General features: G+C 36.0%; 1 long non-coding RNA gene across 1 annotated transcript; it reads left to right on the forward strand.

Annotated features, from left to right (window-relative positions):
• Positions 1-33,777: 33,777 nt before the first annotated feature.
• LOC124107691 (uncharacterized) lies at positions 33,778-48,482 on the forward strand. The gene is made up of 4 exons (XR_006856509.2): positions 33,778-33,869; positions 36,942-37,038; positions 38,504-38,582; positions 47,867-48,482. It is a non-coding gene; the product is annotated as an uncharacterized LOC124107691 (long non-coding RNA).
• Positions 48,483-72,089: the final 23,607 nt, after the last annotated feature.

The raw sequence follows: 72,089 nt of genomic DNA on the forward strand, positions 1-72,089 counted from the left end.
TTAATGTAAACTTTGATATTAGCTCATTGACTTTGATGGTTTTGCAAAGAATAAATTCTAACACAATTATAATGACTGCTGAAATGTATTAAATCTCTAGAGAAGCTGGAAAAATGTATACACATGACAGGTTTGTCAATCATCTCTTGCTCTGATTAGGTGACATTAGCATGTGATTTTTGTTAACTAGAAAAAAAATGTAGAGTATTTTATAACGGCCCCAAACTAAAACATTCTATCACTTTTTATAAGTTTCTCCTGTGTCATTCTGTAATGATTAAAAAAAAGAAAAGCCCAATGGCTATATCTTGAGGTATCTTACCATCTCATCAACTCATTAATACTCAGAAAATTAGAATATCATTATCATAACTACAGGCAGTAATATCCTTGGCAATAATTGGAGAGCCATGATGATTTTAGTCCCTGGGCATTATACCAATCAGCTCTTCTATTTTCTTTCTCTGAACTCTCTTGCTTGGAGACAAAATGACAATTATTTCATGCCAGGCCTCTTAATCTCAACATAAAAAAACAAAAAAAAAAAAAAAAGAGAGAGAGAGAGAGTTTGCCAATGCTGATCATGAACCCAATCTGGTTCTCAGGGGTGTACATCTCTGGAGGCACAGTAGGTAGGAAGAGAGGCTGTCACAGAAGAGATGAAGGGCAGGGCTCAGAGCAGGGGAGGAGTCAAGAAGTCAAGATTTTACTGGGGGCAGAGGTTTCCAGGAATGTGTGAGGTTAGTAACCCTAAAAACTCAACTCCAACACTTTCTAAATCTTAACTATGCCACCACTTCAAATTAAAATCATTCAAAATATCAAGGAACATGAAGAGGGAGGGCCATGAGAATAGTGTTTCCCTGATGTCTGACTAGAAGACCCCAGGTGCTGCCTTTTGAAAATCCTGCCTCCTCTGCACTGAGGCTTTACTTCCCGGGCTGCTCCAGCCAGTGACTGAGCAGGGTGGAGAGACTGAGACAGAGCCTATCCTCCTGAGAGGCCACTTGGGTCCAGGACTCCTGCCAGCTGTGACAAAATTTCTTAGAATTACATGGCCATCTAAGCACTTCCACCCAATCCCTCTTTATTTGAGGTATGATCAAGATCTTGATCTGACCTTTCTCCAGCCTCTCTTGAAAAAAAAAATTTATTTTACGTTTAATTCCCTACATGGCATCTGTGTCTTTCAGGACCCAGACTCCCTTATCCCCCAAGTATGCTCCATATTTTCAATGAAGATTTTAGAATAAGTTATTGACATTTGTTGAATGTCTACTATGTGCCAGGTATTTTTACAAATATCTCATTTAATTTACATTTCAACTCTGTTAAATACTGTCATCCTATATTTAATAATTAAAAAGGCTCTCTTCAAAGAGTCAAGGAATTTAACTATATGAGAGTATCATTTCTGCAGATCAAAAAAGGTCAGATGTTAGTAGTTTTATATAGTTTAATGTGCATATTTTGCCAAGGTCACACAACCACTGAGAAAAAATAAACTAAAATTTAAACCATTTTTTTTTTCTCTTTTCAAAACCCTGTTCTTTTCTATCACAAGACTTCATGGTACTTAGTAAAGACAGAACACATGTATAAATCTCATCCATGAGTGTATTCAGTGTCATCTTCAACAAAGTATATTGAAGATATCTCAGAACATCAAACATAAAGGGACAATGAACATGTTTAAGGAATTTCTAGTTCTCAGTCTTTCGTCAATGCTTATAATGATGAGAATTACACAACAACATGAATAATGCATACATGTACATGTGCATAGTAAAAATCTAGAAGTCAGAGGTGTAGGATGTGGGTATTTTTCTTTTCTTTCTTTTTTTTCTCTTTTTTGGTACCAGGGATTGAACCCAGGGACTCTTAACCATTGAGCCGCATCTCCACCACTTTTTATTTTTATTTTGAAACAAGGTCTCACAAGTTCCTTAGGACCTCACTAAATTGCTGAAACTGGATTTGAACTTGTGATCCTCCTTCCTTAGTCTCCCAAACCATTGGGATTATGGGTGTGAACTACCATGCCCAGATGAATTTTAAGTTTGGTTCATCTATGTTAATGGGCTGGAGCCAGAGGAAAGACCAAACCCGCCTGGAGGAATGGCCACACTGCAGAGCCCCTCATATACCAAAACATGGCTTCCCCAGCCTGCCTCCATCTTGGACACTGTAGCCATTGCCATAGCCCTCCCCACCTGGTAGCCTCCACCCTGGGAAAAGGGACAGAGTCTAGAGGCAGCTGTCGATCACAGCACCACACACTACAGCACCACCACCCAACATCATTGCACAACCTGCCCTTTCAGCCCCATATATGAAAGAGGTAGTATTCACCCTGAGACATCTCCACCACCACAGCCATCTTTGGTATATGCAGCTTCCATCTTGGGACACCAACCTGGGCCTGGAAACCCAACATCAAGGCACCTATAGGTTTGACAGTACCGCTGCCACCAACTAGGGATGTGGCTGTTTTCATCTAGGAACAACAATCAGGACCTGAAAGACCATCACTAAGGTCCTTGCAGGACACCAGAGGTATCCAGGTGTGCTAATAGCCACCATCTTGTTGCAGAGAGCCTTGCACGGGGTTGCCTCTTTTCTTATTCCTGCTAACAGCCAACTTCTTTTGATTCTTCTTTTACTCTTCCTAAGATCTAATACCTCTGCGTTCTCACTTCCTACCTCATAAATATCTATAGTTTATGTTTTTCACAATGGGTGGTGTATTACTTTTATAATAAAAAGTTATTAAAATAAAACATAAAGCTAAATTGCTAGCAGATTGTTCTCTAAGCACTTCTATGATCCAGTGCCATTAGTCATCTACTCTATTCAGCAAGTAGACTACTCAACAGGAAATACATATATAGTCTTAGAAAAATCTTTTCCACTCCATGTCTAATGTATTCTGGTCACAGACTTTTCTGCTGAACTCTGGGTGTGTTCTGAGCATCTTTTCCTATCCCTGGCAGCAATGGTGTGCCTCATTAAGAATGGGCCAGAACACATGCCCAATCACAGAAAGCTCTCAATGGATTCAAACAGCTAGCTTGTGGGTACAGGAAACTCTCAAGATTCTTATAGGTTCCTAAATGAATTTCTAACTTTATGCTGCACCTAAATGAATCTATTCATTATCCACAGACAAATCCAAAAGATAAAATTCCAGCTTCACTAACAACTATTTTTTATCATGAGGTTAAAACAGACATTTCTGTGATGATATCCAAGTAATAGAGACATACAAGATACATAGTGGCCAAAGTGAAGGCTAAACCAATATTTAGCCTTTGGTAATAAATCTTGATATTCAGAAAACCCAAGATTTTGTTTCCTGCTATAAGCATTATTAATAACATTAGAGATAATCATCTCTTTATCCTGACCTTGAAATTTAATTGAAGGAAAGTTTAGATCTAGGATCAATTATTCTCAAAAGGAAGGAAAAGCCATTTCAGCAATAATAAAAATCATTTTTCACTCCCCTCTGTTCCCATAATGCCCTGTGTATTTCAGTAATGTAGCACATTTGATTATAAACTTTATGTTCTTGTCTATTACCTGTCACTAACTACATTGCCCATAACTAGACTGTTCAAATAAGCAGCCTAATCCTTACCTGAGTGCATGGTACCTGGTCAACAGTTGATAAGCATATGGAATGGGAAAACAAACAGGTGAATTTGTAATAGGACCTTACAGCTTATAATGGATGTCCCCATGGCTAACTTAGTTACTATGGGAAATAATGGAGACAGGTAGAAGCAGAAAAATGTCTATGGGATTCAATTACACCTTCCAGTATGCTGATAGCAACAATTCATCACCCTATTACTCATTATTGCTTAAGGAAAGGACTTGTTTTCTCTAATATTCAAAGATCAAAAGTCATATCAGTACATGATAAGTTTCTTGAAGCTCCAAATACTTGCTCTAACCACTTTTGGGTTTTTTTCTATTGGATGATTTCCAAAAATCATTAATCGAGTAGAGTGTTCTTGCTCCATTTTCTACCCCATGAGAGTATCTACTGCCATAAGAGAATATGTTTCTATGCTGAGCAATTTACAAACCTTATTTCATGCAATTCCCCTAACAACCCTAAGAAGTATGAACCCCACAGTCTCCTTTTACAGATAAGGAAACTAAGGCATAGCATATCATAGTTATGTGATAGTCTCATGGTGACAAAGCTAGTAAATACTATCTTCTGGATTTAGCCCCAGACAGTTTGGCTCCAGAGCCCTTAAGGAGTTGTGCTTAGAAGTTAGACTGTACCCAAACTTTCCTTTGGCTTTGCACTGCTTCTCACACTGTCTAGGGTAAACATACAGATGGAAGGCAAAACAGCCATGCTAGAGAAATACAGATGTCATAATATTTGTAAAAATTTCCCCTAAACCTTGGTTTCTATAGAAGAAAAGCAATGAGTTTCAATCATTAGCCTAATTAATTAAGAGCTGACTATACAATATATGGTTTATCCAAATGCTGTCCATTCCACTTGTTAATTTCTTTCTTTGGGCATTACCTCTTCTTAGAGTATTTATTTCCAAAACTGTTCTTTCAGGTAAGGTGTCTCTTAGGGACAGTGGCTTTGTTTGAAAATTGGCAAAAGTAGGGGAAAAAAAGACTAGCCCATTGTAGAGCTAAATTATGAAAAGAAAAATCTATGACCTAGTTCCACATTGTCAAAATAAAGCTGCTATAACATCTAAACTCTGGCTTAGCCCAAAAGAAATATATGTCTTGCTCAGACAGATCAATTATCTGGCAAGGGAGGGCAGGGTAGAGAGAGTGAACAGCTTGTTTCACCCTGTCATCCAGAGACCCAAAAATGGCCCTGCCATCTTCAACATAGGAATTTAAAAGCTATCCATGAAAATGACATTCAGTCAACAAAGGACAGAAGGAATACAGGCACATTCGCTTCTTAATCTCTTTGTCTGTCAACCAACTGACATCATTTCCACTTACATTCCACTGGTGAGAACTGGCTGAATGTTCTGCTTTGCTAAGAGAGTTGGGGGAAACATCTTGTTATTCAGGCAATTTATGGCAATTGCTCCATTTGGGGGACAGGAAGCAAGTGACTGATTGCCATTTCTGTCATACCACATAGCCAAGTGTTGGCTCTGGTCTTTGCTTCTTCCTTTGTAAATTGTGGATGTGAACCAGAGGTTCTCTCTATTCTCCCCAAGGTCACTGAATCCTATGTGACTTAAAGTTTTTAAGACACACACACACACACACACACACACACAAATTTATAGATAGATAGATAGATAGAGATTTGTATCTCTATATATCTTTATATATATATATATATATATATATATATATAAAGTTTTGTGTATGTGTGTGTGTGTGTGTGCGTGCATATAATCTTAGGATTTAATGTGAACGTCTGAATTTTTATCAATTAAATAAGAGCTATTATTTGACCATATATTCTTTGAATCACTAATGTCTCTACTTATTGTCACTAAAATGGATTGATTCATACTGATTGTTCATGGCATTCCATGCAGAGTTAGAAGTCCTGTACTGAGGGCACTTCCATATAGAGTGTGTCATTCTAAAAGTAATATGCTTATTATCTACAGGCCATGTTTTAGTTCTAAGAAATATGAATGTGTGCTAGTTGAAATACCAAATGAGATTTGATATCCCTATTTAAAAACTAAAATCTACCTGGTACCTTATAATTTACATATTTAATCTTCATAAGAAACCTGTAGGATAACTGTCAGTCCCCATCAGAGGTGAGGAAAAGAAGGCTCTGGGAGGAAAACTAGCTTCAGTCTGTAAAATGGTTTGGATATAAAGTATCCCTAAAGACTCATGTTTTGAAGATTTGGTCCCTAATGTGGCAATGTCCAGAGGTGGATTTTTTTGGAAGTGATTGGATCATGAGGACTATAATTTCATATGTGGATGAACCCATTAGTTGAATGGACTACTAGGTGGTAATTATAGGCAGATGGGACATGGTTGGAGGTGGTAGTACACTAAGGGCATGTTCTAGGGGACTGTACCTTGTCCCTGGTATGTATTTATGTGTGTGTGCATCTCTCCTTTCTGGCTGCCGTGAGCTGAGCAGCCTTCTTCCACCATGTCCCTGAACCATATGCTCTGCCTCAACCCAGGCCCAAAGCAATGGAGCCAGCCAACCATGACCTAAACTTCTGAAACCCTGAGCCCAGAATAAAACTTTCCTCTTCTAGGTTTTTCTCGTCAGGTATTTTGACTACAGCGACTAAAGCTGACTAACACAGTCAGTGAGGATCAGAACTGGTACATAAATGCAGGACTCCTGCCTCTAAATGCTGTTTTCCAATAAACCAAGTTTCTCCTGTTGCACTGAGCCTCTAGGTTTCATCAGCTCCTTCTCCACTCTCTCCTCTGACCTGGTGAGCCTTTCCCTGGTGCCTGTTTACTGCACGCTTTGCAGCTGCCTCCCAAGTACATGGTTAATTTCCCATCATTTTCTGTGAGCAGATGTTCCCAAGGAGCAGAGCTGCTTTCCCGTCCCTGGCACTATCTCCTGCAGATGAGTGGATTAAACACAGTAGCCGCTGGCCATCCTTTTGAACTGAAAAGAAAAGATTTCCCGACTGGGATATCCCTCATGATGATGTAATTAGTTTCCTGGACATACCTAACAAATTTATTTCTAATCACAAGGGATGAGGGGAAAGGAGAAAGCCATTCATCTTGGATTGTGTGCAGTGGCTGCAGTTAATATGCACCATTCCCACCCGCCTTGTGCAATGTCTTCTTCAGTGATTGTTCAAAGATTCAGGGGCAGTAGGCTGCTCTTCAAAAGCAGCGGGGAACTCCACATTCATAAAGGGGTCTCAGGCACTATTAAATTGCTTTTCCAAACCTGGCAAAGACATTAGAGCTGGAAATCCTTTCAGCTACAAACTGTCACCAGCATTAAGAACAGGTGAAGCTCTTAATAACTTTTTAGAGATTGTGTTTGATTCAAAGACACAACATGGAACATTCTGTACACACAAATCCAGCTGTTTCAAATTTCCAATCCTGTGAGTATACCAGCAGTATAATAGTTTGCCCAAGATTGTGTTTTGAGGTATTGTTAAGAATATTGTCTCCTAAATTAATATATCTCACATTTTTTAAAAAAATTAACCAAATTAATTCATCATTTTACTAAAGAATCACAAACTTAATCTGAGGTCTACCATTTACTATTACTACAAAGTCTAGAAAATGATTTTGGCAGACAAAGAATGAAGATCAGGAATAGCCTGTAATGTTTTGTCCTTCATATTGCCAGAAGGGAAAAGAATTAGATGTGGAAGTGGGAGAAAGTTGGTTAAAGACAGCCTGTCCATTAGTCAGTCAATCATTCACTCAATAGTGAATAGGGTACAAGACCACCGCCTTTCAAATGCATGTTCAAAACAAACATTTCATAAGAATAAAATCAAAACACCAGAGATCATCCTTTTCTTATAAATTAAAACAATAAGAAAGAATATGGCGTAGCCAGTTTCCACATCTCTGCAGAAGATTTAGCCTACTATCAGAAATATGAGGTCTTCCAAGAGGAATGAAGAGGTTGGAGAGAGAGTTAAAAAGTCAACTGAGGAAGAAATATTTGAAGTTATTTTAAGTTGCAACTTCAACAAATAATACTTAAAGTTTGCATTTGGTTCTTAAAGTTTTGAATTGGTCTTCTTGTTGAGGTAAATTTAAAAAAAAAAAAAACTGTGTGATCAGTTACATGGATGGTTAAGCACAGGTTGGACAGTAGAATCAGGAAAAAAATAATTCATAAAACCAAATGTTAAATTTTCCAGATACAGAAAGTCTGTCACATACCTCCCTAATTTTCTCTTCCTACTTGACCACTATGAGTTCTGATATTTTTAATAACCATTCCTGCTATTGCTTTTTAAAAAATTGCATTTCATCTTACAATATTTTAGAGTCACCAAATAGTTTTTCTTGAATTTTTAACTTGATAATGGAGCTATCGGTAAAGTAAAATCACTCAATGATTTGTCTGACACATAGAAGCTCAATACATTTAAGCGTTCTTATATTTTCTCCTCTTTGTCACTATGTAAATGGATCTATACCCCTGAGTAGAGGAGGTCAATTGTTAGCCTAAAATAGAAAGATATCAATGACAACAAAAACTAGAGGTGATGCCTTGGTCAGTGTTGAGATGCTGAAGAGGGGCACCAGTCACATTCTTTTTGGATAATGGTCCCCATGTTTTCTTTCACCCTCCTCCTGTTATTTTTTCCTCTATATCTCTAGGAATGCCTCATCTAGCATATGTTTTTGACATTGTAAGGATCTACTTTCTGCCTATGGGTATTTTCTTTATCACAGTTTTTATGATGCCTCTTTTTAGCCTGCTTAAATAACTTTTAAAGGGCAAATATTTTCCATTGGGGTGATGAGCCACACATTAATTTGATTAATAAAAATTGTCTTGTGTCAGGAGGCCCTGAGAATCCATTGTGTCATCAGGACACACTATCCTTCTGCCAGTTGTGGGACTCAAACAGGACTCTGGAGATTTTCGTGAGAAGACCATAGTCGCAGGACTCCAGGGCAGGGATTTAGAGGTCAGTATGCTTGCATTCTGTTTAAAAAATAATCCTACTTCCAAAATAACAAGTTTAGCTACTGAAATATCACTGCCATGATTGTTCAGTCAGTTTTCTTCCTGACATTCAAAGAATAAATTGAATGAAAATGCATGAGATTGTTGTTACAGAGTTTTCTTTGGAAAACAACATTCTCAGTTTGGATTGTCATAAAATTGTCTACAAAAACTGGCATGTGCCCAACTTTGTGGATGCATTTGGATTAAAGAAAGCAGGAAATGATAGCAAAGAAATGGAAATAAATTAAAATTGAGTTAATGTCTACCTTCCAGACATTTCTCTGGATGTTATTTGTAATCAAATGCAAACTTCTTTCTGAGGAAGGAGGAATGATTTGAAAATAAATTATCTGTGCAAATATACAAAGCTTTACCTACACAGAATAAAATGAATTATCCAGAAATATCTGAATGATTTGATTAGGGTAGAGCTCCAACATTCTCCCATTTGTCTTCAAAATTAGTAGGGGCCTGAAATATGTGGCTGTAGGCTGGAGATCTCTACTTGATTCTGCAAACCTGGCCAGAGCCGTAAATGTGAAGTTAATGAACGAGTTTTGTGATATCAAAACACTAGAACATAAAGCAAAAATTCAGTCAATCATAAAAGCACTTAAGCTCTGTGTAGACAAGCAGAGGTTATCCTTTCAAATAGTAATTATTTTCTCACAAAGGTAAGCTCTGCCTTATCTTGTCACTATCTGCACTAGGAGATGGCTTTTGTGTGAGAATGGAGAATACTGAAAGTCCCCTGAGCCTTTGGTTACTTAGAAGAAATTTCTAGTATGACTACCTCATATTCTACAATACATTTCTCAACAATAAATTATCTCTACAATGAATTCCTTATTAAGTAAATCCCATTTGAACTGATGCCTGGTGGCTGAGACACAGACTATCAATCTCACATTCTTTATAGGAGATAAATACAGTTTCATTCTAAATACTATGCACTGGAGCCTGCTGTGACCATGTACCTGTGACTTTCAGCTGTAAAGAGCTGAGAAAAAAGTGAAATCTTACGGAAATATGAAATAAAAATTGAAAATAGTCTCCACAGCCTGTTTATCTGTGGCATGATTCTAGTGAACCATAAGTGGCCACAGCATGACTTAATGTCCCAGCTCCAGCTGAAGATACAGTGGGCACATTTGGATGCCAATGTTCATTTGTGTGGGTTACCTCAATAGTCCCATGAGTTATTTGTAACTTCACAGGCAATTTTATTCTATTCACTTTGTACTCTTAATCAAATAGAAAATAGCTAAGGTATAAGTGAGAAATACTACCTTTTAGGTAATGTCTGTCATAACCCAACAGTTTAAAAAATCCTACATCAAATCCTATACTGCCCTTGTTTAGAACCTCCTTCTTACCCACTGAACTGGCTGTGTGGAATATTCTCCTAGCTTCTTATCTTTCTCCTTAATTCACCTTAGACCACTAGCAAAGTATCTTAGCCAATTCACACCCCTGTAGTTTATTTTATGGGTTGGTAGAGAAGAAATAGGCCCAGAAGCTATAAACAGTCACAAATAGCAAATAGGCAGTAAAAGAAATAGGTCATCCAAAGTAGCAAGGATGCTGTCATCCATGAGAGGCAAAACACAAAGTTAGCAATTCAAAGAGAGGAATGTGAATGTGTTCCTAAGCCAAGGAATCCAGAAGCAGAAATCAAAAGCAAGAAGGCTGAGGTCAAGAAGACAAGGTCTCAGAGTAGTTATAGGGGAGCAGGTGGCAAGTGAGATTCTTTTGCTAACATGCCTGGTGTTCACTATGATGCTGATTTGGGAAAGTCAGCAGCATTTAAACACTACTAGCAAGGCAAGACATGTTTCCGTAAATATACTAGTAAGTATGTGATTCCTTGTGTTAAAAAATAGTTGATATTTTCTCTAGGCTCGCATATAAGACTCTACCTTATCTGATTGCTAAACTCCCACTCCCACATGGATTATCACTGGAATTCTTCATGAAGATCTACATATTTGCTCATGGTGTTGTCTTGCCTGGAGCAGAAGGAAGACATGGGTCTTCAAACTGAAAAAGGGTCCACTTAGTATGTAGCAGGATTTGGGAAAGAAGCCCATACCCATACACACATAGGCAAAAAAACGCATAACATTTAGAAAAATTAGTTAAATACTGCAGGGACCATTAACCATTAACATTTAATCATGCTCTTAAATGATTGCTTCATAGCCTGCTCTACAAAACCTCAAATCCTCTTCCCCTTCCTCTTTCACAGATGATGGTCTTAACTTTACTTCACCAAGAAAACTGAAGCAGCCAGAAAACAATATGTTTTGCCAATGACATCTACTTACCACCAGCAGCCATGCCCAGAACCTCTCCATTCTAACATATTGTCAAAAAAAAAAAAAAAAAAATCTACGTATGCCATTCCATAAACCAATTGCTCTCCATATTAGTAAGCCTATCCACTGTTGCCTGCTAAATGACATTGTTCAAGTGAATGTACCTCTTTTTCTTTTTTGATCAGAGTTTCTTTCTCTAATGGACAATACCTATTATGATACATATGCTTTTGCTTCTTCCATTTTAAAAAAAATCTTTTCATGACCCCACTTCACCTATAGCCACTCTACCAAGACTGCTCTTGTCAAGGACATCGATTTTAGCTAGTTGCTAAGTCCAAGTCCATTCTCAATCATCGTCTTATTTTCCCTATCAGAGGCATATGACATAAAACATTAGTTTCTCTTCATTCATAGATTTTGGCCACTTGGCTTCAAGACAATGCATATCCTTATTTTCCTGCTATTTCTTCCAAATTTGTTTCTCTCCTTTTTTTCTTTTATTCCAAGAACATTGTCTTAGTCTGTTTTGTGTGGCTATAATAAAATACCACAGACTGTTCAATTTGTAAAGAAGAGAAATTTATTTTTCCCATAGTTTTTGGATACAGAGAAGTTCACAGTCAAGGTGCTGGCAGTTTTGGTTGTTTGTTAAGAGTGACTTTCTGCTTCCAAATGCTTCATTAGGGAGGAAAGCTGTGTCTTCGTGTGGAAGGCAGAGAGCAGGAAAGGCAAACTACCCCCTCCAAGTCCTTTTACAAAGGCTCCTATTCCCATTCACAAACACAGAGCCCTCACCACTCAGTCATCTCCCCAAGGCCACATCACTTAATTCTGTCACACCAGTTTTCAACATGAATTTTAAAGGAAAAAAAAAAAATTGAAATCATATAAAACACCCTGGGACCTGGTATTTTCCCTCTATGTATTCATCTACCTCATCACTTCATATACCATACAGGTAAAATCATTCTAAAATCTGTGGCTTCTAAACAGAAAATTTTGTGAATTATATTCATGTATACAGCTGAAAATATGACATTTCCAAATTTAACTCATTTTATCTCAACTACTCTGCCTGTCTCACTAAAAGACAACTCAAAACTTTCAGTTGTTCAAATCAAATAAATCTTGGAGTCATCCTTGGCTCCATTTTTGTCTTCCATTTCTACATTCAATTCATCTGAAAATCATATTGGCATTACTCTCAAATTATATCAGGAGTCCAACTAACAGACAGCACCTGCTGGTCTGAGCCACCAGCACCTTTTATCTAGACTTCTTGTAATAGACTCCTACCTATCTGGCCTTCCTGCTTCTAACCTTGACCTATTGTGATCTATTCTTAATATAGCAGCTTTTTAAAACCTAAATCATATTTTTCTTCTTTTCATCTCAGTAAATCTCCTCATTTCTCTCAGATTAAATGTAAAAATCATTATAATGACCTAAAAAGTTCTAAATGATCTGGTTCCATATTACTTCTCTGAATCCATTGCTTAATATTTTCCCTGGATGGACTTCTATATAGATATATGCCATACATGTGCGTGTGTGTGTGTGTGTGTCTGTGTACTATGCATAGAAATGGAATATTCACTAGTAGATTGTACATATTGAGATTATGAACAGTGAATGAATGAAGAAGATACTATAGGGATGTAGGTAGAATGTTAAATAAGAAAATAAAGATCTGATGGGCTGGGTTTGTAGCTCAGTAGTAGAGCACTTACTTTGCATGCATGAGGCACTGAGTTCAATCCTGAGCACTACATTAATAAATAAATAAATAAATAAATAAATAAATAAATAAATAAAAAATATATTGTGTCCATCTACAACTAAAAAAAAAAAAAGACTTGATATGTTAGCTGGCATTAGTAGGATTTCCAATATACATGTATGTAATATGTATGACATATTGGTGGGTAAAGGCACTTCTAGGTAATAGAGTTCTTACATTTTTTATCAATCAATTCAAAACTAACATTAAATGATCATGATAAGTTAGTTATGTACATTATAATCAATGAACTCTGAAACAAAAGCAATATAGCCTAAGCCAATAAATATTTTTAAGTGGAATATGAAAAAATATTGAAGAAATCTGAGTGAAGGCAGGAAAGGACACAGAAAAATATAAGTGAGGACAGACAAAATAAACAATGATGTGGTAGATCAAAATCATGGCCTCACCCAGCTGCACAGGAGGATGGAAAACTTACTCTTCTGATGGGCTCAAATATGTCTCCCAAAAACTGCTTTACTATGAGAGAATGGGGGGCTGAATATTGGAAAATAATGAGAACTTTCATTTACCACAAGTGAAAACAACTATCATGTTGAAGATGAGATGAATTTAAAAGACAGAGTATCTGTAAAGCTATTTGTTCAGATGAAGAAAATATATTTTACACTATGGTAACCTCAAAAGTGTAGTTTACAAGTGGCAATTCCTGCAAAGGAAAATTAGGTAAATTTAAAATCTAAAATAAAAGTATTCTATAACAAAAATATTTTTCTGCTCTTTTTTAATCTTCTCTAAAACTTAAAATGTCAAAAATAATGACCAGGTCTAAAATAATAGGAGAGAAAGTGAAACAGTGGATACTTCCATACCTTTAAAAATCAAAATTTATACAGATAGCCTTCAACTTACTTTGAGGTTACATCCTTATTTTTAAAAAATCAAAAGTTGAAAATACCATAAATTGAAAATGCATTTAATATACCTAACATATACCCAACATCATAGCATAGCCTGGGCTATTTTAAACCTTCTCAGAACACTTAATACTGGCCCACAGTTGTTCATCTACCAAAAAGCTTGTTTTATTAAAGTGTTGAATATCTCATGTACACATAATGGGAGATGAAGCACAAAACACAATCTTCAAAAATGCCAGCAACACAGTACACTGTAGGGTATGAGTTGTCTACCTTCATGGTGGTAAAAGCTTTCTGGGAGCCAAGATTCACTGCTTCTGCCCTACCTCCTGGAAGACTACATATCACTAGCTGGGAAAAGATCAAGAATTCATAATCCAAAGAACAGTTTCTCTCAAATGTGCATCACTTTCACACCAGTGTAAAGTTAAAAAAAAAAAAAAAATTCTTGAGTTCAATCACTCTATGTTGGAGACCATTTGTACAGCCTCCATCCCAAAAATAAAACAACTTTGTATTTTCCTTACACTTAAATAAACATACATTTATAAGGCATTAAATTTATTCAAGTCATATAGTTGATTCTACATGACAAAATTTAGCTAGGAAAAAAAACTATTTTGTCACAGTTATTCTAAAAGTGTTTCTTTGTGTTTCCAAATACATACCACTGTCCAGATGAGTCTGGTTAACTTTATCTCATGGTCAGACAGCATCCCCAGACAAGCAGTTTGATCTAATAAAATGGAAGACTTTTGGAACACATAGATGTAAAATTATTAGTCATAAAGAAAGCAGAGAATGGTTTTCTTCATTCTCAGAGGCTTTTTACTATCTGGAGTTTACCCAGTTGGACTGAACTGGCAGGGAAAACAGAGAACCTTAGAGAGGCTACAATTATGTGAAATCAAGTTCATTAACAGAATCACGGAAATGGCAACAAGATAAGCAACTTGCAAAGCCATATTCAGGTGCCTGTTTTAGATTTTTAGATGAGGAAAATTAATTTTAAAGAAGTGGGTTGACTTACCTGCAGTCATACAACGAATAATACCCGAAGTGGATCTTCAAGGACTTTTAGGAAGAAGTTTTCATGGGCTCACACTTACCAGTTATTATTAGCTTTTCATGTGTTTATTTCTTGGTATAGATTCACACCGCTATGTTTAAGCAGCTCCCTGCACGATTTTATTACCAATTTACTCTGAACAAATAAAAATGTCCTATATCCTTTGGGGCAATTTACTTTACTTCACAATAGTTAATGCATAGGAAAATTTAATTGGTCTTAGGAGAATATGCAAGTGAATATGAGGTTTAGTTAAAAATTAAAAATAAATATTCTGACTCTGGAATTTTCCTTGATCCTAGAGACTATCTGGAAAATTAGAAATGGCATCCAGGCAGCTCTCTTAGCATAGGGCAGGTGCTTGGGTAGTGGGAGTGGGTATAATTTTCCCAAGAGTTCTTCTAGTCTGGCTTGCTGGAACCTGCCTCAGATCCCACATTCATTTTAGCAATAAGATTAGCTGACCTTGAATTTACCTAAGGAGCAGAATCAGAAGCCTGAGTTTTTGCAGGTGAAAGTCCAATTTACCTGTTCTGTGGCACCTGCAACTGCTAGTTGCAGGGTAGAACTTCTGACCCCCTGTGAAAGACTGCCTGGACAAAGCTTACCAGTTTATCTTTGCCTGGAATATAGCTCTATCTGATTTTCTTTTTTTTCCTGGAAATATCTCCACTCTTTTCCTGGAGAGTATTTCAAAAAAGAAAACACTCAACTCCTTGTTAGTTATCTGTATTTGATTACAAACTCATTCCTGTGTATTCTTATAGCTGGATTTACTGATGAGATCACAAAGAGGTGAGAAGGTCCTGGGTGACCAGCAAAGTGTAATTCCATAAAGGGAGAAATGAGGCTAGGTAGCACAACAGGTATTGAGTGAATTAAAAATGGAACTGAATAAAAAACACCAGAATATGTAGACATGAATTATTGTACCTGTATACATGGTATACGTGTATATTGTATCAGTATATACTGTCTCAGTTATATACTGAGTTATTGATTATATATATCTGTGTAGCATATACCTCTTATTATAGGACATTGTTTGAGTTTTTGAAATATCTAAAAGCGATATATAAGTGTGAATAATTTTTATTTTTATGAGAGTTGACCGTTATAATCTTATCGGCAATATTCCAGATTAAATCATCAAAATTTTTGATAATTATTTACATGTATATCAAACTGTTAGAAATCCTATAGATCTGTTTTATGAGATTGACATGTTCTGAAAAGAAATAAAGTGACCTTAAATCAGAAATGCACTAGGGAAATTGTTACAGCCTATCTTGAAATGATTCAGGAATTTGGTATCATCTGTTTTCTTAAAGATGGAAACATTCCATTCTGCATTGGAATATATATATATATATATATATATATATATATATATATATATATATATATATAATATAATATAATATATATCTTAAATAGTTTAATCTCAAAATATTCCTGAAGAGTTATCATTTCAACTTGTTTTAATACTGAGTTGAAATTACTTCCTAACTCAGTTGACTACAATGTCTCCCAGAGTCTGATGTACCCCAATTATACAGAGGAGTAACAAAAATATAGTAGTTGCTCAAGAAACATTTGCTGGCTGAATGCTATTGAAACCTTTCTGTATTCTCTTTCTTAAATACAGATACATGTAATTATGTATCCATATTATCCACATATATTTTTATTGTGTTCAGCAGACATCTGATTTCATTTAACTAATATCTATTGGGGAGATAGGAACCATGAGCAAAGCAGATACAGTATTACATTGTGGGGAAAGGTATGGTCAAGCAAACAAATACAATGTATTAACAGAAGATATGGAGAAACTAAATCAGGGAAAGTCAATATAGAATGGGACAGTAAAGGAGGTGACATTTGAGTAGAGAGTTGCAAGAAATGAGGGAACAAGTCATGTGGATTTGGGAGGAGTAATGCCAACAATCACAAAAGTTCTGGGCAGAAATATGGGTGGTCAAAGAAGGTATAGGAGGTCATTGTGACTGGAATGTCATGAGTGACAAAGTGACAGAGATGATGACAGAGGATAGAGCAACAGCATGCAGATTTCAAAGGTCCTGGTAAGACTGGAGTTTGTTCTATGGTGACAGAAAACCACTGAAGGATCATGAACAAGGGAATCATAGGCTCCATTTTATGTGTTCTTTACATCCTAGCGAACTTGTTGAAAATAATGAATGTTATTTTTATAATTGTTTATAAAGTCAATGAAAATTATATGGTGCAAAGTGAAGACACAAAGATGGAGTGTATAAGTGGGTGAAGGGCTGATAAGGAAATAGCTGTACCTTTAAATCATTAAACACCTCTAACCCTTTGGTTTGGCTTTGCACCCTCAGTTGCATTATTACATTAGAGTCTCATGAACATTTGGATAATTTTTTAATTTTCCACTGACTGAATATCTCACAAACAAGCTATACTTGCAAGTAATTCTCATACAAGTGAATGGAAGTAGACCATATAAAGGTAATCATATCAATAAATGACAGATAATATGAGGACAATAAAAACTGACTACAATTGTAGATAATGACGGGAGGAGGTACTGAGAGTAATGAATGGTCAAGGAAGGCTTCATTATTTTTTAAGTGGCATCAAAGCCAACTAAAGAGAATATTGAAGCAAGATGTGCAGCTATATTTGGGAAGAGCATTCCAGAAAAATGCTCTTGCATTATGATCCATTCGGTGCCTATTTCTTCACAAATCTTCCAATATTGATTTTTTTTTACTTTGTAACAGTTTTAAACACCTTTCTTTTTTTATTTTCGAGTAAAATTTTGAGATAAAATTTGGAAAATAGTATACATTTTTTCTTTCCATGGGTGAAGTGAAGGATTCATTAAATAAATAATCTCTCTCTCTCTCTCTCTCTCTCTCTCTCTCTCTCTCTCTCTCTCTCTCTCTCTCAATGGATAAAGTATTAATTTCTAGGTACACTCTGTTCTGCTCTAAAGAGCATACAACCTTTATGTATTCACAGTGCTAGGAAACATTTTTTCATGCTACATTTTGTCCTAAGAAGAGATTGAAAATATCTAATATCTATTGATCATTTACTACATGCCAAGAATTATTCTATGCTTGTACAGTCTTATATAATATCCATTCTTGACATGTGATGATTTAAATATAATTAAAATTACATAAGTATATAAATTCACTTCCTTAGATAAGCCATATTTCAAGTGCTCAATAGCTACTTGGCTAGTGACTATATTATGAGACAATTCTGTCATCACAAAAAGATCTAGAATAACCATTTTAATCCTCTTGATAAGCATAAAGCATAGTTATTAGTATCAGTCTCAATTTATAGATGAGGAAAATTAGGCAGAGAGATTATGTGACTTTCCCTATGTACCCACTGGCATTTAGACAGTAAAATTACCTGTCCTTTTAAATTTTTTTCAGGAAATAAAATGTCACTATCCAATTGCCATAAATTTACTGAATTTCACCTGAATTTGGGAATCTTACCACCATGAAACACAGTAGTTAAAAACCTCTCAGACATGATGCAAGATCACCTTCTAATTTTGCTTTGCTTCAACTCTAACACAATGTCTGTCTCGAGGAATGCAAATTTTCAGTGGAATGTTGGGCCAATAAACGAAAGAGGTGAGCATGCTTTAATAATCTGTTATGCTGTGGCATTAACCAGAGGTGACATTGTGCTTTATAAAGATGTTTTCTCTCATTCATATAGAGATGTGGATTTGTGAATTATAAACTAGGAATGTCTTTTTCTTTAGGTTTCTTGGTGACAAGACAGATTTATAGCTAGAAACAGATGTTCCCTGCTCACAATGGCTCTGAAGGAATTATGGGTACAGTAGAATTGCTAATTTCTCTCTTCATAGGGAATTTTAGATCCTTTGTTATTCGATACAGGGATGAGCTGGTGGACTGTGGTTTAAATTAATGGCTTTCCTTGCTGGGAATCCATGATAAATTTTTTCACTTTATTAGCCAAAATATGTTGACTTCAGATCTCTCTCTCAAGGTGAAGGTGAGCCTCTTTCTAACTACTCTCTCACAATCTAGAATTCACATGTTAAAATTCACCCATTAAATAGTTGACACATTTTTATTTCTCTGAGGAAATACCCCATAGAGGAAAAAAGAGAAGACTTAACATAAAATCTAAAACCATTAAATCAGTGCCCAAAAGATTACCATAGGTTGACAATTTTCTTTTTTTTCTGGATATCATTCACTGAGAAGATGTGGCACCCCCTCTCCATTCACCTTTAGAAAATCTGTTGTTTCTACAATATTCTGCTCAGAAAGTGAGGCCAATTATATAGTGAATGATAGAACAAGGGGGTAGGCAACAGAACTTTCTCACCTCCAAAAAACTGTCCTAATTGAAAACCCTACCTATCTCTGGCTAATTTTTAAACATTTAATTTACCTTGTCAGAAGATAAGTATTTTTTTAAGAGCAATAAAGAGAGAGAGAGAGAGAGAAAGAGAGAGAGAATTTTTTAATATTTATTTTTTAGTTTTCGGCAGACACAACATCTTTATTTGTATGTGGTGCTGAGGATCCAACCCAGCGCCCCATGCATGCCAGGCGAGCACGCTACCACTTGAGCCACATCCCCAGCTCAATAAGTATTAACCGTCAAGACTAGGTCCTGGTACTTGCTCTTTGATAGAATGATGTAAAAATAAAAATACTTGAGACTTTACTTTCAAAAAATGATAATTATAATCTTACATAGGAGGTAGTGACATAATTTCAAAAAATATCATCAGGTGAGAGTGAAATCATTCTCTATTCAGTGATGAGAGATGAGTTCATTAGAAAGGTTATACTGAAGACTGGCCTAGAAGGATGGGTATTGTTATAATAGATAACAACAAGGGAAGGGTATTTTACAGAGTAAAGAGGCAAGAAAGACTTACGATAAAGTAGTTCGATGTGACTATCATACAATTTGGGTGAAAGGAAACAGTGGGAGATTAAGCTGAAAATTGATTCAATCCTACAAATCCTGTGCACAGACAAAATCGGTTGCTGGCCTTCTCCTCATCAGTTGCTGGCCAATCCTCATTTCACAATCAACACAACTCTCAGTGATGTTTAATCCTACCCTTAGATCCAAGGCTAAATTTTCAGTACCATATGCAGATCATGGAAGCCATCTTTCCCCATTATTAGGAGTTGATGTAGGAAAAGCACATGACTAATTACATGAGAGAGTCATCTACTGTGGCCATTGGCAAATGTCACTTTGCTTTCAACATTAAAGGAAATCATCTCTGTTCTTCTAATGTTGGAACTGCATGTGATCCTTAAAAACTTCTATGTTGTTTTGTCATCAACTTAAAGATAAATCCAGCAAAAGAGTGAGCTCCAAGAAGCTAAGCCCAGGACCTAACTATAAATTTCCTAATATTTGACACAGCATATATTGCTGTATTGCTTCATCCATTAAGCATTGGATTTTGAATCTTTTTATTTTTACATCCTAAAGTATCTTAATTGATATATCTAGGCTAAAGAATTTAAACTTACATTAGACAAGGATGAACTGTAGACATTTATAAGAGAAGATGAATATAAGATTAATCTAAGCATGGTGTGTGAGACGGATTCAGTTAGGAGGAAAGTTAATGGAAGTTATTAAGGAGATAGCTGCATTTATCCAGATAAGATGTAATACAATTCTGAACAAGGAAGGGGGTCATGATGAAGAAAGCTGTGCATAGATACGAGATGATGTTGATAAAAGTAGACAAAAAAAGGATGTTTAGACATAGAAAAAGTAGTCTAGAAGGATAGAAAGAGGAAATTATTAAACAGGAAATAAGCAAGTTCTTGGTCACTCCTCATTCGATGTGACAGTCAAGAGCCAGAGGTTATATGTATTCTTATAGGACAGTACTACAGATGGGAGTAATTCATTGAATGTAACCGTAGCCAGCTTGACAACACATCTATATAGTTCCTGTCTTCTCTCTGTCACTTACTCTGCTTCTTAGGACTGAACTCTCTATTTAGGCAGCAATATACAAACCTTTGCCTTAGGCTCCAATGGAGCCCAAAGCCAAGATGCTCTCCCAAGAGGAGATATGTAATATGAAATCACCTTCTGTATTTAAAATTGTGTGTATTCTGATAAAAATAATGTACTTTCTAAAAGTAATTGTCTCAAATAGGATGTAAGATGATCTCCTCTCTCATAAATAGTAGTAGATGACAAAACCTATTACCACATAACAGCATAGGGCCTTCCAAATTCCTTTACTTCATTCTTATGTTGTTGAATTTAATGTTATTTTTTTATTTCCCTGTGTCACTGGTCTTAGGCTTGAAAATGATTTTTTTACTATCTTGAAATGTTTGTTCTGATGGTTTCATTGTATTGGTATATATCCTATAGTAAGAATTTTGGCACATTCTCAAGAGATCCTTCAAAAAAATATTCTTGTCTCTAACTGAATTGGCTAATAAAAGTAATATAAATGAAGATGAAGGGAGCAGGAAGCAATATTGAAATTTCTAATTTACCAGGCATAAGGGATTGAAAAGTAATGCATGCGGTCAGGGTTCCCAGAGCAGAGACGCATTTCACTGTCTGACCTACATCTCTTATGATTGCCATCAGTTCTGTATATTTCAGTAAGGTGGTGAATACATCTACCAAGAATTCAGCAATTGCTGAAGCATAAGAACTTCAGCTATGGCAAGCAACTATGAATGGCATATGCAAGTCCTTGCAGAGGAGACTAGCTATCAGCAAAATAACTCTAGAATTATAAATAGAAAAAAAAAATCCCAAGCCTTAAAAGAATAAATTGCTGCCCAGGCATATTGCTCAGTGGTAGAATGGTCACCTGGCATGTATGAAGCCCTGGGTTCAATTTCCAGTATGAGAAGAAAAAAAAAAAAAAAGAATAAATTTCTGAGAAAAAAAAATTAAAGAGCAAGCAAATTCTCAATGCTACAAAATATGCAGGGTATTTTTTCCTGTAAATTCAGAGATGTCCAATAAACTTTGAAAATGAATTAAAATATATTGATTTAAAATACTTTTCACCTGTTTCATTAGCATGAAAAACTTCCAGAATGCCTATGAAATTGAAAATACTTTCTAGATTCACTCATCTACAATTAAAGCCTTTACCTCTGGCATTTAGTGAATAGGCAGTTGTGATAAAACCTACCATATTTGAGAACTTTTATAAACTCAACTCTCAGATCTCCACTTTGCCATGGGGGACACTTGGCACAGGACATTATTAGACAATTCAAGTATTCTCTTAGCTAACTAGCAATGACTACTAGGCAACCTGGCCTTTCGTCTCTATAAAAATTTGTGTCCTCTTATACAAGACCCCTCCATACTCCTTTGATCAAGAAGCTGCCAAATTCATTCATGTAATATCCCAGTTATGAATATATTGTACAATGGGTAATCTATTTCCTCTCCCAGAGATATTTGCATGGTTTCTCCATTCAATGGAGAAAAATACCAGCTATTCGCTGGGTTCCATCCTCAGCACCATATAAAAAAAAATGAAGATGTTGTGTCCACTGAAAAATCAAAAATTCTCTCTCTCTCTCTCTCTCTCTCTCTCTCTCTCTCTCTCTCTCTCTCTCTCTCTTAAAAAAAATAGCAGCTATTACAGGCCCATCACTAGTGAAAAGAGGATCTGGGGGATAAGCAAGTGCCCAGCTGCCACATTCCCCCAACATAAGACCAATCCTCATTTCACACTCAACACAACTTACTGTATGCCTTTTCTGTATGACAAAGACAGTTTACCATTTTTATAAAAGGACAGCAGAAAATCAAATAAAGAGGGTATATATTTTCTCCCTGCCCTGAGGAGCCTCCAAATAAAGAAGGAGGAGGAGGAGGAGGAGGAGGAGGAGGAGGAGGAGGAGGAGGAGGAGGAGAAAAAGAAGAAGAAGAAAGGAAATGAAGTGAATAATATACCATTATACAATTTTCCTTTTTGCTAAAAGAACTCCCCACGGGAGCATCTTCCTTCCTTGCCACACCCTGGCCCTGCCACTATCTACTTCCCTTGTGGGCTACAAGGCATCAAAAAGCCAAGTTGCATAGATCCAAGTTAATGGGAGGTCAGAATCTGGGTGAGGGGCCTGAACCAAGCAGGGGGCACCAACAGACCAGAAAGAAGGAGTTGCACTTGACATCAAGCCAGCAGTTTGTTGAGCCACAGGCTCCCTGTGGACACATTCAGTCATGGTACATTCAACACTTATTAAGACCTTCTAGACTGGGGGATGGAGACATAAAAATGAAAAGATGCAATCTTTTCCAGTTACTGGAAGCCTAGAAGAGTAGCTTATCAGCCAAAGGCCAGCAATGGAGGGGACAATGGTCAGGCACCTATAATCAGTGGAGAGCAGCACAGACTGTTAGTGAAAAGGCAGAGGGAAAGAGTCCTTGAAAGCTTTTTTTTCCACTAAAATTTAGATTTAAGTAAAATAGTCTTGATAGTCCTAATGATTCTGTTATCCCATTTCACTTACAACTTCAACTGTGTATTAAGAGAATTCTTGTGAGGGTTAGGGGAAGTGGAGCATAATACCCTAACATTCTTTGAGATTGCCATCTCTCCCACTACCTCTTATTTTTTAAAAATCAAATGTGTTTTACTTTTTTTAAAGAAAATGCATTTTCTTCTGTTATCCTGCTGCCTCCATTTCATTTCACAAAATGTTAACGTTCCTTCATTATGTTGCACACCGCCTCCAAGAAATGTCATCAGAATTGCAAAGTTATTCAGTGTCTTGTGACTGTTTTGCAGTATTTACCCAAGTTTCCTTGAAGATCTATTCATGAATAAATTTTGCATGCTCTATAAAGCTAACTGCATTCTCAGATATTGCCATTCATAGTTTTATGAGATACTAATTGTAAGAAGTTGATGTTTTCCCTGTCACATGTATGTCCTTGTTGATTCTAGAGTATTTTACTTCAGAAAATAGCTAAATGGAAATAGAAACAGCAAGCAAAACAAGTGGTTTCCAGCAGTGAATGACATGCTTAATTAATAATGGCTGTGGTCTTTTAAACAAAAGAAATAACCTTTGATAATCAAACACACACACCTAAATTCTTCCCAACACAAACCATGTCTACTAGGCAAGGGAGTCAACCGTCTTTCCCAGTTCCATCAAGCCTATGGTCCTTTTAACTTTGGTTTAACTCTGATAGACAGCTCAGGTTTTATGTTTAAGCTCAGTCCTAATGCCTCTGTCATCTGTGCTCTTGACTCACGGAAATGACCAGGAGCGGTTGCTAAGTAAGAACAGGGCCCATCAGTGCACCTAACTGGCTTGCTGTCCAGATGCTCTTGCCATCTGTTAGAAACGTAGCCCTGCAGAAACAGAAGGAAGACTAAAAAATGCACTTTTCCTCATGTCTTTTAAAAAGTGTGCTTATCATGCTTTAGTAACTAGCCACCTAAACGAGCTTTAAATCAGATACTAAATTAACACTGCAATTTTTTCCCCTGATGTAGGGAAGCTTTCCTTCACAGTATATTTAAACAAAGCTCTCGTTGTCCCTCAGCTCCATGAAATAATTTTTTTTTAATTAGAGAGCAAAATGCAAGATGAAAGTAGTTTTTGAAGAAGGAAGAGGTTAATCAAGAGAAGGAATAAAAGGGAAGATAGTGTGTAAGCAAGACCACAACTATTTTCTCATATAATGTGTACCTCTAGATAGAAGTCACTGTTAAAATTTAGAAGAGTATCATATGCTACTGTCTACCCAGTATTGTGCAGTACATTTAATAAATTAGAAGAAATTTTTTTCAGCATTCATATTTCCTGAACCCTAGGAGAACTATGGTATGTATATTCAACTTTATTCCTGTCCAAAATGTACTATAAACCATACAAGTAAGCAGAGACCTACACCAGCAGCTCTCAAATGTTAGTGTTCATCAGAATGAGACAGATTTCTTGTTGCAGAGTTTCTGATTCAGTACGTTTAGGGTAAGGCCCAAGAATTGACATTGTCTAACAAATTCTCAAGTGAGGGGATGCTGCTGTTCTGGACTATATAGCATTAAAGATAAGAAAGTAAGAATTCAGAGAAGGGAGAGACTAATGCAGACTGAGAAGTGGAAGCCTCTGAGGACCATATAGTTTAAGGGCTGAATGGGATGTTAGTGTCATAACTTTTCCTATAACTCTGTCAATTAACAAGTTATAAAACTGAAACTCTTGGGAGCTACTTTGTTTAAAGTCAGTTAGTGAGCTAGTCCAACACAGGAGCAGGTAACTAATGTGGCTGCTTTTGCCACAACTTCTTGGAACCAAAATCATGCTTGGGAAATTTGATGACTGGCATGCCAGCTGTACTCTCAATGGATGTTTCTCCCTTTGAAAATTTATGACTGTACAAAATGGGAACAGAGAAAGAACAAGTGTCCTACTCACCTCCCTGCATCTGGTGAGAGGACTTCTTTAGAGAGATGAGCTATGCAAGAGGGAGAAGAACTTGGAATGCAAAAGAAGGAAAGATATGTAAGAGAAGATGGTGTTCCTAAGAGGCATATCATGTACTGTCTTTGAGATGCCTCAGCAATTTATGTGACCATTAGGTTGTCATCAAGGAAGTCAGCCCTCTCAATTAGAGATGGACATCATGTGTCAAAAGGAAGTCTTCAGGACTGGGGTTGTAGCTCAGCAGTACAGCGCTCACTTAGCACGTGTGAGGCACTGGGTTGGATTCTTGGCACCACATAAAAATAAATAAATAAATAAAATAAAGGTATTGTGTCCAACTACAACTAAAAAAATAAAAAGGAAGCCTTCAAAGCTAGCTAGGGGAGAGTAAGTCTCGTATTGCTCAGGGCAAGGACAGACAGTAATAGTGTCAGAAATTCATGATCCAGAGGTAGAGTCTAAATGGGGGAAACAGGCAAAAAGGTGGAAGTTTGGCAAAATAGGCCAATGACTTTTAATCCTGTTATTTGTTTTTACATCAATTAATATCTTAATATAATATTTATGCCAAGTATGTTTCCAGTACATAATTCATGAAGAAAAAAAGATGATTGATTCAGTGTAATAGACTTCCCAAATAAAGCAGGAAATCCATAAAAAGTCTAATATGAGCCTCAGAGTAGAGACCATGTTTTGTTCATTATTAAATATTGGGCACCCACACATACTTGGTGGTCCATGATTGTTGATTAAATTAAAGTTCTTATTAAAAAATGAATAAAACCAGCCTAGTTTATCCCTAAGGAAGGAAAATAAAGTTGGTCCCTTTTATGAAAAAAAAAAGTTGTAAAGTGAAAAAATTAAACCCTTGAGGGACAGATGAGGTACTGGCAGTAGGAAGCAAAGTCATAGAAATCTAAAAGAGAGGAAAGAACACAGGAGTTTAATCAAGTGATCCTTCTATAGCCACTCAGTTCCTCTATCAACCCCCACCTGGAGTTTTCTCTAAAAGCTGTTTTCTGCCCAAGCTTTGAAAGGCTCTGGGTGTATGTTTCTTAGATACAACCTTCACATACAACCAACATCCTTAAGCTAGGTAAAATGAGGTATAAGCAATTCGATGATGTCAGAAGGTGGTAGGTCCAAAATGGGAAACCTGGGAACCTGGGGAAAGCAAAGGCTAACGGTTTGGCTTGTCTGCCAGTTTTTTCCAATACCTCTCTTAATTTCATCTGCCTTGTCACAGGAAATCTGCAAAAAGGCAACACTTGTAAATTGCACAGGGCCTGGTGTTCTGAGTATTCCAAGAAGCTTAAATAACTATCCCAAGAGCAATCAATTCCCACGAGAGTAGTGGACATGGATGGTAAGTGAGGTGGCCAGGGAGCACTTCTGTTATCTTACAAATGTGCCTGTGGCATCTTGTGTAAAAGCAATTTCCCCAAAATATATAACACAGAGATGTTGCTATATTTAATAGTAAAACGCTTGCTGCCTATAAACCCTGAAGGTGTGCTATGCGGATTAGTAAAACCTTGTAAAATGCCTCCAGCATTGCAAAATAAGAAATCCCCTCATGTTACAAACACAAGGATTCATTTACATGGGAGGAATTCCTTACCAGTCAGGGCTCATTTTTCTACTAATCAACCATTACTTAAATTTTGGTTCTGCATGAACCACACGCCCTGCATGTAACTTTGTACAGCTAAGGTTGAATAAATGCAGTCATAAAATTCTGTCTTGCTGTGCAGCTCTCAGGCAGACCAAGCAAATCCAATGATGAGAAATGGGCAAAAGACTGCAGCAGAGGCTACCATAGTTCAGTCATTTTCTGAATTGTTTCCATTTTAAAACACTTAAATTTCAGGGACATAATTAGGTCTTGCTGCTGGTGGTTATTTCTGTGTGTTTCAGAGAGGTCCAGGCTCTCTGAGGGCATGTCTGGTCACACTAATGGCTCTCACAGGCAGGGTACTGCCCCTCGTCCAGTGCCTGTGGAGACAGGGGCAGGGCAACTCCTGTCCTCCAGAGTCATTAAGTTCATCAGCACAACCTTCTGTGGTGCTGGCCATTTGCCCATGTAGACAAGGGCACTGGAGGGAGGACACAGTGTTGTGTGGGTCAGCCCAAGGCACGGATTTAATGAAAGGTCTGCTGGAAGCCACATCAAACAGCAGCATGAGTCCACAAATCCGCTCAGCAAGGTAACATGGAGGGCATCTGTCACACTTCTTCCCCCTGATGGTTAGCCCTTGATATGCCTGGAGAGACCTCTGTACCATTCTGGTATATTTACTCCCCACCTCTCGTATCGCCCACAAACAACTCTGAACCCCTAAAACAAGGCTTGTCTCCTCTCTTGAGTGTCTACAAGGCAGGTGTCCATGACCTCAAGATGCACCAAAGAATAAGGAGGATGCTTTTTGAAGCATTGGTTAGACAGAGACATGCTGGATAACTGTATCTAAAGTGAAGCTCCGGAGTCAACAAGAAATCTTCCCCCGCCCCCAGTTACTTTTCAGCTTAGGAGATGGAGAATGCTATTTACATATACTTTGAAATTTCCAAATATATGACTTTCTGTCACATTTCACGGATAAATTGAAAGCTTCTAAAAATACGCTAAATTAATGTTCCCCCGTCTGCCCAACTCCATAATTGTTTTCGTAAATCTCTTTAAATGGGAATCATATTTTTAAATAATTATTTTAGGCCAGTAAGTAAAGCTTGTTTTATGCTTCAACATATCTCTACTTTGCAACAAAGTGAAGGAAACAACAAAACAAAGTCAAAAACAATTTGTAAGGCACTCTCAAAACTTAACATGCAATGGCAGAGATAGAACCAGAGCTCCTAATATCTTGAATGAATTATATGTTAAACCAGATTTTCAACTTTGTTAGGTTTAAATGGCAATTATTGTTAGTGCTTTAGCCAAGGAGAAGAAAATACTAAACTTGTGCCAAGGAATTATTAGCCTCATATCAGAGCCACCCAGGCCCCAGAGCTTTGTTCAATGTACCCAGAAACTCCTCCTGATGTATTAACAAGCACTGATCTTCCGTTTATTTTATTGATTGGACATTCATGTTGAGGTATTTTCAGTATGCATCTACATTTTTCATTTATTCCTGAAGTGAATGCTAATTAAGTACTCATCATGTACTGGACTAGAGGCAATGAGAGATGGAAAGAATAACTACTTTAATCCAAAGTCACAGTATACTTTTCATACAGATGATCATATGTGTACCCACCAACTTGCTAAAGAAAGCAATGACACTTGTTCAAGTATGATTACGCAGTGTTTATTTAGGATCATCACTGTAGGTATATTGTCCACTCTAACAGGGTCTTCTGGGAGGGGCAGGACTCAATTCTGAACATAGTATGGCTGAAGGGGAACTTATACCCAAGGAGCAGGCTAGGGGTTCCGAGGATGGACAGTAACTCAAAGGAGGCATCAAGGGTTAGGTGGACTCTTGATTAGATAAATTAGCTAGGAAAACTAGCTAATTTATCTAATGGGGTTCTCTCTGAAAATGGGTAGGGTGACCAGATGTCACCTGGGAGTTGGAGAAGGATGAGAGAGGGCTTCTGCTAAGGGGATTTTAAAAGGAAGTCCGCAAATGGGCATAGGAAAAGACTCAGGAGTGTGATGGGTTTGGTCAAGGAAAGAATTTGTGTCCTGCTGCTTCTGCTACCTATGGTCACCCTGCTGCTCCCACCCCACTACCTCCAGTGGTCCTGGGACATCCCTCCTCCTTTTTCCCTCTCCTTTTCTTCTTGTAATACTTTCTGTGTTGTTTTTTCTCCTTTCATCACAGATCATTTAACCACAGTTGTTTGGGGGAGCTAGATGGTATAAAGTAGATAAAGAATATAAATCAAGTCCTAGGATTTGGTGTCAACTCAATAAATATTTAGAGGATTCATGAGCGAGAGAAATATGGACCCTACTGTGAGTGATTTTTATAATCTAAATGAGATTGTAATATGAATGTATATATTTAATAAAGCTAAAAAGTAACATGTCATAAAGAATTTGTGTGAAGGAATCCCTTATGACAAACTTGAAGGGTAAAATAAAATATAATAGTTTATAGTCTGTAGTTAATGCAGGCAAGACTCATCTGACGACCTGAAACACACAGGCACCATCCAGCAGTTGAAGTCATTAAGATACAGAAGTCTCATTTAAGAGAGGTATAGCAGAGCCAAGAAGTTCAACATCCAAGCTCTGAAGAGAATGCCTGGATCCACATACAGCCTTTGACACTGGCTAGCTGTAGGAACTTACACAAAGTACTTACTACAGTTGGCTGTTCCTCGGGTTCCAATTGTAGATTGACTGCCCAAAGACATGGCAAGGATGAAAAGGAAGATCCAGCAAAGCACTTAGAGCAGTACTTTCTCTGTAAATATGAGCCATTATTATTACTGCAAACTATTCTATGTAGGTGATCTCTGTCTCACAGGAAAGCCAAGAGAGTTTTCTGTGCCTGCGTGAAAGACGTGTATTAATCTCCTTTGACTCCCTGCAGTTATGCTTCTCTCACAAGTCTTCCCTGGGTGGAAGTGGTCTGGTTAATGAACACTTGATTTCACACAGCTGCATAATAAACCTGACAAGGGTACAGTGAACCAGGCAGCAGCACACGGGTCTTGAGGGAAGTGTTCCTTGTATAGAGGTAAGAACTTGAGGAACATATTGCACAGTGGAACATGCCAAAAAAAAAAGGGGGGAAGAAAGGAGAGAAACAAAAAGATTAAAAGAAAAAGAAATCCCAGAGATCCTGAGTGGATGTGAGATAATTAGATTGAGCACTTACTGAAATTACGTCCCATCACCCAGAAAAGAAGTCATTGCAAAGTTTAAAGCAGAAAAGTTAAAATATGAGTGCAGCATTAACTCCCGTGCTAAGATCTCATGCTCTAGAGGGAAGTTTCAACTCTCTTTTCTTAAAGAGAAAATTAATACGTTTGTTGAGCTCTTTGATAATGTAAATCACAATCATGCCTCTCAACCAAAAGAATATTGATTCTAAGTGGTGAGGTGAGTAAATCTCTGTAGAGGGCTGTCATTTTCGACTCAATGGCTCTCATTGAAGCTAAAAGCTTTAGGTTAAATGAAGCCAAAGGCAGATTCAGAAAATGATTTTAAAGAATTTATTTCAAAATGGATGAAATAACAACAGAAGAAGTACTAATAATTTCATAAATCTTATGAAGGAAAACTAGCTAATTTATCACTTTTCAAATGGGGAGAGATAGGAAACTCTCCAGTGCATACAGTTTTGAGCTTCTAAAAATTAAAGATGGATGAAACAACATTTTTTTCTTCATAAAGGCAAAATAAAAAAAAAAGTTTTTAAAGACTGAGATCAAAGCTTCCAAGCTTGAATCTAGAAGGAATTTTAATCTTAAAGCATTTAAGAATGATTTTTAAATATTTTAATCATGCCTCCTTTTAACAATAGGAATGTACTTGAATGCCAAAAGGAAAAAAGTATTTAATGTGATCTTGTTGCAGTCTTCAAAGTGGTGATTTTTCAAGCACTACAGAAGAGTTAAATGAGGGCTGTTACTAGTTTCACACAGGATGATCAACAATATAAATGCAGAAAGGAATCTCTTAATTACTGAAGAAACTTACAGCTGTGGGCAATTAAAGAATTTAACATATTAACAATGAGAACCTTCCAAACGTGGGAAAACAGAGGCAATTCACAGAACTTAAAAGGCTTCCTGAAAACAATGGTGTAATCAAACTTCTGACCAGAGAAGTCATGAAATCCTTGTGTTGAATTATGAGATGCACTGAACTCCAGATCAAATGCCATATAAACTTAAATATCATCCCGAGTGCCAGAATGGAACTCTCATGACCCTGGAGCATTTAGAAATGTTGAGTGCTTCTATCATGTCCAAAAGTGGTGGCAAGAGACTCTTCCCCTCTCTCCAACTCACACTTACATGGGGAAGTGAAATTCCTGAAGTAAATGGCTCCAATGGCCTCAGGGTAAATGTGTTCATTTCCCTTTTCTTTATGGCAATACTTTCCATTTAAGTAACTATTAAAAGAAGCACTTTTCTGAGCTCTTTTATGTAAGTATTTGTTTTAGCTCAGTTACTCATAAACATTAGTAAAATAAGAATCTATGATAATTCTAAACATTTCCAAGCTTAATCCAAATAAAAATCCAAAATTAATGATTTGGAACCAATTATTTGAATGGATCTTCATGTATATTGAGTAGTTTTCCATGCACAATTTCTTTACATAGGTAAGTATTTGTAGAGTCCCAAATTTACACATACCACAATTTGTATAGTTCTTTTAATTTGTCAGTAAATAATCTAGTTTACTTATCAAGTTACTACTGGCTACTTAGGGGGAATATTTAGTTCAGGGAGCCACTTAATTTAAAATGCAGTTTTATCCGATTATTTTTCAAAAACCTTGAAAATAATACTGCTCACGCTATTTTGAAATGTCCTCTATCTGGCATCCCCATCAGCACCAATGCATGTCTGAGACATGAGGAGAAACGAGGACTCTGACTTCAAAATCCTTTGAAAATAGAAAACTTCCCCAGGTAGAGTCCTCAGTGCCTCTCCTCTAGGGCAATGCTAGTTGGTGCTATCCTCTCATTCCTTTGGCTTGGTCCTAGTCTGGGAGCTGTCTCTGGTACATAGGATCTCACCTAGGCTCTCATGCAAACTCAAAAAGTCTTTGAATTACTTCCATTTAATCTCCTGACTGAATGTTCTACTCTCTACTTTAAGATCACTTGCTCTAACCAAGGCACTCTATACAGCTTTCAACACAGCTGTATTCCTGGACACCCTCAGAGGAGTAAAAGTCATGGGTCCATGTCATACCACATAGGAAGTGAGTAGGGTCAGCAAGACTGCAACTTTCCACACTTGCTTCTCTTTCCTATTATGAGGCATTCTGGACCTGCCTTCCCATAATGCCCTGAGAGAGAAAGGAGATCTCCTCCACCTCATACCCTGCTTGCTGCAGACTCCAACTCCACGCTCAAGCCTCAGAGGCAACAATAGGTAGGGGCACTTGCTATCCACAGTGAGAGAGTTCTACAATCACAGTAACAGGGTTCAGGACAAGCTACCCCATAGTGGTACCATGGCATTTGAGAAAACAGCAAAGCAAGAGGATCTCTCTGACCACTTCCTACCATTCTCCCCTGTAGCAGGGCCTAAGAGGACATCCTCTAAAGTAGGTCATACAACACTTATTACAGAGTCCTTTTTCCTTTACCCACAAGGTATTAAAAAAAAAAAAAAAGGAACAGAGAAAGACAAGAAAGAAGGATCTAAACAAACAGGCCTTGCTTGCTAAGTTCATCCCCCAAGTTCATTTCCATTAGCTATCCCTCCCTTATCTAATCATTCTACTCTATGACCACTCTTCATCTAACTAACCTAAACATAGTTTTCCTTGTTTCTTTCAGTCTTTATTCCTGAAGATCTCCTGGTCATCTACAACTTATATTAAATAAATGTGTTTTTCTCTCATTGATTTAGCTTGTTACAGCAATCTCAGTCATGAACCTAGCTATGGGTAAGGAAAAAAATGTTTTCTCCTTTATAGGAGCCTCTCACATTGCCATAAATATATTTTTGAGAGCTCAAAATAAAGTATCAAGTTCTGTCTCCTAGTTGTTACCCCTCCCCATCCTCAATCGCATCCCCACCCCCAGTTTTCAAGCATATTGCCTTTTTTTCAGAGAGTAAGTAATCACTTCCCTCTGTCCTGAGCTGTTTGGTTACCTAACTCATTTCTTCTACTTCTCCCCTCCTTGAATAAAGTAGACCTTTGCTTAAGGACAGCTTAAGTAATGCTCCTAAGACCAGGCATGGACTCATGAGATTTTGATTCTGAAGATTCGTATTCCAGATTTCTGGGTTCTCCTTTAGGACTTCACTGCATTTTCTATCTTTAGAATACCTTCTAAAGATAGAAAGAATACTCTCTAATGCCCTGACCACAGAGAAGGCACTTAACCTTTTACTGATCCTTTGTTTCATGCTGATAAAGGGAGGGTATAATACATGTTCTCTCTGCAGCTTGGTGTCATTGCCAGAACAGTAGGATTTCCTGGGATTGAAAGCATTTTGTAGATGACAGATACAGGAAATGTATGTTTCTTCCTTTTCAAAATGCAAAATTGGTGCATTTCACACTCAACCTTATAAAGCCCATTGTGTACCATGGACATTTGATAATTTGATACCGTATTCTTTTTGCAGTTTTGTCAGCAGAATCTGTCTTTGCTGAAAGAGACTCAGAGTCACATGATACTATATTATCTACCACGTATTATGAAGTCTTCCTAGAATTCATTGAAACATTTCTCCTGTATTTTTGAGTCACCATAAAAAGAGAATAGGATATCCACTTATCATCCAATGTGTTTCCCGTAGCTCACTGCTAAGAAGCAGGCTTCAAATCAGGACCTTTGTCCCTGATAAGTCATCAGGTCCCACAGAGCACAAAGAAAGGCGATACCAAACAATAAAAGGACTGATGTTTTAGGAGACCTGTCATTTATTCATACAGTGGAGAACACAGTCACAGTTATGATCCAGAAAACTCTGAATCTGCAAAGAGGACCAGGACTTGGAGACTCACCACTCTGGTTTGTTCTAACTCATTATGCCAAAAAATATATATATTATTCATTTTTCTATTTTTTTGTTCTAGTTAAGCTTCAAATCCTGAATAGTACTGAATATTATATAAAATATAATATAATATAATACATAACTGAGGAAATTCTTTCCAGTTTCTAATAAAAAAGTATTGGTTGTTTATATGTTTTCCCATGTAAAAATGATATGAGAAGCAATTATCACGTATGATTTACTCAGGAAATTATTACCTACTAGTGTCAAAAAATAAAATGAATATACCTACCATATATTTTCTTGTCATAGAGGCAAAAAAGAAAATCATTGTTTATTTAATTATCTAAGCCAGTGCCTCCTTTCCTAGCAAAGAAAAAAAAAACAATAAAGTTTCAGAAGGGATAATTATTTGTGTAATGTACTACAGTCATCCTGTTTTATCTACAGCAATATTATGATCATATATACCTATATTCTAAAATGTTTCAAGGGATTTGAAGAAAACATGTTCACATTTCTTCAAGGTTCACAAAGAGATATAGATGGATATTAACTCCATCTGAACAATTCACCTCATTTTATGGAATGAAAATTATTAGTGACTTACATTTTAAACACTCAGACCCAGGAGTATAAATGAGAATAAAAGGCTATTCACGCCCTTTTCTTCTCATAGTAATTTGCCTTTCTGCCTAGGTATTTTTAATTACTTATATATGACAGCAAATGCATTATAATTCTTATTACATATAGAAAGCACAGCTTTTCATATCTTTGGTTGTATACATAGTATATTCACACCAATTTTTGTCTTCATACATGTACTTTGGATAATAATGATCATTACATTCTACCATCATTAATTACCCCCATGCCCCCTCCCTTCCCCTCCCACATCTCTGCCCTATCTACAGATCATCTATCCTCCCATGCTCCTTCTCCCTATCCCATTAGGAAGCAACCTCCTTATATCAAAGAAAGCATTCGACATTTGTGTTTTGGGATTGGCTAACTTCACTTAGCATTATCTTCTCTAATTCCATTCATTTACCTGCAAATACCATGATTTTATTCTCTTTTATTGCTGAGTAATATTCAATTGTGTATATATGCCACATTTTTTTCATCCATTCATCTATTGAAGGGCATCTAGGTTGGTTCCACAATGTAGCTATTGTGAATTGTGCTGCTATAAACATTGATGTGGCTGTGTCTCTGTAGTGTGCTGTTTTTAAGTCCTTTGGGTATAGATTGAGGAGAGGGATAGCTGGATCAAATGGTGGTTCCATTCCCAATATTCCAAGAAATCTCCATACTGCTTTCCATATTGGCTGCACCAATTTGCAGTCCCACCAGCAATGTATGAGTGTCCCTTTTTCCCCACATCCTTGCCAACATTTATTGTTGTTTATTTGCATAATAGCCTGCCTAGGTTTTATTTGTAGTTTTGATGATTACTCTGAACTTTTTCCACAATTAAAGACAGTTTCTTAGAAGGAGAATATCATATTATATTTTTCTGAATGACATAAAATTTAAAAAGTATCATCCTTAAGCCTCTCCAGTTGGTTGTGATGACCAGGCAAATTTTAGAATCTGATGTAGGGGAGAAAGGTGTGAATCTTTCCTCATGCAACATAAGGGTAAGGGTTGATGTCTCTGTAACAGAAAGCTCAGTCATTATCCCCAATGCCAATTTAATAATGAGGACACAGTTTTGAGAAAAAGGAAAAAGTTGTTTTATTGCTTTGCTAGCAAAGGAGAAATACAGGGGACTCCTGTCCCTGAAGCTGTGATTCTCCCCCTCAGGAGAAACAGGAGATTTGTAAAGGAGCTATTCAAAGGCTACATTCCAGGTGTTGTGCCCTGACAGGGGGCCTAGGGGACCCTGATGTTGTATTAGGGTTCACTTGTTAATTTTGGAGATATTCACTTCCTAGATCGTCTGGCAGAAATCTCCTTCCTGTGGAGCACAGATAACTCGAGGTTATCTTGATCCCTGTCTCCAGGTTAGGGAGGGGGAGAGGAAGAAGAGGAAGAGGAAAAGGAAAACATATTCCTTTTAAAAATAAGCCTCAGAGGTATATTCTAAAGATGATGTGGACCACTGTTACATTCCTATAACAGACAGGTTAGCAAGATATAAGCACAACAAACTTACTTAATCAGTTTTATGTGACATAGGAGCACTCAGAAATGAAGGCTCTAAGATGCGGGAAAACTACTTTTATGCTTACATTTGGCCAAAAAAAATGAACAGCCGAGCAAAAATAAGACTGGAGAAAAGAGTATGATTTAATGGTAATAGGCTGAGACTAAGGAAGCCCAGCAGGCGTGTCTATTCAGGCCCTTCTTGGCATCCCTGTGTGGCATTCCTTCCCCTGGGTGTGAGGGAGGGCCCCTCTGGAGTGAGGGTCACATTACCTAGATTCAAGCAAGGTAGTCAGAGAATTTCTTGATAACCATTTCTTACACAGAAAGACTGGGGAAGGTCTAAGTGGCCTTCTGGCTTCCAAGGCCACCCCACTCTCTTTCAGTAGAAAACACTCTGAGCTCCAACACCCTGCCTTTATTTGACTATTCCTGGTTGTAGCCATATATCTCTGTGTTTCTTATGTCTCTTTCAAAACCACATCTCCTTTCTATAACTTACTTGTCCCTCCATAGCCACATCTGATCTTATATTCTACCTCTTCATCCCATATCCTACCTCTCCTTTTCTGCTTTCTATAGCCACATCTCCTTTTGTTGACCATTTTTAAGTGTTAACTCAGTGAGGTTTTGTAGTTATCTACCTCCCACTCCCCATTATTAATTTTTATATGTAGTTTTAAATCTAAGTATTTGTTTTAATAAAAGACACTATAAGAGTAGAAAGTCTTTTAGAACTAAAGTAATGAACCCATGGTCAAAGTTCAGACATCTCAGGTTATTTTTTTTTATGGCCAAATAACACTATGCTTATAAGATTATATTTGCATTTTTGTTGTTTTTGTTGTTGGTACTAGAGACTGAAGCCAGGGGTGCTTTACCACTGAGCTACATCCCCAGTCCTTTTATTTTTTTTATTTTTATTTTTTTAGAGTCTCATTAATTTGCTGAAGCTCTTGCAAAGTTATTGGGGTTGGCCTCAAATTCATGATCTTCCTGCATCAGCCTCCTGAGTTGCTGGGATTACAGGTATGCATCACAATATCCACTAAGAACCTAAACATGGATTCTTCATGAATTATTTCCAAGGAAACAACTTCAGTCAGGATTCAAACATCTGGAATAACAGAAATTTTAGTGTAATTTACAATGGAATTTGAACTATTTTTTAGACCTTTTTTATTGATAAGACAAAAACAATGCATTACATTTTTTTGCCTAAATCAAACCATAAACAATATTATGTTTCCTCCATATGATATCAAACTTAGAACAGGGAGGTTGGGTTTAGAGTAATGATAACAATTCCTGCTTTAACTGAATGAACATGTGATATGTTTCTATTTGAGATTTTGCTTTTTAATTTTCCTAATATAAGTTATTATATACATCTCAGATTTTACTCATAAAAAGGCTATAATAGATATGTACCAGAAAATGGGTCCTCTAAAGTGGAGAGCCTTTTGGAGAGAGGAGAAATTTTCTCCTCTTTTTGGAGAGAGAAGAAAATTTTTCTGATTCTTACAAGGCAATATCATTTGTAAAATAAATCATTCTTAGGTAAGTTGCATTATAAACTCCAAAAAGATACTCTTTCACTTTTTTAGTTGTTTTTTGTTCTTTGAGTTAAATAAAGTGATTTAAATCAATGAAACAAAATAGAGAGAAGTTTCCTGTAGAGTTGTAATTGAAAGTCTTACCCTCTCTATCAAGTTCTCCACTGACTATAATATCTCTCTCTAGCTGATTTAACCATTGATGCAAAAATTAAACCCACATCAATCTTAAAGTTTCAGTAAAACAAGGTGGCATTTGACAAACTCACAAAATTTCTGGGTATACAGAAGTTTTCTTCAAATCTTATTAAGCAAAAGAGTCAGATAATGGGTTCCCTTTACCAGAGCTATTAGTCTTTAATAAAAATAATAATGTAAGCCAGGAGCAGTGGCACACACCTGTAATCCCAGCAGCCAGGAAGGCTAAGGCAGAAGGACTGTGAGTTCAAAGCCAGCCTCAGCAATAGTGAGCTGCTAAGCAACTCAGTGAGAACCTGTCTCTAAATCAAATATGAAAATAGGGCTGGGGATGTGGCTCAGTGTTCAAGTGTCCCTGAGTACAGTCCCCAGTACCCCAAAAAACAAAAATAAACAAAAATTAATAATAATAAAAGGTATTTGTATGAATATTTTACATCTTAATCATTTTGCTGTATCTAGCATTATGTTAATTATACAAGGATACAAGGAATTATATAAATTTCAAGCTTCATCGCTCTCTTGGTGGGGACAATATAAAACACTAAATAAAAATACAGAGTAGATAGGAAGTAATTCTGAACAACTGGACATATGTTATTGAAATTCAGGAGTCCTGGGTGCTGACAAGAGATGACAGAGAATATTTCATGAAAACATGGGACATGTGTTTGCTTTGTTAAATTGCCAATAAAGAAAGCAGTCTGGAGGCCTAATTTTTCATAGCCCAATTATTCTAGGACTGTGATCTATGATACTGTGTCCTCATGGGAAGCCAAACAAAGACTGATGTGAAAACTGGTGAGTCAAGTATGCAAGGTGAGTTGGCACTCAAAAAATTACCCCTGGTAAAAGCATACATTTGGTTGAAGGACATTAATAGCTTATGGTACTGGTTAAAAGTAATTTGGAAAAATTTACTTAGAAATTATATTACATGATAAAGCCCATGCAAAAATGGCTTTATCCAGCCCAGTCCAGGTTTCATTTAACCCTTGGGACCAACAGTCACATACATATCTTCACTCCAGGAGCTGGGACACTAATATCCACATGGTCTGCAAAGTGCATACCTGCAAGGTTATGCCCCAGGCTTCTGGTTAGGGTACCATTGCATGCTGTCTTCAGTTTGATGCTTATACTGTGCTACAAGATTGGGGAAACTACTCCCAGCTTCATGGTGTTCAGAATGTTTCTTCTTTTTCTTGCCAATGTGACAACTTCAGCTTGGGAAACAAAAAACTTCCTAGAACAGGATGAAAAGTACTGCATTGTCCCTTACCAAGTCCATGCATGACTAATACTTATAAATGCACCTCCTTATTACCCCATTCCAGGCTCTTGTAAAGGGTGTTGCCACGTCTCCTCTCTGTGGTGCCCATTGCGGTCATTGCTAACCAGTTGCTCCATTCTTCATAGCTGAACCCACACACAGCCTGCCTCTGCCTAGGGTATTCGCAGCCACCCCCATTCACTCATAGTTGGCATATGATTTGGAGACTGCTTGGCAAGTCTATCCTAAGTGAACCTCAGGATGACGGAACTAAGAGTGAGTACCAACAGGGCTGGGCACAATCAGATAGAAGGCCAAATTTCGTGGGCTGCATTTATCAAATGAGGATCAGATTGCGTGTGCTGTTAGGGAAGACAGTCACAGATAAATAATAGATTTTGAAAGAGAGCAAAGGAAGAAGCAAAAAGCAAATAAATTATACATTTTGAAAGAGAAAAGAGAAACAAATATTGGAGTTGGAGTCGTCACTTACGAATTCCAGAGTACAGTAAAAACCAATTATAAAACAAAAGTCATAAATAACCTGCAGACTGATTTCACCAACCAAGTTCTGTGGGTATGCTTAGCTATCCTGGGGAGCATTAACTTGTCAGAGTTCCCCAGATGGTCAAGAGTCAGACCTGGAATTCTTGACACAGAACTCACTGGCCATAAAACAAAAGAGCTGGCTGCAGTATCACCTCCACAGACAGACAAAGTCAGCTCCTGTCTCAACCTCCTCTCCCTTTAGAGAATCAATCCTTTAATGGCATCTATCCAGAACATAGTGGTCAACATGAAAACCTTCTACCTGGTATGAAATGCTCTTTAAGGAGAGTAAAGAGTTGCCTGAAAAAAAAAATTCAACTGTTTTGCCTTCAATGCATTTAATTACAAATAGCTAACTCTCCAGATGCAGCCAGCCATTGCTCAATGTGGTTTCTGCTCTCATTGATCCTTAGCAATGTTGTCATTGCCAATGCCCTGAACAATATGTGCTCTAAGGAGAGGTTCAGAGAGCCCATTGCTGCAGGTGTAAATAAAATCAATCTGCTCATTTTGGTAAATGTCTTATTGATCAGAGGTGTTGAATATATGCTTCCATCTCCCCCTTCATCCAGAATGTGGATACCTTTATGTTGGGACATTAAGTATCGAGCATTAAGTCTGCATTCTTGTCAGCATGACTGTAAGGACCAGTAATAATATGGCAGCATAAAAACTTAAGCCTAGATGTGTTAAAGTGAGAAATCAATGGCAAGTGCGGGGACAAAAATGAGAATGAAGCACTGATTAGAAAAGGCCTAGAAGAGCAGGCATATAAATTGCAGCACCATTCCCACATGCATTTTCTCTCACAGCATCCAGCATTGAAGAACAATGAGAGTCAAGTTTAGGAAATCTAATGTCCCTGAGCCTCAGCTCCCATTGCTTTAACTCCCAGCTGCGTACACTTACCTTGGAGGATCATCTGAGGATTAAGTAAGGTGATACATAGAAAGGTGCTCATAGGATTTGAACATTTGTTTCTCTTCTGCTCTTCAGTGTTTTAATCTGCAGGGCAGAGCTGGTGTTTCCTTAAGTGCTAATGATGTGGTAATCTAAGATCTTCTATCAGAATTTTTTTTTCTATTGCAAGGAAGAGGAAAACTCGTTCATTCTGGATTAAATAGAAATTTATAGTTTCTGAAACATAAAACTTCAGAACTCGTGTTGGTTCCAGGCAAGGTTTGAACAAATGATGCCATCAGGAAACTGTTCTGTCTCTCCCCTTTACTTTTTGATCTTCTGGTTTCATCTACAGACTTCATGAGGGCTCCTCCAAAAGCCCTAGCTAGTTGTCATGTAATAGCAAGATGGACTTCTCTTCCAGGTAAATTCCATGTCATTCCACATGGTCCAAGGAAGAGGGAATATCTCTTCTTTCGGATCATACCCCAGGCCTACTATGCATTATACTAATCCCCAGAGTCAATGGGATGGCAAGCATTGCAAGCCAAGTGAATTGTGTGTCTGAGGAAAGTTGAAAGCTATAGTGATCCAGGGGTACCATTACGAGAGAGAGAGAGAGAGAGAGAGAGAGAGAGAGAGAGAGAGAGAAATGGAAGGTGTGACCATCAATTATCCACTAGAAATGATGGTCTCCAAGGACTGACCTGCAGACAAATAAGCATAATTCTTTGTTATAAGACTGTGAGATTTGAGATGGTTTGCCACACAGCATTATTATAGTAATAGATAATCAACCTGGTAAACAATAAGTAACCAGTACAGAGGACACATGATAGTGCACGTGAGGGATGGCCATGGAGGGAGAAGACATAATCAAATATGGGATGTACTTTAAAGGTGGAAACCCCCAATTTTGCTAACAGAGTAAATATTCCATGTGGGGAAAAAGTGGGGAGTAAGAATAAACAAATAGTTTTCTATTTGAGGCATGAGAAATATGGTAAATAGTGGTGCCATTTAGTACAACAGAGAAAGCTCTGGAAAGGGGATAGGCCATTAGGGAAAGGGACAGTAACTTCAAATCTATTTTTAGCTACAGTAATTCTAACTTTGAATTTAAATACCTTTAGACCTCCAATGGACCCACAGCAGAGAACATTAGATATTAAGTAACAACAAAATGGTGGGTTAGTTACTCTCTAAGTTCTTTTCCAGTCCTTTTTTCTTTTATTCTTTGTTGTTGTTGTTGTTTGTTTGTTTGTTTTGTTTTGTGTATGTGTTTGCAATTTTTTTTTTGTACTGGGGATTGAAACCTGGGGCACTTAACCAGTGAGCTTCATCCCCAGTTCTTTTTATATTTTTTATTTAGAGACAAGTTCTCACCAAGTTGCTTAGAACCTCACTAAATTGCTGAAGCTGCCTTAGCTTTCTGAGCTGCTGGGATTACAGGGATGTGCCATTCTGCCTGGCTTGTGTGCATGCATTTTGGATTGAACCCTGGGCCTGGCATGATGCATGCTAAGCACGCACTTTACTACTTAGCTACATCCCTACCTCCTCTTTTCCAGATTTAACATTTTGAGGGTTTTTAACATGTCCTCAGTAATTAGATTTTTGGCAAGTTTCAGCACAGACAATTTTTATTTACATGTGGTTTGTCCTGAGGATATTGCTTTTATCCAAAACAGGCCAAACGCCAGGAGTCAGAATTTTCATAGAATATCATGTCTTCCTAACAAGAGGTAACCCAGCCTACTATAGCCTACCTCACTTGGCATGCAGAGGTAAAATGTATTTCTGTCTAGGGGACTGCATACTCTCCCAGGAGAAGATGAAACATCACCTCTGTACTTCTCAATTAGCACAGATATTGGAGGCGCAATCTTCATCATCTGGACCCTCTGAAGTGACTATCCAAAACTATATAATGGGGCTTAGTCTGTCATGGTCAGGATCTAAGCAGAGTCCTGAGGAAATACTGGGAAGTTCTCCACAGGCTGTAACTCTAATAGTATTAGAAATGCTTGAGAGCTGGTAGCCGAAAGTCATTTTTGTCCCATTACTATGTTACAATCCTAACAAGAGAGGACTCCACCTTAGGACCATAACATACATGAGAAATAGACCTCTATTGCCATGCTAAGCAGTGACTTCCACATATATCCAATTAAGGGAGAAGAGAGGAAGAAGTAAGATACAGACAACACAATCTGAGTCAAGTAAGAGAAGATTGCAGAAGGAGCCTTAACAAGAACAGTAAAGGAGATCCAACACTTCTAACAACACAATTTAGACATCTTCGAACTAGAAAAGACCTGAGAGATCTTCCTGGAGAAGTATTAAGTTGGAGCCCTGTAGGTCTTGGACCTTAGCCATCTCCTTTTGTCTAGCTCCTCTTACTTTCCCTCTCTCTTTCTCTGATCTCATCCTTTCCCATTGTTTAAAATATAATCTTTATGTCAAAGTCTCCCAAATTTGCATCATCTGATCTTTCTCCTGCTTTACGTGTCAGACTGCCTACTTGGCGTCTTTGCTAAGCTACCTAGAAGACACTTTAAATTTCATATATTAAAAATAAAACTTTATTTCCACCCCACCGCCCCCCGCCTCTTTCTCTCCTAGTGCTAGTCATCTCAGTAAACTCATTGCATGTATCAGTGGCTTAAACATAAAATCAAGCTTTGGCCTTGATATCTCCCTTCCTCTCATCCCACACATTTTCTCCACCAGAAAGTCCTGTCAAATTTATATGCAAAATACACCTCGGTTTTTTTTTTCCTCTTCTTTATATCTATCTGTTATTATCCTTATGTAAGTCAGTAGCACCTTTCACTAGACCGCCAGACAACCCTCTCACAGCTGATATCCCTGTTCCCATTCTCTCATCAGCAGCTAGGGAAAACATTTTAATGAATATCACATCTCATCCTTCCTTCTTTGAACTTCAGAATGGCCTAGAGCCGAAAAGGCCATGGTCTTTGCATATGTTCTCTCTATTCTTGTCTCCACCTCCTTCTGCCTTGCTCATACTTGAGCCATGCTGGCTATTCCTGGAAGAGATCAGACTTCTTCCTTCCTACTTCCAGTTCTTTTAAGACTCTGCTTAAATGTCACCTCCTCCGGTGATACTTTCTTGCCTACCTTCACTGGATTATGAAATCCCAAGGCCCATCAAATGCTATCATAGCACACTACTTACATTCTGCATATCAGTCATTGCTTTTCCAAGTAGATTTATTGTGTTGTGTTGTATTTTGTTTTCTATGGTGGGGAACCAGCCAGAGCCTCATACACACTAGTACATGCTCTCCCACTGAGCTACACCTCAGCCCATGGTTTACTTGTTTTGTCCCTTCCCAATAATATAAACCGCAGGGGAGCATTATGTGGTTTTGCTATATTTTTGCACTATTGAGTCCGCAGCAAGTAGCACATAGTAGATACTCAAAAAACTGGGTTTTTTTACGTGAATCATCTATTTCAGTGATTTTCAAAATACCATCCATGGAACCTTGGAGTTTTTCTGAAGGTCTTTGGTAGCAGAGGGTGATAGAAGAGGAAGGTAGAAGAGAGAAAGAAGACTGGCTTCCCAAAGTTTTTAGCCTTCCATTGATTCAGTGTTGATTTAGTTAGAACATTTTTACTTTTATCTACTCGGGCAAAGGCTTCCATGTAAGTTTTTGTTTGCCAAAAAATTTATGTTATTAAACATAATTGACAACCAGTAGTCCCTTGTCTCCTCTTATTGGACCCATAAGCTATTTGCCATGTCTTCAAGTCACACTGGCAGGTCACTATAACCTAAATCCAGCTTCCCGTGACAAAGATGCACAGGCTTTCCACAATATGTAGTAGGTTCCAAACATCCCAATTCCAAAATATAGCTCTTGTTCTTCACTCTTATTAAATAATGAAGTCATACCAACCTTGTTACTATGGAAAGCAACATTCTCACCAGTCTGCTGGATTTTTCTTTTTAAACCCACTTTAGAACTTTATTTTAAATGACAGCTGATCTGAACCAAATCACAGTTACCAATTTACCAATGGTTTTCTAAGCACACAGTTAAGACTAAAGGAAGAAACAAAATAAGATTTTCTTCTCATTTAGTATCTTTCCTGTATAAATCAAGCTGTCAGGCCACAGAAAATACCTTCTAGCTACAATGTAGAATTAATGTCAAACAGATTGTGAATTATGATAATCATGTTGATAAACCAATGTACAAGGATTAATTAGAAACTTAACTTTAGCTTAATTCATAAAGATCTTCATGAACATAATCTAATAAGAATAAAATATATCTCCCCTGATTTGTTTTACTCAGGAGTCTTAAAGGACTTTAATCCACTAGGAACAGGCTTAAACTATCACTGTCTCTCAGCCTATTAAAAATTAAAATTAGCAGCATTTCCTAAAATACAACAAATTGAGATGAATGCCACAAAGCACACTCTGCAGAAAGGCAATTTGAAACAATGTTTGGGTCTGGAAAACTGGATTTATGGGAAGCTAATCTCTTTCAGCTCTAAGAAAATATATGTAATGTCAAATACAGGGAAGAGGCTCTAATAAAAATGTTAACAAAAACGATAACAAGTAAATTAGTAAACCAACTATGGAGGTAATATTGAAAAGTAAAGGGAAATTTGGGGGTATAGTTTAAGAAGGACCTCCCTGAGAGCTGAAAGTCTTGATTTCTGGTCCTCTTTATAAGTCAGCATGTCCATGGACAGGCCATTTTTGATGTCTCAACTTCCTTATCTATACTTTAATACAGATTAGACATTTTCTGTCAGCCCTCAACACCCAATTTTCTCTCATCTTTTTAAATGAGGAACCAACCACCCAACCCCCTTCTCTATGCTGAGGTCTCCTTATAACAGACCCTGCCTGAACTTTAGGACCCTTGCCAATTGATGCCAATTGGCGTATTCCATTCCTTAATCATAGCTATTGATTTAAGAATGGGCACAAACCCCAACTGGAGTCAATGCCCCTAAGGAGACACTAGCTAAATTTTCTAGGATCTAAACTTTGTCTCCTCTGCAGTAATCAGAACCAAAGCCTTATCTTCCTCTAGAGCGCAAGGAATAGGATATAAAATTGGAACTACTACAGTCAGTGTTGCTACCAAACTGCAAGTCTGAAGACAAAGATGAAGTTGACCTACAAGACAGAACAGAGCCCAGAGGCTCATAGAAAAATAGGCTGAAATCATAATTTATCTGAATGTACGTATAACCGTGCCTAATACCAGTGTAACTTTGCCAACTTCATATCGGTTAAGCTACTAGAATTGTTTTGTTAAGTCAATTCAAGTTGGGTTTTGTTTTGCTAAAAAATATAAAGTATTCTTATATATATTATATAATTATGTATATTCTTATAATGTACATTCTTATATGTGTGTGTGTGTGTATGTATATATATGCACACAGAATCCATTGTATCTGAGGCCATTTTATTGCAGCAACTGTTGGTGATTAGGCAATAGTCATCCTCTCCCCTTTGTTTGCCCAATCATCATCTTAGTACTGCTGTGGAGAAGCAGAAAAAATGGAGTCACCTGTGCCAGGTGATTCTGCAATCTGTATACGGGGAAAAAATGGGAGTTCATAACCCACTTGAATCAAATGTATGAAATATGATATGTCAAGAGCTTAGTGAAGTTTTGAAAACTAATAATAATAAAAAAGGAAGGACTGGTTGTCTAAACCAATCATTTAAATTTCCTGTTTCAGTTAAGAGAGGGCATACATGAACAAATTTCTGATGGGGATGAGGTTAAGATATAAGGGAATAACTTCATAGATCCTTCAAAGAGATCTCTCCAGGAGAGATGCAGACATATTTGATCATGAAGTGAGTTAGTTGGCAAGCTACATGGAGGATTTCAGAAAATGAAAGACAGGATCCTTAATCATGCCCATCAAATGGCTAAGACAATTAACCTTATAACTATTCTATTTCTGGATTAGATCTGAAAGCATCCAAATGAATATACCAATCTACTTCTCAAATATTTAGTAAAATAGTGTACAGCACATGGCCCTTCTTTAGGTTGTATATATATATATATATATATATATATATATATATATATATATAACCTCATTACTCTCAGCAGGTTCTATTAGAATGAGGACTTTTAATCCTTTCCTACAGTTAATAAAAATATATATTTGAATGTGCATCTGTTTCTGAACTCAAATAATGAAATAAGCACATTTTACTATAATACCTAACATTTGGATATATTTCTCTCTCATCAGCCACAAATAAATGGTGAGATAGATGTCAGAAATATAACAAAATTCTGAAACAAGAACAGTAATAAATGTCAACTACAACTCCAGTTGAGAAATTCTGAGTATCTAATCACCACCTAAAGTAAATCTTTATGCTGTGCTTTATAAAAAATTAAAATTTACAGTTACATAAGAGAAATTCAGTTTAATATAATTACATTCAGAGGAAAGCAGAATGGACATGCATATCATTAATTTTATGTAATACAAATGTGTTGCAATTGTTAAATTTATTTTTGTAACATTAATCTGATCTTTCTTTTCTTCTTAAAATAACTTGTCAGCTGGTAAAGTAATGGTTTCCCAAAGTGGTAGCAAATAATTAAGACTCTTTTACCAGAGGGTGCTTCAACTTACCCTCTAGTTTCAATTTCATTTGATTGCTTTGCAGAAAAATACTGCACTAAATTTTGTTTCTGCCACCTAGTTACGTGATATAAAACTAGAAAAATAATGCATCGTACAGGGTGAAGTGAAAAAGTTGATGTCGCATTTTAAGTGTCTGTGCATTTACCTAAAGTAGGATAAAAAAAAAATAGCTCCTGAGAGTTCAAAAGTTGGCATAAAATTAAAAGGTAGCCTATGTCTTGGTAGTATATACACATGTGTTGTATGCATTGTGATATTATCCTTACACATTTTGCAACAAATACATCGGCTTCATGGATGTTGTCTAATTTTATTCCTTTTCAAACTCTTCTTTCAGGACCTTTAATATGGCCGCATGTTCTTACTTTCTAGAAATTCTGAGGTGAATGTGACTTCATTCAACTTTGGGACCCACACTCTAAGGGCATCAGAGGCTCCACAAACATTAAAGTATTGTGCCAAATAAGAGGTTTATAACTAGAGCAGTTAATTCAAACCTCTTACTCATGCTGGTTTTATTCAGACTTGGTTTGGAAAAAAAAAAATCAACTGCTTAAAAAAAAAAAAAAAACGTTTTGCTTATCATTTACGATACCTGGACCCTAAATTACTAAGAAGCTTTTTTGAATAAATTTACATGAATTTCCTGCTTCAAACCCTATAGGGAAACTGAAAGACTTTTTGTTTCTCTCCTTAGAAACCCTCTCTTCTTCTGGATACTCCTTTGGGATCAGCAGGAAGAGCTGTCTTGCAGGAGGTAGAGATGACCAATGTGAACTCTGAGGATTTTATTCTAATTCATACAAGGGGATTTAAGTCCAGCAAATGATACCACAAAATCCTATGGGCTTTTAAACACATGCATTCTTTCCCTTTTACCTTTGGTTTTGTATGTTCTATTCAAATCTCTTTGATTTAATATCGAAATTTATAATTTGTTCTCTTGTTTTTTGAAATAAAGTCTAAATCCAGATGACTATATCCTAAGAACTGAATGAACTATCAGTATGCCTAATTGAGACCCTCTAATGCTGAATGCATTATTTATCACCAAAAAGACTACAGTAGACGTCTTATAGATCAAATAATAAAACGCAGTTTTTGTATTCTAAAAGCTTAAAATACAAAATATTGATCAGTAACATATGCCCTACTTGTACAAGGGTGAATTGTAAACATGATATTAGCTGTTATATGTATTATCAATATTTTTTATAATATCTACATTAATAGACCTAAATGTACACATGTATATTCATATAAAATTATATGTGTGTACAAGTGTGTGTGTATGTGTGTGTGTGTGTTTAAAATGGTAAAGTTCCATATTCCAGCTGATGCTATGAGTAGCCAAATAATATTGGCATCATCAGGTGACTATAACTGACACATGTAATAAAAACTAAATGATTATTTCATCAGCCTGGAAGCTCTTTCCTGAAAGTAATAGTAAACTCAGATTTAAGTTGATTTAGATAGTAAAGAAATGTATTATCTCATAAAAAATAGGAAGCTCAGACTTGGTTAAATCCGTGACTCAGTAATGTTACAAAGGAACAGGTTATTATCCCTCTTATGTGCCTTTTACAGCATTGAGTTTGTCCTATTTTTCTTTTAATTCATACATTTTAAAAATCTACACATTTATGGTATGCAACATCATTTTTGATATATATATATACATTGTGAAATACCTGAATCAAGCTATTTAAAATATGCATTATTTCACAAACTTGCCATGTTTTTGTGATGAGAACACTTAAAATCTAATCTTTCCACAATTTTTAATATATCAATAATTATTTGTTGTTAATTAAAGTCACCAGGATGTATGATAGACTCCTTGAACTTAATCTTACTATTTAACTGAAATTTTGTGTCCATTTTTTAATTATGGAACAAGCCAACTACAGTTGGCATCTTAAATGTTCCCCAAACGCACATGTATTGAAGGCTTGTCTCCCAGGGTAGCACTATAGGAGGTGGTAGAATCTGTAGGAGTTGAAGGAGCCTAAAGATAGGTCCTTAAGTCACTGAAGCCATGCTCAAAAGGGATTGTGGCACCCCAGTCCCTTCTTCTTTATCTCGTTTTGCTTCCATGGCCATGAGGCAAGAAGTTTGCTCTGCTCTGCTTCCCACGACTGCCATCTGAAACCTTTTGGAGAACAGAATGAGGTAAGTTGATCCAATCATGGACTGGAACATCCAAAACTGTGAGCCAAAGTAACCATTTTTCTTTATAATTTGATTATCTCAAGTATTTCATTACAGTGATAGAAAGCTGACTAACACAAGACAGAATCTACTAAGAGAAAAGAGTCATTTACAATCACACAATTGAAATTCTTCCCTTTGAACTGATTGGAGCAATTTGCATCAGTACCCATACCTGGACTAAGAATAGTTCTAATTAACTGATTTACTCATGCCTGAGCCCCTGGACCATCATTGGAAGTGTAGATGAAATTGCCACAATTAAACCAATCAGAAACTACTCATGATGTTAGTTTTGGACTTAGCATCCTCTGTGTCAAAGGAATTGACTAGAAAAGGCTTGATGACTAACAAAACTCGGATTCTAGAAAGGGAAAAGTGGTGGAATGGATAGTGGATAGGAAAAAGAGGGCTTACTAATCCATAAAAATGACAAGACAAGAATACAAGACAAAAATGTCCTGTATTTGAATATCATTGTTATAAAATTGTCGTAATGATTGACTGGTTCTTGTTCAGTATTAGTTCCATTCACTATTGCCAGATATATGGAACAGATCTGGTGTTGTAGAACTAAATTCTCTTGAGTTACCAAGATGAGATGCAAGTTCCCACCATGGAATGAAGATTATTGCCTTTGGAGCCTCATGGAACCGATTTCCAAACTTAGAATCTAAACCTGAAATTCAAATGATCTGTGAAAAATATTTAATATGTGTGAGCTTCTCTTAAATAACACATAGTGCAAAGTACTCGCAAGGATTAAAGGAGATGATGTAAGCAATGTCCTTAGCACTGTGCCTGGAAGGCTATAGATGCTCAGAAGTTATAGGCATACTCCAGACATTTGGCACTTCTAGCCATCATTTCCAGGATGCCAGAATTGCCTCCCAGTCTGGAGACAACCAGATTCAACCCCAACACCACTGCTACTACCCCTACAATGCATGTCCAGGACTACTTAGCAATGCTGTACCATACAGGACCACTGCCCTAGCAGAATTGAGTACGAAAATGAGGCAAAAAAAAAAAACCATACTCCAGTGCACATTTTTTAAGCATTTTTATTGCTGCATTATAGTTATACATAGTAATGGGATTCATTACATCATATTTGTACATCCACATAATTTAATCGCTCTCATTCTCCAGTACTCAGCCTACTCCTCCTTTGAACTCCATCAGTTTGTTCTATTCTATTCATCATCTCCCTCATATCATTGTTATTGTTATTTTAATTAGTGCATTATAATTATATATGCAGAATTCCTTGTGGTATATTCATATATAGACATAGCATAATTTGGTAGATTTCATTCCAGTGCACAATTTAATGGAGCACTTCTGGGATTCCGAGAGTCATTCTAAGCACCTATTCTGCCTCTTTCCAGTTCCAACTCTAGTGAATCCATTTCTCCCAAATCCACATTCAACCACTTGCTCACCACTGAGGTCAATAAACTCTCAGGCCAGCAGAATTGCTCTTGGTATTTTCATCCCTCCCTTACCATGATTATTTTACTTCTATAAATTTTAATTTCCTTTTTTGAGCACAGTAGAACACATAATTGCTAGGCGTCACCCCACCCCCATCTCCACCATCAGCAAGAGGGGTTCGGTGATTATGTGAATGTGTGAGGTATTCTTTTTGAAGTGTTTTGCTCTTTATGGATAAAAGGTGTTCCATGAGTTCAAAGCATTCCTATTATTATTTGTTCACTATTCAGGACAATCGGGGTAATTTGGCAACAGCTTTTCCCCTTGGCAAAAGAAAAGGCTAATTGCAAAGATGGGAATGGGGGAGGGGGATTTTGTTCAATGTATTCAAGGTTAAGGTCACAGGCATTGCACAATAAAAACTTCTTTGTTTTATGAATAAATAAAAGATTTCTGATTTATCCCCCTGATCCAGAGCTCCAGCATACACTCATTGTTTAAGTGTTTGAAATACCTTTTTCTATAGTATTATAAGAAAAGTTTCTCAAGTTATTAATTTATTATCTATACTTTATATTTCATAGCCATGAATCTTTATTGTCCAAACTTTGATACAGATTTTGATATGTGCCATAAATCATGTCATTCTCAGTGTTCATTGCATAGAGATATATCTTGTTTTGAATAATATAAGGACTGATATCCAGAAATTAATACAGGGACAAGTGAACACCACTAAAACATCTGATCAGAATTTCAGTACTACTTGCTTGCACTACAAAATTAAGTAGAAATCAGTCATGGAGAATGTGATTTATTTTACTCACATTCTAAAAGCATGTCCAGTAATTCTTCAGCTTGTTCTGATAACTGAAATTCTCTGCCACTGCTGGAAATTTAGGTCTTATTTGTCCCAGAAAAAGTTTTCAAGATGACAAATTTTGTTCCCATACAGAGCTAGAAGCTTTACATTCATGAGTAGTATTTTTCTATTGCTTATTTTAAGGTATTTTATTAAGTAACTCTGCTTTAATTTTAGTCTAGATATCTTTTTTTTAGGAGAGCTTTCTATCTCTTCTGTTGAAAATGGTGGCTACTTCATACCTAGAAAACAATGTGTCAATTTCATTCATGTTTGTTCTAAACTGTAGGAGTTATAGTAATAGATATTCATCATAGGTCTACAAGTTGTCAGTGTATTATCTTCTGCTCTGTATCTACTCATGCACCAAAAGGTATAATTAGAAGATGAGGTGTTTCTGACAAACCTAAAGTGAATTGAATTTTCACTTTGTCTAAAGGAGATCAAATAAAGAAAGCTTCAAAGAAGATCATGTGACTTGAAGTGCTATTCATGTAATGAAATGCACAGTTTTCTACATGACTGTCCTTGAATATAGATATAGCAATGTATTCTGTTTTATAACATTTGCTTCTATTGAAAATTTTATATGTATAATTTGGCATAAATATAGAGATATTATTTTCTCCTTCTGCCCCCCCGCCCCACACAAACATCCTGACTCACTACATTGTTTTTCTCTCTTCCAAGCAGCATAATATCTTGCTTTTAAGGCAACTCCAATTTATTTTATGCTTAAACATAGAATATGTTTACATTCTATCTTCATCATAAACAAAAATTATCCCCACATTCAGGAATTGAGCTTCAGATTATTCCCAAAGAAGAAATCGTTCTTCATCTGCATTCAGAGTAGGCTCCAAGCCCAAAGCCTTTTTATTTCTGGCCTCTCAAATGATAAACCCCTCAGACTTCAGTGACTTTAAATAAATGTCTTTAACTCATTTCTCTCAATTGTGCAACACAGTTCTCAACTTCACAGGTGACTAGAGAAGACCCTGTACCTTATAGGACACCTACTATTTCAGGATGAAAGTTTACAGTGATGCTTCATCTGCACAATTCTCTGCACAATTCTCTACACTTGTTACTTAACATTCTCTCCAACATCCTGAAGAACTGAATAATAGACTCCACGACTGTAAACTAGGTGTGTGAATAGAATATATAGTAATGAAAAAAAAAGTTTCCAAGTTTATAGCCATATAATGTCTTAAGTTTTCAGTGAAAGACTTGAGAAAACAACAAAAGTCTCTACTGTCCCAAGTTTTCCTCTAAACTACCTGTAGCCATGAAGGATGAGCTCCTGGGCTCAGAATTCAAAGGGGATCAATATGAAAATTAAACTCTGCAATACCTGTTGTTTCGAACTTCTACCTTATTTAATACCAAGTTTATGTCCTCCTTCTATTAAAAAAAATACAATTTTTCTTTTCTTTAAATTCACAAATATTGGTTCTATGATTAGTCAAGAGCAGTTTTGTTGGACTGTTTGTCATTTGTAGCAGCTGGAATAAAGATCAAGAACAATTATATTAGAACTAGTGTTCCCACTTTTGAATTCCATGACACAACCTTTACCTGTAAGGGCTAATCATTTCATTGTAATGATTATTCATTAATCCATTTAATTGAATAATAAACTTTGTGTTACATTTGATTAATAATTTAGTTCTTTCGAAGTTGAAGCCCAGTCTGGGCAACTTAGAAATATCCTTTCTCAAAATAAAAAAATAAAAATGGCTGGGGATGTAGAGCACCTCTGGGTTTGATCTCCAGTGTTACAAAAAAAAAAAAAAAAAAAAGAAAAAAAAGGAAAGAAACTGGAGGTGCCTCTTTATTATAGCTAATTTGATTATTCCCCCCAGGAAAAAGTGGTTGCATTCTTCCTTTGTGTTATGAAATTTATGGCCATGATTATTACATATCTTTTCAGCACAATGAATCTAAACTTATTCTTTTTTTTTTTTTTAGGAAAGTTTGTCTAAAGCATGCTAGGATTGATTGGCTCATTTCTTACTCAAAGTACTATGTCCTTCTCTTTTGTACCTGACCTCATAAGAATCCTGAATCGTAAGGTGATGTCAGCCCTACCCCAGCTTTGATGATTATCACAGCCCATGATTCTAAATTTTCCTGCCAAAATTGTTTAAGTAACATTGGTTAGATGTTACAACACTGAATTTTTATTCACCAAAAAATTCAGAAATCTGGTTTGGATTTAAAAATTATTGCTATATTTACTAAGATAAAAAATTAAAACACCTTGTTTTTCCTTTGGCTTATAAATTTAGGTTACCAATCATACCATCTATTTATAAATCTAGCAAAACTTTGCAGTTTTTTTCTAAATAGCTTTTGAATTATATTTTGGTTGTACTAACACACTTAGCTACACACTTTCAAACATGTAGCATTTATTAAGTTTATGACTTTTATTTCGTTCACAAAGTTCTTTTCTCTGACTTAAATACAAATTATTAATATTTAAATAATGGTTATAAATAAAATGAATTCAGTTTATAAGTATGGTGAGTATAACATTAATATCCTGATACTCTTCATTATTTTTGTAAAATTTTCTAAAATTATGAGGCTGTATTTATTACACAGTTACACATCATTTCCATTAGAGTTATAGGGGCTGCCAAGTGTATGACATATTCTCTTACATATTTATAATTACTCAAAACATCAACAATCCAACATTCTTTTTCAACACAAAAATATTAACACTGTGATTTTATTTTCTTGTGCTATTAACAACCATAATTGTAATTTTAAATCTAATATTTAACATTCTAACAGAATAGCTCTAACAAATCTATCAATTACAAAGCTTAGTCTTAAAAAATGAATACTTGTGAATCTGCCACATAAGTCACAAAGTAGAAAATAATGAGCTTTACACTGAGCCTTCCTGTGAGTTCCATCCCTGTGGGAGGCCACCCTGCCCATGAGCTAAGGATCCTTTCTCAGCCTTGAGTAATGGGGGTGTCCATCTGGCATCACACACCAGGTGTTATGCCAGGCAAGTGGCCTTCACGTTTGTGGGGCAAAGAAGTTCTTTAGCTCTGGACGATGGGACTGGATAATCCCCCTTGAAACCTTATCCCCTGCCTTCTTTGGTGTAGACTATTCTATCAAAATCCCTTGTTGTCTTTTCCCTATAAATAAAGGGATTCCAGGTGTACCCTCTCTTTTGTCTTCCAGTATGGAAGACCTTTGAGGTCACAGAGCCGCCCACCCCCAAGCTTTAGGAAAACATTATTTCCGTGTCCAAGTAGTCTTTTCATCGCCAGCCCACACCATGCAGAGTAATCCTGATTCCATTGCCACGTGGGTGATACACCCCTAGACCAGTATTTTTTTAGATGTAGTTGGATACAATACCTTTATTTTATTTATTTGTTTATTTTTATGTGGTGCTGAGGATTGAAACCAACACCTCCTCCCACGTGCTAGGCAAGCCCACTACTGCTAAGCCACAACCCCAGCCCCACTAGGCCAGCATTCTGCTTCAGCCCAGACATTACCAACTACCATCAGGATTCCAGGATGTGTGTGTTTGTGTGTGAGTGTGAGTGTGTTTGTGTGTTTAACTTTTTCATCTTCTCGTCTACTTTTATGTGTATGATATTTTGTGTAAATGTATGTATTTCTAAATATTTATTTATTTTTTTCCTCTCTTGGGTCTTTAAGAAATTTTTTTAAAATCATTTTTACATGATTCTAAATCATCTCAGTTATAAGATATATTCTCATAAAAAAAAATTTCAGTAAACCGGTTACTCAATTCTTATTCTTCTAACACCAAGATTGATTTTCCTTATATACCCAATGATTATACTGAAGACCTTGTTGTAATCCCTTTATATGGGTTTCAAAACTTTAAAAGAGGTTAATATCTTAAGTCATGTTATAGAATTCACTACTCAGAGCTAAGTTTGTGACTCTTACCATATTAATTATTTTATTAAATACTCTGCTCTGTCTCTTAAAGTATAGGGACGTACACATATCTAAATCTTAGGACATTTGGATTTCATTCTAACCTTAAAAAACAAATGGAAACAGAACAAAACAACCAAAAAAACACTTCTGTTTAATTTGATTTTAAATATTTTTGAAATTTATGTGATTATGATTTATTTCATGCTAAGGGATAGTCAAATATTACAAATATTTGCAATGATATATCAATAATAAAGTACTCAAATTGCTTTGCTTACTTGAGATCATTCTCTCCATGTCAAAAAATAATTTTAGAGCATAAATCACTTCTCTCCATCAGTTCTCATTAAGTAATATTCTATTATTTTATTTGACCTTCACAAGAAAAGTTATATATTAACATGTATTTATGTTACAGATATGTACATTTAACTTATATAAACTAAACCCTGTACCTTCAGGCTTACCTTAGCTATTTCTACCGTCACCTTATTTAATCTAGAAACTGGATAATTTAAGCAAGAATAATTTGGAAATACAAAAATCTATAATAGTCATTCTTTTTTAAAAAATATTTATTTTTTAGTTTTTTAGGTGGACACAATATGTTTGTTTTTATTTTTATGTGGTGTTGAGGATGGAACCCAGTGCCTCGCACATGCCAGGCGAGCGCTCTACCACTTGAGCCACATCCCCAGCCCAATAATAGTCATTCTTCTTGTTCCTTTCAAATTGGGGGTCCTCAAATTTCAACATGTTTAAAAAATACAAAATGGAATTCTACATATATCTATGGATATTTTCCTTGTATATGTAAACATATGTATTTTTTTTACAGAGACTTAAGAGATTTCTAAAAGTAAACTTAACTATACATGATAGCAGAGCTCACAGTTGCTTAAGATGCCTTTGTCTTTTCAATATTAAATTCACTCCTATGGAGTACCTTCCAAACATTCAGCTGAAAGGAGAAATACTTGTGCAGTGTATCCTGTAGCCCTTTTCCTCACTACCAGAGAAAACCTTAACTGAAGAACTCCATGAATAGTTTTCAGAAGGTCTTAAAATACTCCAGAATTATATGTAAAATTGGATTTCCGTGTGCTTTTCTCAGAAGAGACAGCTTGTTGCTTTAATCAGATTTTGCAAGTCAGCACTTCCAAACGTTTTCTGTGTCCCTATACAAACATAAAATTACAGTATTTGTATAGCTAACTAGGGAAAACTGGAGAGATTTAGGAGAATCTAAATGGGAATAGAGTTTAAAATTCATTACATTTTCTTATGTAATTATAAATGTAAAATACAAAGTATTAAACAATATAATAAATGTGGGTAATATATCTAAATAAAATACTTGCAAATATTTAATGAGAATCTTTAGCTTGCACTGCTGAGAACTTTTCAATATCCACTTTAATGGTTAAAATGGTAGATGTATTTCTTGTTTAAGTGTTTTTAATAACTGTATTTCAAATCTTGAAATTTTTTTCAATGAGAGAATTTATTTGTACAAATAGGTAACAAAAAGTATAACTCCAGTGCAAGACAAAGTAACAGGGACAAGATTTAATTTCCCTCTTAAACAATTCTACAAAGTATACGCAATAATGACAAGAATGTCACTAGACATCAATGGTAGCAAAAATAAATAAATAAATAAATAAATAAATAAGATGAGATACCTGTATACTGAAAACTGTAAAACAATGATAAAACAAATTGAAGATGACCTACTGTTGAAAAGCCATCTTGTTTGTAGATTGGAAAAATTAATATTGTTAAGATGTCCAAAGTGATGTATAGATTCAATGTAATCCATATCAAAATATCAATGGCATTTTTCACAGAAGTAGAAAACAGTAATCTTAAAATTTATATGGAAAGACAAAAGACCCTGAATATCCAAAGCAATTTTGAGAAAGAAAAACAAAAGTTGGAAGCTTCACACTTTCTGATTTCAAATTATATTGCAATGCTATAGTATTCAAAACAGCATGATACTGGCATAAAAACAGAGACCAATGGAATGCAATCAAGACTTCTCAAATAAACCAGAGCATAGATGGTCTCTGTTTTTTTTGACAAAGTCACCAAGAAGATTCAAGAGGAAAAAGATAGTTTCTTCAATAAATGATACTAGAGAAATTGGTTATTGACATGCACAAGAATGAAATTGAATCCTTATGGTAAGCCATACACAAATGTCAATTTAAAATTGATTGAAGTTACAAATGTAAGACTTGACACAATAATACCTAGAAAAAATAGTGTGAAATCTCCTTGTTGTTTGTTTAGCAATATATTTTTTTTTAAGAAAGGAAACGATCAACAAAATGAAAAGGCAGCTTACGGATTGGGAGACAATATTTGCAGCCTATGTATTTGATAAGGGGTTAATATCCAGAATACATAAAGAACTCACACAACTCAATAATAAGAAACCAGTAACTAAATTTAAAAAGTGAACAAAGGATCATGTTTTAAAAATAGCCAACAGGCATATGAAAAGGCATTCACGATCAACTCATATCTGTCAGGATACCTATTATGAAAAAGACAATAGATGAAAAAATGTTGGTGAATCAGAGACCAGGCCTTCAACAGACACTGAACTTGCCAATGCTTTGATCTTGGACTTCCCATCTTCCAGAACTTTGAGGAATTCATGTTCTTTCTAAAGTACCCAATCTCAGGTATTCTTTAATAGAACACAAATGGACTAAAGCAGACAGACAAGCTGAAAGAAGTCATCACCCTCACCTTCTGTAATGATAGGGAAGCCCTTCATGCAAAAGGAATGGATACCAGACAGACTCTGAACTCACCCAAAGAAATTAAGAGCAACCAAAATAGTAACTACATTGGTAAACATATAAGATGATTTCTTAGTAGTTCGTCCTATTTAAATGATATCTGATTACTTCAATAAAAAGGGTAGGATGGGAAATCGTGTTATGCTATTATAAGGTTCTTATATGATACCTGAAATGGTGCTTAAAAGTAGACTGAAATAAGATCAAGTTGTATAATATAAATCAAGGTGGAAAAACTAAAGTGCCCAAGCAAATATTAAAGTTAACAACCCCCAAACATATTATAAAATCAAGTATATTATAAAATATATTTAATTATTCTAAAAAAAGGGATAAAAGAGGAAAAACTGAAAGAGCAGAAGACACAAGTAGATAACCAATACCAAAGTGAGAGTGCTAAACCTTAGTATATTAAATGATATATGCTATTTATTATATTAAATCATATCAATCGATTTAAATGATCTAAAAGCCCCAATTAAATTTGGAGAGTATCAGATTGAATAAAAAAGACCATTATAGGACTGGGGATGTGGCTCAAGCGGTAGCGCGCTCCCCTGGCATGCTTGCGGCCCGGGTTCGATCCTCAGCACCACATACAAACAAAGATGTTGTGTCCGCGGAAAACTAAAAATAATAAATATTAAAAAAAAAAAAAGACCATTATATATTGCCTTGTGAAATGCACTTTAAATATAAACAAACAATAGGTTAAAAGCAAAAGAATAGGGAAATAAATATAATATTAAAAATAATGAAATAAAGGTAGAGAGGCTATAACAATATCAAAGTGGATTCCAGAACAAAGAATATTATCAGAGACAAGGAATGTTGCTTCATAATAATAGAGGAATCAATTTATCAAAAAAGACACAAAAATCCTAAATGTTTATGTACCTAATATCAAATTTTCAAAATCAATGGAGCAAAATGAATTGAACTACACATGCAATATATATGTATATATCTATGTTTATATAAAGTTAATAATTATAATCGAGTTTTGATATCACATTCAACACATGATAGAACAAAATTGATAGAAAAATCAGTAAAGACAGACCTATCAACTAATTTGACCTAAATGAGATTCATAAAACATGCAACACAAGAGCAGAATATGCATTGCTTTTAAGTACATAAGAATCATTTATTGAAAAAGACAACAATCTAAATTAAAAATATCTCAAGTAAAATATCTTAAAGTAAATTAAGTCACAAAAAATGCTTTAAAACCATAATGGAATTATGTTAGAAATCAAGAGTAGAAAGTTCTCTGGACAATCCCTAAATATTTAGGAAAAATACATATCACAGTATTTTTAAAAGTCTGTGGGTAAAGAAATGATCAAATGATAGTATAGAAAATGTTTTGAACTGAATAAAAAATGAAAGTACAGCATGTTAGAATTTGTGAGCTGTGGCTAAAGCTGATCTTAGGAAAGAGGAGCCCTAAACGTCTACATGGAGGAAGAGAAGGGTTTCACAGAAATACCCTCAGCTTCTACCCTAAAAATTAGAAAAAGAAGAGGAAATTAAACAAAAAATAAGCAAAAGAAAAAAATAATAAAGATCAAAATTGAAGTCAATGGAATAGAAAATGAACAAGCAGTAGAGACAATCAATGGAATTCATTTTACTGAGATCAGTTAAAAAAAAAAAAAAAAAACCCTCAGGCCAAAATGATCTTAGAAAGGACATAAATTACCAACATCAGGAATGGGACAGGTCATTCACTACACATGATACAAAGAAGGGATAAAAAATAAATGCTGTGAATAACTTCAAGCAAATAAAGTTGACAACTCAAAGGAAATAGAACATTTCTAGAAAGACACAAACCACCAAAGGTCACTCAAGAAGAGATAATGTAGACAGACCTGTATTTATTAAAGACACTAAAATTGTACTAAAGCCATTTCCACAAAGGAAAACCTAGGCCCACATGGTTTCACTGGTGAATTTGATCAAACATTGAAGAAAAAAATAATACCAAGTATCCTCAAATGCTTTCAAAAATTAAAAAAGAGAGGAAAACAACTGCAATTCATCCAACTATTCCCACATTAACCCGATACCACTCTCAAACAAAGACATTAAAGAAAAAACACAGTCTCAGATACTTCATAAACATGGATGCAAGCAGTCTGAACAAAATTTTCATGAATGGAATCCATTGTTACTATATATAAAAAAGCATAATATATTATGACAAAATGAGATTTTATATCAGAAATAGAGGGTTGACTTAACACGAAAAAAAGCAATGTTTTTCATCATATTAAAACATTAGAAATGAGTATTCAATATATGCAGAAAAAAATATTTGATGAAGTAGCACTAATTTCTCAAAAAATCTCTGAGCCAACTAGGAATTAAAGAGAGCTACTTCAACCAGATAAAGGTAATCAATCAATCTATCTATCAGTGAATCTATAGCTCACATTATCCTTAATGGTAAAAAGTTGAATGATTTCCTCCCAAGAGTAGGGAAACAGGCAAGGGTGTCTGCTCTTGTCACTTTTATTCAACACTGTACTTCAGGTTCTAGCCAGTACAATCAGAAAAGAAAATAAATATTAGAACATTCAGATTGGAAAGGCAGAAATAAAACTATTTTTGTTCATAATGTCATTTGTGTAGAAAATAAAATGGAAACTAAAATACTTGAACTAGAAAAAATTAATTTATCTACATGTATGATCAATACCTAAAAATCAATTGTATTTCTATACAGGAGCACTAAATAAACTGAAGTTTTAAAATACAGTATGACAGAAAATATAAAACATATATGAATAAATCTAACATAAAGATGTCAAAAGCTTGGGTAGCGAAAGCTACAAAACAACATTGAAAGTAATAAAAGAAGACCCAAATAAATGGAGTGAAAAATCAAAAATGTCAATAATAAGATGTCAGTTCATTCCAAATTGAACTATATTTTCAATAAAATCCCAGCCAAAAATCCAGCAGGTGATTTTCTTAAAATTAATATTATAATTATAAATTTCATATGGACTAACAAAAGGAATTCAAAGAACACAGAATATCCAAAGCAATTTTGAAAAAGAACAAAATTGAAGAGCTAGTTTGTTATAGTTTGGTTACAAGGTGTCCCACGAAACCTCATGTGTAAGAGAATTCAGAAAGTGCAGAGGGAAAATGATTGGGTTGTGATAGCTTCAACCTAATCAGTGCATTAATCCTCTGATAGGTATTAACTGGGCAGTAATTATAAGCAGGTAGGATGTGGCTGGAGAACATGGGCAATGCGGGATGTGCCTTTGGGATATATATTTTGTGAGTTGACTTTCATCTCTCTTAGCTTCCTATGGTCATGACTTGAACTGCTTTCCTCTACTATGATAGTCTGCCTCATCTTTGACCCAGAACAAAGGACTCAGCCATGTATGGACTGAGTCACCTGAAACTGTGAATGCCAATGTAAGCTTTTTCTTCTCTAATCATTCTTGTCAGGTCTTTTGGTCACAGCAGTGAAAAGGCTGACTAAAACTTAGTCCTACTTGATTTTAATCAAAGCTCTAGTAATCAAAAGAGTATTTTACTTGCAAAAAAAACAAAAAGACAGATGAAAGAAAACAGAGGGTCCATCAATCTTCTCATGTATATACAGGCAGTTGATTTTTTTTAACAAAAGTAAAAAAAAAAAATAGTTGCAGTTTTTTAGCAATGATGAAAGATTTATTAAATATTTTCATGCAGGCAGGAATAAAAGAAGGGAGGGGATAAAATGAAGGAATTACAAAAGAAAAAGAAAAAATATGCATACTTCACATCAAATACAGTAATCAACTCAACATGGATCATAGATCTAAGTTTAATACCTAAAATGATAGATCTTCTAGAAAAAGTATGAGAAAGTCTTGGGGAATTTGGGCTAGCAAAAGGTTTCTGAAATATGACATCTGAAGTACAATCCACAGAAGTGTTATTGGTAAATCACACATTGTCAAAATTTATGATCTCTACTCTCAAAGAATGCTGTAAAACCAAGTGTGGTGGCACACACCTGTAATCCCAGACTGGGAAGGCTGAGGCAGGAGGACCAAAAGTTCAAATCAGATCTCAGCAATTTAGTGAGACCTGTCTTGAAATTTAAAAAAACAAAAAGGACTAAGGAAAATCCTTGCAAATTGTATATTTGACAAAGGACTTGCATTTAAAGCTCATGAATAATTCTCAAAACCTAATAATAAGATGAAGTAGAGAAATGAGTAATAATAATAATAAGAAAAGAAACAGTCAAATAAAAATAAAGATTTGAATACTTTACAAGAAAGTGACTAATAAGTGGATGTTCAACATAATGAGTAGTTAACAACATGTAAAATATATTTATAATAGCTGCAAACTGGAAACAACCCAAATATACAATAGTCGATTGCTAAGAGCCAAGTATATGATGCATGGCATTTTTGGTCGAAAGGTGATGCCAGCTAGCCATTGAGATGATATGATTATGTTAAGATTTGCATTCATATGGATATTGGACTCCTGCTGTTCACCTAGGCCGGCTACAGGACTCCTGGAGAGTTCCCATTGGTTGGGGAAGTACAGTAGGAGGGAGTTCCGGGGGAGGAGCTCTCTCTGCAGTCCGAGAGGAGGCCGCGTGGGTGGAAGAAAAAATTCTTCCCGGGCTGTACCGGACATTGGCGGCAGTTTCAAAAAATAAACTTTGTTCCTGCTTGAGTGGCTCGTGATTTTGTGCCCAGCCAGACTGCGGCAGTCCATGAAATACCAACACTTATTAATCAGTAATAAAGGTGAATAAAATAAAAAGAATGAAAAGGACCTATGATACATGCAACAACATGGATGAATCACAAAATAGTTTGCTAAATGAAAGAAGCCAGATCAGAAAAAAAAAAGGGGGGGAGGACATATCCCATATCCTGTGATTCCATTATATAAACTCTAGAATGGAAGGGGGGTTGTGAAAATTTTTTTTCTGTAAAAACCCTGACAGTAAATATTTGGAGAATCTAGGATTTCTGATACATCTACTCAAATCTGGCATTGTAATATAAAAGCAGCCAGAGAGGGACGGCTGTGTTCCAATAAAACTTGACTTGCAAGAGGCTGTTGGCCCCACAGGCCATGGAGTTTGCCAACTAGTGCTCTTGTAGATCCAGACTGGTCTATAGTGATGGAAAGCAGATCAGTGTTGGCCAAGAGGGGAGCGAGCGGGGGGGGGGGGGGGGGGGGGGGGGGGGAAATGTTTCAAGGGAACAAGAGGACACTTTAGGGAGAGATCCACGTGCTCACCCTTTCCACTTTGGAGATGGTTTCATAGGTGTGTATGTGTGCCAAGCATATCAAATTATACACTTTAAATATGTACACTCTATTTTATGTCAATCACATGTCAATAAAGCTGTTAAAGAAAAGCAAAACAAAAAAAGCGTAGGACTACTTTTCAAATTCATTCTAAAATTTACAAGTTGTCATGTTTAGTTCAGGAAACTAACAGCTCTTGTTTTTCTTCCATTATCCAATGCAATGCTAAAATGAATTTCAAATCCAATCACACTGTTTCTTACAAAATTTTGTTTTGTGTTTTAAAGGACGCTCTAGTTTGCAGTATGGTAGTCATGATGCTGCCACTTGGATGAGTACATCAATCACAAACAGAAGCATCTGTTACCAATAAGAAAGTATCTGACAGGAAAGATATTTTGGTGGTCACCTGAGCTGAAACCCAATATCATCCCTGTCTCCCAATCACCTTTCTTTCTCCACTCAAGTAGACACACTGGGCTGTGCACAGAAGCAGCAGAAGCTTCATGAAGCTCCTTACAAATGGGCAACAGAGGGCTCTACAACTGGATCCTCAAATAGATGGCAAGGTGGGAGCACCTCCTGAACCAGGCTCAGGAAGTTTTAGAAGAACAACAACAGCTGATGCTCTTGGTTTATGCCACCTGTTTGGGTCACCACCCAAAGTATGTGATCCCTGAAGCAAACAGCTTAGGGCTGTAGCTGCCCAAGGCACAATTAGCTGCCCACAGGATTTAAGTAATCCTCACCAGATCCCTGTCATCCATTCACAGCACAACAGAATGCCCAGCAAACTGTGAGGCTCTATACTAAGGCCATGGCTTAACACAAGCAATACATTTCTGACTCTTGTTAGATTGGCAGCCGCTAGGATTGCTGCTGCCTAATTCTGTCTGAAATGTTTTCATTGTGCTCTCTCAAGAGGAGTGGTGAGAAACAGAAAAATCCCTTTCCATGCATTCCAGTGTTTACTGCATGGAAGCTCTTAAGAATTTATGTAATTTAGTATACAAACATAGGCTGAGGACCTAGCTGGATATGGGTTGGAATCTCAGTTCTTCTACTTATTAGCTGTGTGACTCAAAGCAATTCACTTAACCTTTCTATGCTCTAATTTTCTCATCTTCAAAATTAGAGTATCTACCAATTTTCTATGAAAATTAAGTAGGGTAATGGAAGTGCAGAATTCAATGTGAGTAATACTATTATTATTTAAGAGACTTAAAATTTTTTTTTCTCAAGTCTCAGTGGAGTTTTCCCAAAAGTTGTTTTATACTTTATTTTTACTTTATGGACCCGGTGTGTCTTATAATTTACTTTATTTCTTCCTTTATGTTGGTTGCTAATGTGGCCCATTTTTAGAAAATGTGCTTATTTTATTGCTTATTTTATGCATCTTCTTGTCTATGACTTCTCCTATCTTCCTAACATATGATCACTTCACCCCATTTTCTTTATTTTAAATTGACTTTACTGTGTTTTATTTCATCTATCTCTGCAAACCACCTTAATTTTTGCTGCTGCTGCTGTTTTTTGTTGTAAGATGGGGTATATGTGAACAAAGTAAAATACATGAAATAATGGTTACATAATCAAATTGAAGGGCATCTACTTAACCTTTCTTCATCTTTAGAATGTATTTTTCTCTTTGAAGTTAAAATAATGACATGACCTATGTCATATGGCAACTCTAAGGATTAAATAATGCACACAAAGCATTATGTCACCCAGCATATAACTAGCAGTGAATAAACGTCAGCTCTTCTTAACCTCACATGTGTGCTACACTTTTCTTATTCCATTGTTTGCTTTTGTCCCATTGAGTTTCTTAAGCCACACACCTCCAGAGAGTCTTCCAGAAGCGTGTCACAAATTAAAGGGTGCCTTTGTGACACGCTTCTGCCTTTTATTTTTGTCTTTACATCTAAAAATTATGTGTTTCATTTAAAATAAGTAAATATTGGGTTTATGATGAGAATAATTTGGGGGGCACATATATTTCATAATTTTTGAAACCACCATTCTCTCGCATAACACAGATAACCTTTGAGTTTTGCATTTAAGGAGAGGAACACAATACTGATTAGTATAGGTCATAGTATAGTATTAGTATAGGTCTCCCTAGTCACTATGGAGAGACTGCATTCAATAGTCCGTTATCTGTATTTAGATGAGAGGAGACTGGCTTTCCATTTCCAGAATGAGACTGAAAGAAGCAGATAATTACAATAACAAATAAGAAAATTAAATAATTTTAACAATGTAGAGCGATAAAATTGTCAGCACCATTTTTTTCTTAAACCTTGGGGCCATTATTAAATAAAATACAGGCCACTTGAATTAAAGTACTGCAATACCATGACAGTGGATCTGATTATGAAGATAGCTGCTAAGTATCTAAAGGGTGAGTAATGTATACACTGTGGATACGGTGAAAAAAGTGACAATTCATGTGCTGTGCAGGACAAAACAGGATGGTGTAAGATTTCTGCATACTCTTCAGAATAACTTGCCATTTGAAATATGAATTGTTTCTCAAATTTTTTATTTAATATTTTCAGAACAAGTTGTCCTCCAGTAACTGAAACAACAAAATAAATGAAACCATGTGTGGGACAGAGAGAAGAATTCTGTTCCTCTAGTGGTCCTTATATTAACTTTGTGGATTAAATTGATGTACTTAACCTCTCTCCAGACTTGGTTTCTTTATATGTAAGATAAGGTGGTTGGTCTACATTTAAGTTTGCTTTTTTTATTTTCACCTAAAGCTGGTTGCTCTGTCTACAGCACTGTTTATCCATTTCATATCACCAAAATAATTTTCTCTTCTTAATTATTATTTTAAAAATCCACACAGTAAAGCAAATAAACTCAAAAATGGAGGAAAAGCTTCAAATTGCAGTTTTTAATCATATTACAATAATGGTTTATGTTTCATTTTCCTTTAATGTACATCAAACCTATCTTCAGGATGGTTGTGTCAGGACTAAAGTGACTCTAGTTCTCAGCTTGCCCACAGGCCTGCCTGGTATCCTGGTGTAATTATGAATAGTTTCTTCTTTTATTCTCAAAAACTTCCTGATTTGAATAATAAATTTCTGGATCACCTCAATCGGAAAGGGCCACTGAAAGTTGTTTTGATAATAGACACTATTTCTTATGCATTTAGACACTGGGTAGAAATCTTTTTCATGTATAATATGTTTTAATACTTGTCATCCCTAAAAGCTAAGTATTATTATGACCATTTTTGAATGAGGAAACATTTCCTGAGCTGACAGTAATTGCAAAGCTAGGGCTCTCTAACACCAAAGCCCATAAGTACATCATACTAATTTAGAGTCAAAATGTGATAAATGAGCATTTCCATCCATTAGCTGACTTCCAGGTTCACTGCTGACAATGAAAAAAAGAAGAGGCTTTTGGTTAAGTTCAATTATAAAAACTGAAAAACTATGACATTACATCTTATAGATATTCAACTTTAAATGCCATGAATTTTAGCAGTCTTCTCTTTTTAAATTCAAAATACCAAATACTAGAGAATTCTTCACAAAGTCCTGATCTCATCAAATTTGTATGTTTTCTAATCACTCGTTTCCCCAATACATTGAATTTGTCAAGAGGAACAAAAGAATAAATAACCTGTAATCATTGAGAAATGGAAAGAGAGTGCCGTTGGATAATATGGTCAAGCTTCTCACCACTTTTATTATGGAATTAGTCATGTGCCTTCACTCATTCTAAAGCCAGTATTATACATTTATTATATGCCAGGTAGCTTTGTAAAGCTCTTAATAGTGTATAAATCTCTTCATTAACTTTGTCACTACAATAGAATTCTACCTTGTTCTAGGTCAGAGATACCTCTCTTCTTGAGTGGAGAAAGTTGAAGTAATTTTGAATACATAAGAGTCAAATTCAAGTTTCTTCAGAAACACCAGGATAATCCTTGGTAAAATGTAGGCTAAGACAACACATTGCACTATATAACTAAGTTTTAAATTTTTTCTATCAGCAGAAGTATTTTTGGAAAAGGTTCATGTTCCTCATTACATAAAAAGACACAAAATGACACCAAAAGAGAGAACAATATCAGCAAGCATGAATTTAGATTCCAGGTAAAAAGGTATTTATGTGGAAATCCTTCTGCTGACTTTGATTCCCTTAAAAACCCAGCTATTTCTTTTTAATTGAAAGTTATAATGGAAAATGATACCTGATTTACATTTCAAATTTTCACGTAACTATAAACTTTTATAGTGGTGAACAGATGTTGATGTGAATTTTACAAAGCTGAGAAATACTTTTCAAATTCATGTCAGAGGAATGTCAAATTGAAACCAGGAAAAGAAACACTAAAAGAGGAGCGAAATTGAGATGTATATGAGGATTTGTTTCATATGGCAATGCCTTTTTCTAACTAAAATCCTAAGTGACTGATGGTCCAAAGAAGTCTTCAATAAGGTGAATCTGTTTATAGACACAGGCTCAAAACCAAATTTATAGCTACACAATTAATAGACAAAGGCACCCACACATTCAAGCATGTCATGATTAAAGGTCCTTATTTACACTTCCGTTATTGAATTTCAAAAGAATGCTTAAATGTAAACTACAAAATTGTCATGGACTGAGTTTTCATAAAACTTGACATCCATTGTAGCAATCATTTCAAAGAGAAACGAGCAGCAACTTGCCAGTCCCAGAAAAAAACACTGCCAAAGCTTGTCTCTGATAATCTGACCAACTTGTTTTTAAAATGAGGAACTCATAATTGACCCTGTAGACTACTTATCACTCGCAGTTCCACATTCATTTGATTAATAATTAAATTCATAAGGAACAACTCCCAGGAAGAGAGGAGTCAGCGAAAAGATAAACAAGAAGTTGATCTGAAAGGCATCCTAGGAATAGGAAAATGGTCTTGCTAATCATGCAAAATACTTAAAATAATTTCATTGTTCTATGTTAAAAACGCCAAAAGGAAATGTAGGACAGAAACAGCTCCCAATTTCTAGAACTTCCTTTAGGATGATGAAAATATTAGCCTTTAGCATCTTGTGCCTAAGTATTTTAACTTGAGTTACCAACCAAATTCAGGATTTTCTTGCTCCACTATGCTCTCTCCAAAGCTTAAATTTGTTTTGATGTATTACAAAAGAGTATGTTTATGATATTTAAGGAAATAGATAAAGGCACCGGATATTGCATGCAGAATATCATTTGTTAAGTCATACGTCAATAAGATCTAGTGACAGGCTGGGCCCTGTTAGTTATGTTTTTCACGGTATGATAAGACGTGTTTTGTACCAAACTATTTTCTATAGCTGGACACAACATTCCCAGGGGTCCTTGTTAAGGGTTTGAACTTCCACTTAAAACCCCCACATTAAATTCCTAATAAGCAAAATAATTAAATAAATCCTGAACCAACTCCACACTTTAATGCCATTTTATTGGGTGTTCTATTTAACTTCCACTTGTGGCTTAATAATTTCCTGTTCTGTCTGCTCACGTCCAAGGAGTCATCTCATGGTATTTACCAGGCATTCACTGGTGCTGAAGGGTTGCCATAGTCTTGACACACAAGTCATAAAGCATCTATGCGGAAGCAAATGCTACTACAACTGCTGCTATTTTATATACAGCAAGAGTCACCCAAGGGGCTTAGAACAAACATAGCATTGTGAAAAACAGGGCAGCTGGTTGGCTAAATGTGGCCCCCAGCTGTCAGTCAGACAACTGATGATAATTAATTACTAGAGATTCAGAATGGCTCTGCCTGTGTCTAAGTCCATGGTCATAGGACAGGCTCTCTAGGAAGGTCTGCTTTCATTTTTTTTCAGGCCACTAGGGGAAATTTGGGGCATGAAGGCAGAACAACAGATGTATCAGCAATGCAGATTTATCTCAAATCTGGTGGTAAAATAAATATGTGGCAAGTGAATTATAGATTTGTTTATACTTAAGAGGATTATATTTTTGATGGAGAACTGAGTGAACTTGTTTTATTTAAGTTCATGTTTAACTACAATCATTTCATATGCATATACTTTAAAAATTTATAAAAGTTTCAAAGCACATAAAAGTACCAGTGGAGTATGGGGGAAGTCTTTTGTTGGTTTGTAAAATAGTTACATAATAATAAAAAAAATGTTGAAAAATTCCTAGAAAGAAATCTAGAAAATCTCTGAAGCTAAGTAAAAATGTATGCCACTTGACGGAAATCTGTAGTAGTGTGCTTAGGCTCTTGAGAGAGCTGCCCTGTGCTGACTTTGAGCCTCTTCATGCACTTTTCAATTCTGTGGATTTCAAGGTTGTCAGTCTCCCATGTCAGTGGCTGTGCAGAAATCTTGGATGCCTCTGAATATTCGTATATATGGCTGTATGTCCACTGATATTGTCATAGAATTTTGAGTCATCATTTGTAAGTGCCTGATGCAAAGAGAAAAAAATATTATCCTGTTCAGTGAACATTTTATTAGATACTTGTGCAAATGTTCAGCAACTTTCATACCCCTAGTCTAAGTATGGCTCATGCAAAACCATATTTTCAATATATAAAAAATATTTGTTCCTGCCCACTGTCCCACAGCCCAGCGACCTGGGGAGAGACCCACCCTGTGCCCTGTGCTTGGGTTCTTTATTCACTAAAGCATGGCTCCACAGCCCAACATCAGAGTACTTATAGGCTTGAGGCTGCTGCCACCATAAAACTGGGATATCGCCACTTCTATCAAAGGACAACAATAAGGACCTGGTAAGGTGTCACCAAGGTCCTGTGGGCCTGGCTGCACCAGAGGTTTCTCTACTAGGGGTGCTAACAGTTATTCTATTGCTGAGGTAACTAGGAGTCTTGCATGGGTTGTCTCTCTCTTGTTTGTCCTACTAACAGCCAACTTCTTATGATTACCCTTTCACTAGTCATATAATTTAATACCTCTATATTCTCACATCATACCTCATAAACATCTCAGCCAACTCCCACCTCCCCCTTCTACCATTAGAAACTGTAAGCCATTATGCAAATCTATTGACTATATGGTAGAAGATAACCAAACTCATCATTTCTGATTATAGCTACAAAACTGTAAATGTAAAAATAGAAGCTAACTGATCTATGACTGCACATCAGGTACATTAAATGCTGCAATATTGATATCCCCCTTAAAAATGAGGTATTGGTAAACTGCAGGGACACTATAAGATAATAGGGCAGAAGATGTAATAACTCAGATCTACACTGCAACAGAGGAAGACTCATAGACATCATGAAAAACCAAGGGAGGAAAGTGCCCCAAGCAAACCAAGATACTACAACAATAAAATCCACAGGTAGCAAAGAAATTTCAGAGAAGGAGTTAATAATATACATAACTAAAATTATCTCAAAGAATTAAAGAATGACCTAAGTGTGTACACACAGGCAAAAATCTATCATTCCAACAAAGAGATAAGAGAACAAATACAGGTAGCAAGAGATTACTTCAATAAAGAGATAAAGATTCTGACCAAAAAAAAAAACCCAGAAATCCTTGAAATGAAAGAAACAATAAGCCAAATAAAAAACTCAATAGAAAGCATCACCAACAACTAGATCACTTGGAAGACAGAACCTAAGACAATATACAAAATCTTGAAAATAAAGTTGAGCTCACAGTGAAAATGGAAGAAACCATGAACAGAACATCCAAGAATTATGAATTATCAAAAGACCAAATTTAAGATTTATTGGGATTGAGGAAGATTCAGAGATTCAAACCAAAGTTTGAATGAAATAATATCAGAAAACTTCCCAAGCATAAAGAATGAATTGGAAAATCAAATAAAGAGGCCTATAGGAAATCAAATGTACAAAATTACAACAGATCTACTCCAAGACACATTATAATGAAAATGCCTAGCATACAGAATAAGAATAGAATTTTAAAGGCCACAAGAGGGAAAAATCAGATTACATATAAGGGAAAATCAATTCCTATCTCAGCAAAATTTTCAACCCAAATCCTTAAAGCCAGGAGATCTTGGAACAACATATACCAAGCTCTGAAAGATAATGGGTGCCAAACAAGAATCTTATATCAAGCAAAATTAAGCTTCAGATTTGATAATGAAGTAAAAATTTTTCATGATAAACAAAAGCTAAAAGAATTTATAGCAAGAAAACCTGCACTAGGACTAGGGTTGTGGCTCAGGGGTAGAGCACATACCTAGCATGTGTGAAGCCCTGAGTTCAATCCTCAGTACCAAATAAAGATAAATAAATAAATGTATTGTGACCATCTGTAACTAAAAATATTTTTTAAGAAAGAAATAAAGAAAGCCTGCACCAC

The sequence above is a fragment of the Marmota monax genome, unplaced genomic scaffold, assembly GCF_021218885.2.
Source record: "Marmota monax isolate L192 unplaced genomic scaffold, Marmota_monax_Labrador192_F-V1.1 WCK01_AAM20220418_F8-fsc00097, whole genome shotgun sequence".
Taxonomy (NCBI): Eukaryota; Metazoa; Chordata; class Mammalia; order Rodentia; family Sciuridae; genus Marmota; species Marmota monax.